Source organism: Lotus japonicus, chromosome 1, assembly GCF_012489685.1.
Source record: "Lotus japonicus ecotype B-129 chromosome 1, LjGifu_v1.2".
Lineage (NCBI taxonomy): Eukaryota > Viridiplantae > Streptophyta > Magnoliopsida > Fabales > Fabaceae > Lotus > Lotus japonicus.
Window position 1 is genome coordinate 121,239,149 of NC_080041.1, and position 60,948 is coordinate 121,300,096.

The following is a 60,948-nucleotide window of genomic DNA, read 5'->3' on the forward strand; positions in this document are numbered from 1 at the left end:
GCAAGAAAACACCTTAAACTTTATGACTTTTGCAAATAGACACTATCAACTATACTTTCTTCCTAGTTGAACCTTAAATTCCAATTATCATTGTAATCAATCCTTTTGTTAACTAGACTTAACCAGAGTTCATTCTTCTGTGTTTCATTTCATTCATCAAACTAATGAAAACACCATTTTTTTAAAAAAAGTTAGGGGGACTTATTCGTAGTAAGAATATAATTATTAAGAATGTTATTCCGGGGTGAATTTTATATATATTCATGGTCTCAAAGAAAATTTATTTAATTGAAAACAAATAGAACATAAATGATAGAATGTGAGATTATATTCATATTTCCCATAAGGGTTTTTTGGTGGGGTGAAGGGTGAAGGATCACGGGTTAGAACCCGGAGGAGGAACTAATTTACTAACATTTGCCTATAAAATAAAATTCATATTTCCCATGAGAATGTTGATTCCCAACGCTTTTCATGTGAATCAAATTGAAGGGAATTACTATGAAAGTTATTTTATTATTGAGAATTAATTATGTCGGGTATCACAGTTTCCAATCTTATAACAAATGCATGAAGGTTAATGCAAATGCAACCTTCAAACTAGACTAGGGTGCTGAGCTACGAGTGGTGGTAAGGGACGAAAACAATGAGCTTCTCGCGGCTGCATCCTTCTTTGTTGGCCACCAACTCAATGTTTTCCTAAGGATGCGTTGGGCAATTCAATTATGTTAGGAGTTGGGTCACATAAAGTTAAGAGTAAAATACACTCACCCCCTCAAGATTTGTGAGAATAACACTTAGCTCCATTCTTATCCAAAATATGCACTCCACCCCAATAATAATCTCACAATTACACTTAACTCAATTCTTCTCTAAATTCTACACTCCACCCCACCCCCTTTAACACCATCCAAAAGATGCTAACGGAATATTCTTTTAACTCAAAATTAATTAATTTAAATATAAATACATTACATTATCTTCTAACTAAATAATAAATATACATTTTTTTAAAAAAAAAGTAGCACGAGATAATCATTGCTCATTCAAGTAAACAAATCCTTGTTATTTGGAGGGCAGCACAAATGATTTACAATAAAGCATGTTCTGACATTCTTGGTGTAATTCCAAATTCATAGAACTAGAACATTTCTTAAACGAGAACAACTTCTGTTTTACTTCTTCCGGATCTGAGTTACGTAGCTTCCAGCTAAGTTTGAAATCATCCTCTTCAAGGCAACAACATTTTCCATCACAAATTTAGCAAAACTTAACTCAATGTCAGAACCATCAAAACTCAAAAACTTTACCACTAAGTTTACTAAAAAAATTTGTCAATAAGTTTACTAAACTTTCAAAGTATAATTGTGTTATGACGATATGTGATTACCTTAGTTATTAGGTTGTATGAACACTTAAGCACATGACATTTTAAGTTATAAAATATAAGTTGTTTAAGGTTATACATAGGTATTAAGAACTCATCATTTGATAAATATTTTGACTGAAATACTCCATATTTAAATTTGAGTTATATTAGAGAGAGAAATATTTTGACCATAATAAACATCAAGTTTAATTATTATTTTTTATTTGGAGGTATTTAAAATATTTTATAAATATTTAGAATATTTACAAAATTATAGTACAATTATTATTTGGTTAGAGGATAATGTAATTTATTTATCATTTATATTTTAATTAATTAATTTGAGTTAAAGGAATATTCCGTTAGCATCTTTTGGATGGTGTTAAAGGGGTGGGGTGTAGTGAAGATTTCAGAGAAGAATTGAGCTAAGGGTAATTATGAGATTATTATTGGGGTGGAGTGTATATTTTGGATAAGAATGGAGTTAAGTGTTATTCTCACAAACTTTGAGGGAGGTGAGTGTATTTTACTCCTTAATTTTAGAGACCGATTGTCTTTCTATGCTCCATGCATGACGATCCCACTCAGAAGTCAATTTTTACTCCGATGGCCTCGTCCAAGATTGCAAATTACTGATCTCCTCTTTTACTTCTTTCCAATTATCTTATGTAGATAAGAGTGGTAATAATGCAACTCACTTTTATGTCAAAGCTTGCCTATTTACATCATGATTCTGTTTGAAATTTGAATTGAGGAAATGACCGTTGTACTGTTTCATTTCCACATCAATAAACGAGTGAATTACCAATAAAAAAAAATTCTATATGCTGAGGAATGTCTTGAAGTTGAAACAGACACCCCTAACTTTGTATGTGTTTAGTTTAAAAAAACATTTTATATTTTAAAAACAGTTTTCAGTAGTTTTTAATTTTAATTTTAATTTTTTAAAATTTTGAAAACATGTTTATTTTATTTTAACTGTTATTGGCTTATTGCCATGGTTGTTGTCGCCACCTCACTACTGTCACCACCGCCGCCGCCACCACCACCACCACCGCCAGAGTCACTGCCAACACAATTTTCATTCGCTCTACCTCTCGGTAACCCCCTACTTCAAATCACCATTGTTGCCCGTTCTCATTTTGTTTTCCTTGCTCTCACTCTCAGTCGTTCGCGCTCTTGCGTCTCAAACAGTTGAATTTCGTTGCAGGTTTCCATACAAGCTTCGTGCAGCATTCTGATGGTGCTCGTAGGACGAAACTCGATGTCAGAGAACTGGCGAATTGCGTTCGAATTATCCCTTTTGTTCGTGACCTCAAGCTGTGAGTTCCATTTTCAACTCACAATTTCACACCACTCACAACGTGTTTGATATAATGCCTCTGAGAATACATGGTTACTCTGTTTATTTGCAGTTACAAGCGTTGTTTTGTTTTGTTCATAATTGCCTCCCTCATAAAGAATAAAGAATTCAAAGAAAAGTACAATTTTATTGAATGAATGAAACTGAATGGAAGAGAAAGATCTACCTTGTTCAAACCAGAAAAACTCAAACATGGTGAAGAATGTAATGCATTATTCAGATTCTTAGGTAAAGATGATACAAGTATATAATTTTTGCCTTTATACTACATCTCTACAGAGTAACTCTGTTGCAACTAACTATCTAACCATGGTTTACAATCAGTGACAACTGGTTACAATTCACAGCTAACAGAACTTAACTAACTAGTTCACTTAGTTAGAGAACTTAAGTACCCGTTTGGATGCAAACCTAAGAGAACTCATTAGAGCTTATTTAGTGCATTTTCTAATAGATAAGCTCCAATAAGCTCTAATAAGCCCGTATCAAGAACTAACTGGATAACACTTATAAGTCATGATGTTTGAATTCTTTTTATTCTGCAGTTGTGGTTGTTTCCAAGACTGTTACAACTGCTGAAACCATGTTGGTTGCTCGAATAATCAGCGAATGGATTCCATATGGTCTAGGGTAAGTGAAGTATTAACACTATTCATTCAAGAATAGTAGCATAATCACTGTTTTTTGATTTCTAGTATTATATGCATCATACCCCCAACCTCCTATTGGCTTCTTCAAAATATATTTCTAGTTTATGTGAAAGGGAAATACCAAGTGGATTTACAATATTCTGAGGACTGGTTTATGATTCAATTTTACCTCAGGCCCTCAGCAGTTGCAAAACATATGCTGGCAGTCAGCACTAATCTCGTGGTATAGCCATATGTTGTTTTCTCTTTTGCATTTGCTCATCAAGCTCTATTAAAAATTTCTTTGTTTGGCTTCTGATTTTCTGTATATATGTATATATCAGTTACTTAATCTACTTATCTTTTCCTATTGTCTTTATTTCTGGTGCAGCTTGTGGAAAAGTTTGACATTGATCCTAATAAGGCTTTTGCATTTGGGGACTGGTTGGTGGCCAATATAGTGGTCAATTTTTATTTATTTAATAAGAGTAGTAATTTGAATTATCGGAGATATTTGATTTTATTTGTTTTCTGATATGCTGCTTACAGCCTGCTGAGCTGTTGGAGTGCTGCCATTTTCCCTGCAATATGGTTTTTCATTAATTGAGAAGTATGTGATCTATTATTCTAATGCAGACACTTCTTTTGGTGGATAATGGTCGTAGTTGTCCCTTAAGTTGTTCTGTTTTAAGTCTATTGTTGGCATTTATTGTCTAATGAACTCATTGCATCAGACTTATATTCTGCTTCGCTTTCATTTTTAAATTAAGAAATAGAAAAAAAAAGGAACGCTATCTCATAGGTGACATTATGGATATAGAAATGAATTCTTTTTGTGCATATGCTCTTTCAAACTTCTTGATTTATAAAAGAAAAGGATACTAATGTCCCTGAATCTCTGCATTCAGTTAGTATGGTTCTAAAATATGACCAAGCCTTGTTCAAACTTCATATTGTAATAACAGATAGATGGTAATTCATGTATAATGCCTCCAATCTCCAATACACACACATATATGTATATATTTGTTTCATGTCATGTGATTAGCAGAAGGAGAATGTGGTATTCTCGTGGGTAGTTACTATTCCAAGACAGTAAAGAATCACCCATCCATTTATTTTATTCATTTATTTACCTATTTAGCTATTTTGGTGCTATTTGATAGACAGAGTACCCTTCTTGTATGTATGCTTGGCTTGCATATGATGTTGTATTGCTTTTGTGAAGGTTTTTAAAGGGAGCCTCAAGCATTGATCAACATATGTATGCAGAACCATTTGAAAGAAATTTACCTGTAAGAGCCACTGTATACTAATCCTTTTGTCCTTCAGTTTTGCAATTGTGGATCTCCAGCATCTACTTCCTCATATTTTGATTTCTATGAATTTCTTTCTTTGCATGCTACACCAAGTTTAAGCCATTTATTTTGCAACCAACTCACCGACATGCCAAAAACTTAAGATATTAGGTGGAGATACACGAATATTTTTATTGTAACAACAATGAACTCTTAATAGTAGAGTCCAGCATCATCGATTTTCCTATGTAACCAAAAAAAGAGTCCAGCATCAGTTAGGAGAAAGAAATATTATGTGAGTTCTCTCTCTTAATAACACTTACTATTTATTAACACTTCTATCTCCAATATTTTCTTTTCCTCATGATCTCCTTTATGCCCACTCCCTCCCTCCCTCCCTCCCTCTCTCTCTCTCTCTCTCTTTTTCTCTCCCCACATATTGCTTGCTCACCCTTGGTTGATGAATAATTCTTCCAATCCAGAAGTGATATTGGCTTTCATGGTCTGAAAACCACTCCCTCCTTTGAAGCAATAAACTTCTTTTGTAGTTGGAGAATGAGTAGTGAGTATTCACACCAACAAGGATTATACATCTATTTATTTGGCATTAGAATGTTTCTCTAACTGCATGATGACACATTCAATAACATTGTGTCAGTGCACCAGGTGCTTCTGGGACTGTTCAGTGCTTGGAATGTCTCATTTCTTGGATATCCTGCCTGAGTGAGTACCTAATTGTTGTTCTAGTGAATTTCTTATATGTTTATTCTTAACCAATAATTTTCAAGAACTGAAACTTCTGCTGCAATCCAGGCTGTCCTACCTTATTCTCAAGCTCTGGAGAAGTTTGCCCCACATATTCAACAGGTATTTTTGTTACTGCGTCATGAATGAAGTATCAGGCACTTGTTAATCTATTTTTCTCTGTTCATATAACGTATGTTTTAAATTATGTAGCATCCTTCTCTAAGGCAGTGAGACACTGTAGTGAAAAATTGAGATTCTATGTTGACATATGTTGAGAAGTCTCACATTGACTAGAGATATGGCTAAGATAGCTCATATATAGGAAGACAATCCTGATCTTTTAATTAAATTTTAGGTTAGACCTCCCAAACTCTAATATAGTATCAAAGTTTATCCTAGAGTGACATGATAGGTTTTGAGAAGTCTCACATTGACTACAGATGTTACCAGCCCTTATATATGAAAAGACAATTCTCATCTCTAGGATAACTTTGGGGTAGAGTTAGACCTCCCAAATTCTAATAACATGGCAGTTCTAGAGTGTATTTTCATGCTTTCGTTTGACTAGTTAATTTGAGGGTTATAATCTGTCATACATGTTTTTTTTTACAATCCCTTGAGCAATTACAGAAGGACAATGGTCCTCCACGTCCCATTCTGTTTCTTTACTGCTCTTTTAGTTATAGAATCTGTGATCTCCTTTCCTTTGAGGGCTATCTACTTATTTTATGATTAGTCCCCGAGGGTTAGCTCAAGTGGTAAGAGTTAGGGGACATAAGGGTTGGGTGGGATGAAGGGTGAAGGGTCCAGGGTAGGAGTGACTAATTTACTTTTTTTTTTGACAAAGACTAATGTACTAACAACTAACATTTTGTCTAAAAAAAAAACTTATTTTATATGATTAGTAATTAGAAATGAAATAATTAATTTCTGTTATATGAATATTTCAATATCTTCTTTCTATTACCTTTGAGGTCTATCTACTTATTTTATGATTAGTAATTAGAAATGAAATAATTATTTTCTGTTCAAGGAATATGAATATTTCAATATTTTCTTTCTATTGATATTGACTATTGACTATTGACTTGTCGAACAAGAAATTATCCTTCTCTTCTATAACCTCAAATATCACCCGTTCTATTATACTAGGATAGGTTTACAGATTTTTCAATCAAAAGCTGCTGCAATGAGATCCTGCGGTGATGCTATTGCTACAATCAATTCCCGCCTTTCAAAAAAGGTATTTCTTATTGGGCTTTGACTGTTATTAATTATTATTAGTATATATTGCTTTAATGGTTATTTGCCATAATTTTATAGGTAGCAACAGAATAGGAAACTCCTTGATTCAGTTACCAGTCCAAATTGACAATCATGTTATGTTAATGACTTCCAATTATATTTAATTCAGAATTTGAACTACATACAAAGTCTGATACACTAACACCGCTTACATCCAATTAATATTATTTACTGCATTAGAGTTAAAACCATTTTGGGAATGTTTGTTTAGGCAAAGATCATGCAATAATCGGTGCCAGCTTAGTCACCTTGTTTCAATCCTTTGCCATGATAATTCAAATTCAAATAAATAACATAATATCAAATGCCTGAGATTCTTTCCTTATTCGTGAGATATGATCTTATTAATACAAATCTTCAATGAATAACATTGCTCATACCCCTCTTTTCATCAATCAAACCCACTCCAAACTCATCTCTTCATCACTTCTTCTCCTGTGTACCATGGCAGCCTCCGAAGGTTCTAGCATCTCTGCCACCTCAGAAGGAGGCGTCCGAAATGAAGACAACAACAACAACAACAAGGTGCTGAAAATGAAGGAGAAGGAAGACGAGGAGGGTTCCAACGGATCAAGTTCCCAGAATGTTCTTGATTTCGTGAATCTCTCCAAAGATGATTCTGTTTGTGGGTCGGTGCAAGAGCTTGATTTTTTCAACTTGGGGAAAACCGCGGTGGGTTCATCATCATCAAGCCGGGCTAATAACAATGACATCAACGACGGTGAAGGCAGAGACGAGGAGAAAACCTCTGAATCGAAGACTTTCTCTTGTAACTTTTGCAAGAGGCAGTTTTCTTCGTCACAAGCCCTCGGAGGACATCAGAATGCCCACAAGCCTGAACGCGCACTTGCAAAGCGTAGACAAGAGCTTCACAACGCTGGTGCTTTTTGCCACCCTCATTTTCCTTATTACACTTATCCTAGTCTCTCAACATCCCCTTATTATGGATCTTATAGCAAAGCACTTGGGATTAGGAGGGATTCCATGATTCACAAGCCAGCCTATCCTCTCACCCCACCTGGCTTCAGGTTTGGTCAAGGTGCTTCTGCTTGGTCATCAATGCAAGACATGTTGAACATTTCTTCTCTTGATAGATTGAGGATGGGTCCTGGTTTGAATCCAAATATTGGAGTTGGGATTCTAGGAAATGGAGGTTCAATTAGTGCACCACCACCTTTGAAGGTAGAAGATGAGGGTAGTAGAACTGCTGGAACCACTCTCCAATTTGGAGAATCTTCTGCAAATGCTGCTGCAAGGTCAAACACAACCCTGGACAAGTCAACTCTGGTTACCACTGGTGAACATCATCAGTCCAACGTTGAAGAACCTGACCCTTCTGGGCTTGATTTGTCTCTTAAACTTTAAAGTTATTAACTGTTATCAATTTTCTTTGTGATTGCTACACTCCAGTTTGAGTTTTTGCGTATTTTATGTTTTTTTATTAGCTGTCAAATTCTATAATTTGAAATGCCATTTTTAGAGTTAATCGCAGGCATATTTTGTTTCCCTTTTCCCCTTATATAGATGGCTGATATGATATTTTTATTTAGGGAAATTTGTGAGCTTTGGTATCCTTTAAAACTATATTGAGATGTAAATTTGGTATATTGAATAAAGGGTAATGGTTTTCATTCTGCAGTCAAGTCAAGGAGTGAATATTAGGCCAAAGATAAAGTCATATCTATTATATATGAACTCCTTTTGCTAATGTAAAAATACGATATATTATTTAAACAAAATTATTTTCATAGTTTAGAAAATATTTTATAGGGGGATGTAAATTTGGTATATTGAATAGAGGGTAATGATTTTCATTCTGCTGTCAAGTCAAATCAAGGAGTGAATATTAGGCCAAAAATAAAGTCATATCCTATTATATATGAACTCCTTTTGCTAATGTAAAAATACGATATATTATTTAAACAAAATTATTTTCATAGTTTAGAAAATATTTTATATTGGGATTGGGATGTATATTGGGTATATTGATTAGAGGGTAATGATTTTCATTCTGCAGTCAAGTCAAATCAAGGAGTGAATATTAGGCCAAAATTAAAGTCATATCCTATTATATATGAACTCCTTTTGCTAATGTAAAAATACGATAAATTATTTAAACAAAATAATTTTCATAGTTTAGAAAGTATTTTATACTGTGATTTGAGATACTTATAATGAGAGATTATTTCATTTGAATATTTTACTAGTCTGTATTTTATGAGATAATTTCTCGAGATTATTTTTTGTTACAAGAGAAAAATTAACAGTAAAATAGAAAAACTAGCTAATAGCATTCAAGTACAACAACGCCGAAACAAAAGGAAGGGGGCCCAAAAATCAGACATATAATTTTTGAGTTCCAAAAATGAAAATAGAAATTTATTTTGTAAGAATGAAAAAGACTCATTATGCTGGGAATTGGGACTGAAGTTAAACAAGTTTATTTTTTTTTTAGCATTATAAGTTAAACAACTTGACAAGAAGTTACTAAACAACTCGTCAAGACTGTCATTACGGCTAATTTTAATAATGCAAAAACTAGTTTTTTTTTTGGAAAGAAATTGCATTTTAAATTTCTAATACAATATAAATATACTTTCATTTCCATAAAAATAATTGTCATTTATTTGGCGATGCATCAAAAAAAAATTGTCATTTACGGTATATTTTCAAAATTAGTCCTTATCGTTGAGGTTACAAATCAGGAAATTAAAACCGACATTTATTAATCGTCAGTCAACAGTGAATGGTGCAATATATTAAGGGGTTGTCTGATGCACCAATAATTAAGTGTATATATATAAATTAAAGTTATTAATTCCGCTTCTAATTTAATTAGTTAAATTATAGCCCTTTTTTTGGTAGATTAGTTAAATTATAGCTAATCAGCTAGCGACCATTACTACACCAATCTTAATGATGCATGCTCGAACTCCCTTAGTTAAACCGATTTGGATCATTTTATGTATTTATTCTATGTGATCATGTCATGTGAGAGGATTGAGACCCTTTATTAATTTTAATTACAACATAAACTTTGAAGTTGTAAACTTTTGTATTGTTCTCCATGCATTCTCTTTGTGTTCGCTACTCTCTAGTTTGAGTTATTTGTGTATATTAGAAATGCAATTTTTAGTGTTGATTGCGGGCTTATTTTGTTTCCTTTTCCCTTATATAGCTAGTCGGCATGTATCTTATAAGAATTATCTTTTATATGAGAGTGTAAGAAATAAATCACAACTGTTTAATTTAATTACCGATAATTCAGATTAAAACGTGAAGTTTTTTTTTTTGAAAATGATTAAAACGTGAAGTTATGTGATTATTTTACATTTAAGTGGTCACATGCCCATTAAATTATTTTAGTCACTTGACTATAAATAATTAGATCAAATAATCATGATTTTATTCTCACATAAAAAAAATTCTCGTATGATACGTCTCATCATACTTAATTTTATTTAGGAGAATTCTCGAGCTTTGATATCCTTTAAAACTATACTTGGATGTAAATTTTGTATATTGAATAGAGGATGATAACTTTCATTCTGCCTTAAAATCAAGGAGTAAATATTAGGGAAAAAAAAAGTCATGAACTATTGCATATGAACTCCTTTGTACCGATTACATTTTTATATTGTGCATAAATACTTTCTTATCCAATTTATACTTTTCATCCTTCCTTTCTTATCTTAAATGTTGGGTCCTCAGCTGGTGCATAGTTGGAGCAAGGTGTGGAAGCTTCGTGTTCCTGAAAAAATTCGAGTGTTCACTTAGCTTGTGCTTCATGATGCAATTCAAGTCAATGCTCTCCGGTTTCGGTGTCATCTTGCTAATTCTCCTATATAGTTGTGTTCGATGCTCTCATGGGATGGGGGATTCTTTACATTGCTTGCGTGATTGTCTGCATGCTAGGGAGGTGTGGATTCGCTTCAACGCTTTAGCGTGGTCAGGGTTTCTCGCGCCTACAATTCAGTCTTGGGTCTAGGGAAGCTACAAGGGTCCCATGTTTCTTTGTTTCTGGCGGTGGTGTGGAGGCTCTGGCAGTGGCGTAATGAGCAGGTTTTGGGGGATAATAGCTGGACCATTCAATTTGTGTGTGATGCGGTTAGGCGAGATTTGGAGGAGCATAATCGTTGGCTAGGGAAGGGGTTGTTGATGGATCAGATTCTGCGTAGTCATATGAGGTGGAAAGCACCTAAGCCAGGGTGTGCGTGTCTCTTTGATGGGGGACGGTGCTTATCATGAGGGTCAGCATCGAATGGGAATGGGCGGTCACATTCGGGATTCAGAAGGTACTTGGTTAGGGGGCTTCTATGCTGGTGCTCAGGGAGGTGATCCTTTGTTTTTTTGCTGAAATTCAAGCGTTGGTGTTGGGCTTACGTTTTCTTTGGCGTAAGAATTGGAAGAATGCCATTTGTGGCGTGGATTGTTGGAGTTGGTGAATGCGCTTGGTAAGAATAAGCTTGATTTTCATCAATATATGGCAGTGCTTTGATGGATATTCAGCTTCTTCTCTCGTGCAACTGGGAGATTTCTATCTGTCATGTTTCTCGAGAAAGCAATGCTCAAACGGATTGTCTGGCAGGTTTTGGAGCTAGATTATAGTGTCATGTAACTGAGTTGGAGTCCCCTTCTCAGGCGGTCATGCCCTCTTGTCGGCGGACTGAGTCACAGTGTAGTTTTGTCGTTTATTTTCCCTACTTAAAAAAAATGTTAGGCTTATATTAATAAGTCCATTAAACTTAATATTTAATTGAAAAAATTTAATCATTGATTAAATGAAATAAGGAAAGTAGAATTATATTATATTGAATACTTTTTTTTGAAATGATATTATATTGAATACTTAATTAAGAAGAAATTAGTTTTTTTTTTACATAAAGAAGAAATTAGTTTAATTTAACTAATATGCAAAATTCATATATATTTTTTTTTGAAATTCATATACTTATATTGAGAATGTGATATAATGTCATTTGAATATTTTTAGTCTCTATTTTATGAGATAATTTCATGAGATTAATTCGTGAAAAATGAGACTATAAGATAATTTATTAGTTCCAAAAATGAAATTTCAAATTTAAGGTGTAAGAGTGAAAAAATATTTTTTTGGGAAACAAGTTAAACCGTTTGCTAACGCTGGCCTTATGGCTAATTTTGCAAAAAGTAGATTTTTATTGTATTTTCAATTGAATTTAACCAAAAAATATTATTATAAAAATCAGCAGTAATCTAATTTTTACATTTAAATGAGATTAATTTTTATGCACTGACTATGTAAATTTTTTTACACAATCAACCAATCACAACCTTTCATTTCCTATTTTAGATATGATTAGATTTAAAATTAATTATGAGCTAGCAAAATGAAGGGATGTGATTGAATGATTGTGTAAAACTTATTTACACTGTCAGTGCATAGAAATTAATCTTTATTTAAATATAATAAATACTTTATTTTGAATACTTTGCATATTCACTTTTTATCCTCTCAGCCTTAAGGGCTTATGTTTTTTTTACATCGGAAAATTTAAGGGCTTATATTAAAAAAATAAGTCTTAATTAATTTTAATTGAGAAAAGTATAAATTTAACAAGTTAGGAAAAAAAGAAAATTTGTTTGATTGAACTGTAACTTAAGGAGAAAATTAATTAGATTTGATTTGATATAAAAACTTTAGATACTTATTTGATCTAAAAAATTTACTTTGCTTCAAATTGGGCTAGATAGTTTTCCGATGAATAAAAAAAAAAAAAATTGGGCTAGATCAAAGACTGCCTATATTTTTTTTTTTGTTACAAGAGGAAAGGTGAAGACTACCTTTTAAGTGCCCACTTTATATATTATCATAAGAATTGATTTTTACACACTTATTTCATAAATTTTATACTACTTACACATTCTATTATTCTTTAAAATAAATTTATTTTGAAAGTAACTTTATCATCCCTTTCAAAAAAAAAACTTTATCATCAACCATACACTCATTTTGCCTACCGGAAAAAATTGCAACTAGCGAGAGGTTGCACCTGGTCAGAAGCAGAGTGCAATTCCCTGAAAAAATCAACAAACATGTTTTTTAGAATATCAATATAAGTAACTTGCTCACCATTTTCTAGTGAAAGAACTTCAATTTTATTCATCTTCCTTCGTATCTTCGTTGAGGCATGAAAGAAACGAGTATTCCTGTCGTCATGCTTAACCCACATTATAGAAAGTGATTTGTTAATTTCTGAAGTAGTGATTCTTTTCATTGATCAAAGTTCTTTATATACAGAAGTTGAGAGCAAAAGAAAACTCTAACAAACCCTCTAAACCACTAACAAACTCTGTAACTAATTGTAACTAAACACTAACCGACTCTAACTGAATCTAAATAACACATAACACGTGCTTAATTTGACTCACACGTGTATAATATAATTACATGCAGTACACATGCAACGAGATTTCTGTCTCCAAATCATTTCCTCTTTATGAAAATAAATTGGGGCCTTGTTCATGAGCCGGAATCATTATGGGCTCGTGTTATTCGTGCTAAATATGGGTGTGAGAATCATCCTCTCCCTCAGGTGAAAACTAAACACTCTGCTTCTTTAATTTGGCAAGGTATTTGTCAAACTTGGGACCTGTTTGTTGATGGGCTGCGCTGGGTGGTAGTGAATGGTCAGAGTGCTCGAATCTGGCATGATCAGTGGCTTCCCTATGGTATTATTCTCTCACAGGTGGATGTTGACATGGTGCCTCCATACTTATCTAATGCAGTTGTTGCTGATTTCGTGAATATAGATGGAACCTAGCGTGTGAACCGTTTTAATGGGCTACTCCCAGTTGTGCACGTTCAGGAGATCTGCTCATCTGTCCCCCCCCCCCCCCCCCCCTCGTGTACTGCTTCTTAGGATAAACTGGTTTGGAGCTTGACTGCTTCTGGAAATTATTCCAAGAGTTCAACGTATGAACTGGCGATGGAGTATTTAGAGGATGCGTAATTCAGTCATCTTTGAGCATATGCAATGGGAGGCTACGACTGTGATTGCTATGGCGTTATCTGTTTCCTTTGATGACTTAAAGGCCAATACGGTGTTCATGGGTACAGGCCCCAGTAGTAGTGCTAGTTTGAATTGGCTGCTACCGCCGGTGGGTGCCTTGAAATTCAAAGTTGACGATTCCGTTTGGAAAACAAGGGAGGCAGGTTGTGGAGGAGTGCTTCGGGACTGTGATAGAAATTGGGTCCAGGGATTTTGTCGTCTGTTAGGCTCTTCAAATCTCTCCTTGCAAAGCTGTGGGCAATCAGGATAGCAGTGGGCATCGTGGTTCAGAGAGCCCATCCCCATGTGATCATCGAAACACTCAGCTGAAGTTCATGTTGTTGTGACGTCCACTGGATCCCTTATATCTCCTTACTGTGAAATTGTTTTGCACATTCGGCGGTGTATTCCCCATGGTATGAAGGTCACTTTTGATCTCATTCCTTGAGAAGCAAATATGGTAGCTGATTGCTTAGCAAAGAACGCCCACGTCTTCAATTTTGAAGTTCATCACCCGCTAGTGGAGTATTGTAATCTTGACCCAAACAACATCCCACTTCATCTTGTCTGGTGCGAATTCTAGCTCTGTTATCTGCTGATGGAGAACACGTTATTCGTAGTGGCTGAAGTAGGGAAAGCATCGTCCACCTCCCCTATGGAACTGATCATGACCCAAACCCAATCGTTTCACAATCTCCATATGGCCCAAAGGGACGCCGCGAAGAAGGTTGGCCAATTCAACATTGTAGCAGCAGTATCAGAGCCACATAGGTTACGATGGACCCAAGTCTCAAACTCTAGCCTGAAGTAGTCATCATCAACCCCTCTTCCACTAAACGTCTGCCAAAAGGGGTTAAAAACACTGCAATCATGGAAAAGATGGATCGAAGACTTCTCTATGATATCGCATAGTGGGCAAAACTCGAATTTGTCATGTTCCTCAAAAACCTGCATGATTTTGTCAAAACCCCATCATTCATTAGTTTCCACATGAAGGTACGCACGCGTTGGGGAGCTTCGACACACCACAGCCGTTTCCAGTCCCTAAATGTCTGATTCCTTGTCGGCGTCGCTACTATCATGTCATACGGCGTCTTCGTTGAGAACGTGGCGGAATGGGTGCCAACCCACAACACTACGTCGCTACCTCTCGCTGGGTCAGGAACTCGAGCAGAAAGGACCTCTTGAGTAAACCTGCAAGGAAGAAAGGGGGATTTCCGAAACCAAACATAGCTTGATTGAAATCAAACATTCTCCGAAACCCAAGGCTCCCTTGCTCCTTCGCACTACAAACAACATCCCACTTCACCTTATTATGGTTACGATATGTAGTGTGACTGCCTTTTTCTCAAAAGTAAATAAATTTAAATCAAAGTAGTATTCATAAATAAATTAGTAAATTGTACATTGTGTTTCATGAATAACCTGCTAAATCAAATGTAATTTGCAAGCCAATATAAGTTTAATAGAGATATATAACAGATTCAGGGAAGAAAAAAAAGAAAACAGAATAATTTTGACCATGAATATAGTTTAGAAGCAGAGTCTTCTCTTACATGCCTCAAATGGCAAGGTGGGCAAGGTGTACAAGCATCCTAAATCTCTAACAATCTCTTCAATCAAATCCCTGTAGATATAATCCTGCAAAGCCAACCCTATTCTTCCAACCTCTCTCTTTTCTCCCCAAGCAACATCCCTGCACACTTCCTCTACACTTTTTATCATGCCTTTGTTGCTCCACATTACTGAACGATCTTCATCAATGTTGGCTTTCTTGCTTATCAACTCGCTTGTCAGTCTCTCGTAGATGTATGTGCTAATGATTTCTTCCTCTCCTGGCTTCTTCACTAACTGCTGCTGCTTCTGTTGTTGCTGTATTCGCGCTGTGCATAAAAATGGCATGAGTTTATGATTTATGGATATCTAAACAGTACAAACACCACATATACATCTGAATTTTCCCGTTATCGTTTTTTTCTTATCATATCGATTATTTCTCTATATTCTCTTCATTTCTCACCGTGGGTATCTACATTGTTTACTTTTCAATTGATGCCTAACAGACACATTATGCAAACATAAATCCAACTCAGAAATGGGATAAAATGTTTTCAATTCAGCAATAAACTTTAATATTGTGCTGATAAAAAAATTGGGCAATATACACACACGTACGTCATATCACTCTCATAGATGTATTTTGTTGTTGAGTTTTTAATTTTGTTCCATAGTTTCTTTGGGCAATATGTTCAGACTGGGCAAGTCTACAATTAATGAACATTTCTATGTATGATTGGAGATGGTGACAGTGATAATTAATACTGTTCCTTCCAAAAAACACAATGAGCCAACGACAGTGTCTTATTCAAGTCACCACACGCATGAATCTACCTGCAATGTTGCAGAGTGCAGGCGAGCAACAAGGCTCTTGGTTGTTGGGGAAGGGAGGTAGTGGTGGGGTAAAATATTAACAAAACTCTGAAAAAGTGGGGTTTCTGCATGGCCAGTGGCAGGTAAAGCTTCAAAGTTTGGTTTCTTCTTTTCTCTCTCTCCCTCTTTATTTTTCTTTTGAACTTCTTTTGACTGCCTCATGAAATGAGTAAGTCCCTGTAGAGGACAAATTGTGGTCCAAGATCCAACCACCAAAGTACCACGATTCATTAGTTTCTTGTTTTGTTTTGGTTTGTACCATAACGAAATTAAGGGTAATTGGGGCTCTCTTTAATTTTGATTTCTATTGAGAAACATATAATTTTTTTAAACCAAATCTATCATCAACTAAGACAATAAGACAATTATATTCAAGTTGGGTATGATTTATATGGACGAAAAAACTCTTCCTATCAAGTATTTAATAAATATACATTCACTAGGAATCAATTTGAGACCTCAGCTTAGGCAAAAGATATAGTTCTGGATGATTGCATATGAAAATACTAATATATTAAGAAGAATTTCTTGTCTTCATACTAGATATCTGTAAATCACCAAGTTAATTAAATTGGGTCAAGATGATTGCAGGGAGCAGGGGGGAATTAATTTGTCTGCCACTATGATTGTCATGATGGTGTGGAGTAGAACAAGTTATGATTTTAAACTTGGAATCCTAAAAATCATGGACAGAGGGAGCATGTGCTCTTCCATCAAAGATTATTGTGCCTCTCCACTTCATGGGTAAGTTAAGTAACTCCTACATCATCAAAGTCAATCACAAACTACACATCTTTCTTGCTTAAGGATTGAAAAAAAGAAATTCATAAAAATGACAACTATGTTTTTTTCCCTATGGACAAAAACACAAAAGCCATCTTTCCAGTTTCCATCGGCATATATGTGATATGTCACTTGCACAAATGAATTTAATAATGATTTACTTGTTTACTTTAGTCAATAATCTACTACTAATCCCAAACATAAAGAAAACTAAAAGCAATTTTGCTATTCATCCCAAATGTAAAAAGCAAGTTAATTTAACTGTGCCCCATTCCTGCTCTCCTTTTATACTTTAGTCATTTCGTACCAAACTCATCAAGGGAGAAAATAAAATACTTTTGAAAGATGATAGATCAGTTCAGAAAGTTAAAAAAGAAAGAGAAACGTAATTAGCTCATCTAATCATATCATTGATCAAGACAAAAACCTCTTTCTAATGCATATAACATGACTTATGAAACACTCGCAAAACCTATGTTGGTGACAGTTATTAAAAGTGACTGTTTGAACTATTAGGATCGAAAGTTTAAAAAGACACTATTGGAGAAACATTTAGTATTTACAACACTCGAGTCAAACATGATTGACTCAGTAGAGTATTTAAATTAAAAATTAAATTAAACTAGCTAGCTAACAAAATAGGGTGATTAAGTGTGCAAATTTAACAAGATAAGTCATAAGTGTATCATTATCTACAGATTTCATCCCTGTGAAAGGAGCAAACACAACACTTCATATATTATACATGTCCATGTTGATAATGTAATTAAAATTAAAATTAAGCTTCATGTGGGGAAAAATTTGCATGTACATATTATAGATTATAGATATAAGAAAATTTAAATATAATGAGGATAGTCACCATATATAATTTGTATAGGTTATTAAAACACACTTTCGATTCTATCCACCATATTTATTGAAATTGAAGAACCATTTAAAAAGCAAATTAAAAATCCAACAATAAATGAAAAATAATAAACGGTGATAATTTTGATGGTTGACGGAGAGAAGAACTCACCGAACTGACCGAAGGAATGCCGCCCGGAGTGGCAGTTAGGACTGAGTGGCGAACGAGTGAACTCGTCAAGCACTGACACCGGACTCGGTTGCTGTTGCTCGCCGGTAACCAACTTCACCTCCGTAACCGTTCTCACTTTATCCCCGAAGCCACCGTCGCTTCGCGAAACAGCCGCCGGCGAAGGCGGATCAGAAGACCGCACAGCCTCGATGATCTTCTTCAGCGCCTTGAGATCATCGTCGCACCTCTGCAGCGCGCCCAAAAGCTTCCGCCTCTTCTCCGCCACCGAATCGGGAGACGCCGGAACCGCCTCCAGCCCCATCAGCCTCGCCACTAGCGCCGGCGCCTCCGTAAGGCTCTCAGTCGCCTTCGCCGGACTCGAGAGACGAATCTCCGCCGGTAGCGTCGGGCTACGTGGTACCTCAGACGACAGTTTCGCATTGCACGCGGCGGCGGTGGCGGTGGTGGTTATCTCCTCTTTTACTTTTTCCGGTGGCGAATTGGCGGTGGAAGGGGAAGCGGAAACACCGTGATTCTTATTCTGCCTCTTACCTGAGAATAATGACAAAAGAAAAGAATGAATTAGATTGCAACGTGGTTGAAATTTTCTCAGGAAACAAACAGAAAATGTTATCGTGTGGGCCCGGGAAAATGCGGAACGGACCGAAGGTGAGGAAGCGGCGAGTGCGGCGGGAGTGGGAGCTGGAGATGAGGTGGAGAATGCCGGACATGCAGCCGATTGTCTTGCCGTGGAAATTCTCCGGCGTGTTCTCTCGCCGTGACGACGACGGCGTCACGGCGCTGCTTTGTCTCTTCATTTCACTTTCTCTTTAATTTTCGCTTTCTCTTTTTCTCTATCAGTGTGTGTTTGTTTTGTGTTGGGTTGGTTATGGTGTGAGAAGAGTAACGGTTATCACGAATTAAAGCAAAATGCACGTGGAATGTTAATTATCATGGTGAAGTAAAAATATCCACCGCCGACAGCAATGATTAATTTTCTCGCCGCAGGAACTCGTATTAAGCAGTAAATAGCTTATCACAATATGTGATCCTTCCATGAACGAGAATCTAACCTCTGACCTCATAATTATGCGGTGAAGTTAGCTAATCATTACGTCTTAAGTGCAATGCTAATTATTATGGTTCGGTTTCTTTTCTCTTTTCATCTTTTTTTTTTCTTTTTAGTAAAAGAAGAAATGGGGAGGGTAACAAAAAAAATTGGTATTAATTAGGTAATTAATTATCTCTGTTAATTATGTTTGTGGTACCTAATTTTGATTGAGTTTTGTGTTTAATGGATAAATGGAGTGTTGTTAGGCGAGGCAGTGGTGTGATTTATGAAGGAGTGGTTGAGGGAAGTAAGGGAGGTATGTTTTGTTGCACGGGATCTCAATGACTGTCTCCCAAGAGAAGGAAAAAGTGGCAGAGAAGACTCTCTCACAAGGAAATGTAAATCATGACCACTGTCCATTAGAGAGATGGGCGATATAGGAATCCTAATATGCATGAAACTCATTATATAACTTTGTTCCAACCTGTCTAAAAGACCATAAGGCCTAATAATATTTTAACTGACCCAAAAATCTTACAACTAAACGGGTTACTGACGAGGTGGCTCTTTGCATAACATTATAATCTCTCCATCCCTATATATAAGTCATTTTTTGAGAGTTTTTTTAGTCCCAAAATATAAGTCACTTTATAATACCAATGCTGCATTTAATAATTTTTTACAAACTTACCCTCATATTTAATATGAAAGAGATAATATAATTTTAAAAAGAAATTAATTTGGAGAGAGAAGTTGATGGGTAATCTAGGAAACTCAATAAAACTTTTTACAAATTTAATGCTAGCAACTTCTTTTCTTAATCCTAGAGAATTAGGTGAGAGTGACTTATAAATGGGGACGGAGGGAATAATACATTTTATTTTGGATGAGTTTTTTAGGTAGGGTATTCCAAAGCATGACATGCATCAATGTGCTAATACTGAATACCATCAAGAAATCTAAACACCGCATCTTTATCCAAAATTTTGAGACATTAGGTTTATGGGTCAAAATGTGTGTCTAAACCTCATGGTGGTCTTCGATATTGACTCATTGATAGCATGGTCTCATGCTTTGAAATCTCATTTAGAGAAAATAATTAAGATGTCCAATATGAAAAAAACAACCATTTTTATAATAATTTATGTAACTAAAAAAATAATTAAAAAATGACATTTATTACTGTATCAATGAAATTTCCCAATGAAGAAAAAAGTTCAAAAAATTCCTTCTCTGAATTTGCTAATTAATAAATAAATAAGTTTAATAATTTGAAAAGAATGATATTCTTTTCTTAGTTTTTGATAATTATTACAATAAAAATATCAACATAATTTAATAATGACTTAAATGCACTTTTGGACCCCCAAATTTACATTTTTTGTGATTGTTGACCCTGATTTTATTTTTCTACGAACCGAGACCCTAATCTTTTAAAACGTTGCATTGTTTACCCTTCCGTCCAAATCCGTCTAAAACTTGACGGAACCCGCTTACCTGGAATTCCACGTGGATAAAAGGGGGATTTAAAAAAAATTAAAACAAAAAAATAACTCACGTGACATGCGCATGCTATAGCTCCCCAAATTTGCTGTAGCACGCGCATGTCACGTGAGTAATTTTTTGGTTTTAACTTTTTTTAAATCCCCCTTTTATCCACGTGGAATTCCAGGTAAGTGGGTTCCGTCAAGTTTTAGACGAATTTGAATGGAAGGGTAAACGGTGCAACGTTTTGAAAGATCAGGGTCTAGGTTCGTAAAAAAATAAGATCAGGGTCAACAGTCGCAAACAATGAAAACTTGGGGGTCCAAAAGTGCATTTAAGCCCTTTAATTAATTAAGACTTAACTATGGTCGGGGTCCCTGACATTATCAGAAGAATCACATTGGGTCCCCGAAATTTTTTCCTTGAAATGTCATCCCTCCAAATTTCTTTTTGATCAAATTGGGTCCAGCATGTGTTTTATCATGATGTGGCACTAATTTTTCACAGTCAGCATTTTCATGTCATTTCCACATGACTTTTATATTTTCATGTACTTAGAATTTAATTAAGTCATCATATAATTAATACTAATATCCTTTTTTCGTTTTTCTTTAAATTACATATTTTCCACATCTAATTAACACACATTTTCTTTCAAAAAAAAAAACACACACACACATTTAATCCTAAATTAACCCCAAAACACCTACATAATTAACTCCAAACACTAATTCAGTAATTCCAAACCTAAACTAATTAAAAATTAAAAAAATATAATTAAAACAAGCCTTATTTAACCTAGGAAAAATCCACAAAGCTACCATCGTCTCCTTTTCTCTCTTTCCATTCATCCAACTCTTCGTCTTCTTCTCCCTTGTTCTCATTTGAACTTAAAGTGAAACCTAAATGGTACCCAGCAGATCGATGCTCATGAAGGAACCCACATGAAAAATGTTTAAACATTGACAAATAACTCACATGCTCATCAGAACACCCTGAGTTCGTGTGATGTTCATTCTGGTTTAGGGAGGCTGGGAGAGATTCACTGCATAAGATCTTTTGCTTGTTTATGCGACGGATATGATTTTGTGGAGGGCGATGGAGGAGTGCGACAAATTTGAGTTGTATCCACGATAGATCCTTTGTTTGTGGGGGGGGGGGGGGGATCTTTGATTTTGCGGCAGATCTTCGTTTATTATGATCTAGGTTGTATGGGATTTTTAGATTTCTAGGTCTAGTTTGCTCCGGGTTTCAAATTTTATCAGTGGAGCAAGAAGATTATGGAACCATGACATGCAATTCCAGTGAAAATCAAAAGGATTTCCTTCTCACTGCCTAAAGGAAGGATGCCATTTCAAGATTTGGACTTTGGCAGAGAAGAAGAAAACCCATTACTATTATTAGTCAAGAACATTTTTTTATTATGTTTGTTTCGTTGAAGTTTGAGTGAGTGTTTTAGCCTTAATTTTGTTATGAAAAATGAAATTTGATTTTTTTTTGGGACAGCGGAAAATTAAACAAAACAGAAAACTACAGAGCTAACTCATCCCTAAGAAGAAGTGGTTGGACTTCAAAACAAGGTTCATGCCAAATCTGCAGTCCCGGCGGGTCTGCACTCGCTCCAAGCTTCGCGAACTGCTGGCCCGTTAAGCATCTAAGTTTTTTTTTATAGTGAGTGTTGATTTTCATTTATGAGTTTGTGTTGGTGGGTGTTCATATTGCTTGAAGAAGATGAAGAACATGGGGATGAAGATGGAGGGGTGAAAATGTTTCTGTAAATCTTTGTTAAAGAAGATGAAATTTTGCAATTTTTACTTTTTAATTAGTAATTTTAATTAAGTCATCAAATAAGTATTAATTATGTGACATGGAAATGATGATTGGGTAAATTCATGACACATCTGCATTAAAAATAAAAAACAATTCCAAGCAGAAATGTTGACCGTGAAAAATTAGTGCCACATCATGGTAAAACACATAAATGTGATTGAAAAAAATTGAAGAATGACATTTCAAAGGAAAAGTTTCCAGGGGCCTAATGTGATTCCTCTTATAATGTTACGGACCCCGACCATATTTAAGCCATTAATCTTCTATATACATATGTAAAGGAGACCTTAATTTTTGAACTCCTTTACATTAAATACATTAAATAATAAAATATTTTCTTTGTATTATTACCTTTAATAATAATAAAATTAAAAGCTTAGTAAAATTTCTTAAGTTAATAGTCTATTCGACTACCTACTAATATATATATATATATAAATAAAGCACATTTGAACAATAACATTAAATACATAAATAAATAATAAATTTAATTTGTATTAAATACATTAAATATAAAATTTGAAATACTTTAAAAATAAAAATTATATATATATATATATATATATATATATATATATATATATATATCTATTTATATCTACAACGGGTAGTTGGTTCAAGTGGTACATGCTTGATACCCCTTAAGTAAGGTCTCGGGTTCGAGTTTGTGGGTGGAAAAATCTTCGCTCGAATAGCAAGCCTCACCATGATGTGGATGTTCCCGACTCGAACAGGATTACCTCCGAAGGAGGACACCTGCCTTACACCAAAAAAATATCTATTTATATCTATCTATATCTATATACATATGTAAAGGAGACTTGAAAGAATAACATTAAACACATAAAGAAATAATAAATTTATTTTGCATTAAATACATTAAATATAAAAATTGTAAACTAAAATAAAATTAAACTTTATTATTCATTATATTAATTTTTAAACTTTTCAATTTCTCATATTTAAAAGTAAATATTAAAGTTTAAAACTTTTTAATTTCTCTTTTTGAAAATTAAATACTTAAATTATTTAAATTTTAATTAGTCATTACAACTTGAGGTGAACTTTTAAAAAATAATAATAACTGAAATTGACTACCTTTATATTAATGACAATAATAGATTTTTAATAATAATTTGTTTCTATTCTTTTAACAGTAATTTTAGTTTATAATTATTATTAATAAATAGTAAAGAATATAAACAAATTATTATTAACAATATATTATTGTCTTTAATGTAAAGGTAGTCAATTTCAATTATTACTATTTTTTAAAAATTCACCTCAAATTTTAAAGAATTATTAAAATTTAAATAATTAATTTTATATAAGAGAAATTGAAAAGTTTTAAATTTTAATATTTACTTTTAAATATGAGAAATTGAAAGGTTTAACAAATAATAGTTAATAATTAATATAATGAATAATAAAGTGGATGTAGTTTTTATTTTAGTTTTCAATTTTTTTATTTAATGTATTTAATACAAAAGAAATTTATTATTTCTTTATGTGTTTAATGCTATTCTTTCAAGTCTGCTTTACATACGTATATATATAGAAGATATAAATAGATATTTTTTTGGTGTAAGGCAGGTGTCCTCCTTCGGAGGCAATCCTGTGTGAGTCGGAAACATTCACATCATGGTGAGGCTTGCTCTTTGAGCGAAGATTTTTTCATCCACAAGACTCGAACTCGAGACCTTACTTAAGGGGAATCAAACATGTATCACTTGAACCAACTACCCATTGGTAGATATATATATATATATATATTATTTTAAAAGTATTTCATCTAAATTATTTATGAATAAATACTATTTTATTATTAATTTTAATTTTTAATATTTGTCAAATGTAAAGTTCAAGTCAATTTTAAGTTTATGAATGTTGTTAATTAATATAAGTAGTTCAATAGTTTTTTATAATTCAAATTATTTTCAATTTTTTTATTTTTTCAATTTTTTTTATTTTTTAATATATTTAATATAATAGTATGAGAGCTTTATGATTTAATGCATGCAAAAACTCAAGTCTTCTTAATTTACATATGTATATAGATGGTCAGACATTTTTTTTTTTCTGGATTTTTATTCATGTTTCCTCCAATTATTCTCTAGATTTTGCTTGTTTCAATTGATTTTTATCCGACATGCATGCTGAAATCAAATGCTTTTTCTCCTTCATTTTTTCATGTTTTAGTTCTTGTTTTTTATGGTAGCTGGTTTGATTATTGACCATCTTGAACACCGAACAATGGCAGAGAAACATAAAGATTGGAAATTCTTGGTTTCAACGTCAATGAAATAGTTTCAAAGTTTTGTTGCAATATAATATTTTATTAAATTTTTTTTACTTCACTACCTATGTTCGGTGCTCAACATGGTCAACAATTAATACATTATATTAAAAAAGACTATCAGACTAAGACAAATGTGACGATGACTATCCATGTACTTTGAATCTTATGTATTTTTTTTTCTTTAGTCTGTACATTATATTAATATTTTTGATCTAATAATTTCTAAAATTAAAGAAAAATTATTTTCAAATTATTAAAATTTGAAAAGATCAGAGAAATAGTAGAATGTATTTTTTTTTTTTACTTTTTCTGCATTGAGTCAACTTTTTTTTTTTGAAAGAATAGCTTATGTAACGAGAAAAAATTTGACACTTATTATTGTTTTAAACACTTATTAGTTTTTTTTTTTTACTTTCTTTCTGCATTGAGTCAACTTGTTTTTGAAAGAAAAAAAAAATTGACTGAATGCAGAAAAAAGTAAAAGAAAAAACTAATAAGTGTTCAAAACAATAATAAGTGTCAATTTTTTTCTCATGTTACATAAACTATAATAAAAATGTTATCTATTGGACATTCTTTTTTCTGACATGGTATTGATTCGAATACCAGCTAAAAGAATAGATCTTTGTACTTCATTCTATATCTGAGGCATTTATATGGTAGATAAATTATATAACTAAATTATGAGAAAAAGTTACATGCATTCACAGTGTAATGATTTTTTACATTCTCGGCCAACCAGTAATTCACATACAAACGTGCTCAATCAGAAACTCACATGCAATTGTATTTGCGCAAAGATACATTCTAACACCATTTTCTACTAGCCTAAGGATCAGATAGGTTTTTGGTAACTAAGAGCCGATTGAAAATACCACCCATTCATTCATTGATGAATTTTTCTAAAAAAACTGTAATGCAATAAAAACTTTGAAACCTCTTAGTTGATGATAAAACCAAGGGTTCTCCATCTTTCTCTACCTCTGCCTAGTACTAAACTTGGTCAACAATCAAACAAGCACCCAAAAAAAAATTTAAAACATTAAAAAAATGAATGAAAAAGAAAACAATTGATTTTAATTTGGCATAAAAAACACTTGAAACAAGCTAAAATACAGGGAATCATTGAAAGAAACATGAAAAAAAACCTAGAAAAAAAACATGGCAGACATAAAGTTGGAAAGAAACTTCCACCATTAATTGAAGCTTGAGAGAAAATAAAAGGAAAAGATAAGCGAGCATAGCAGAGGAAATATGGTTAATTGAGGACGAGATTAAAGAGAAGAAAGCGAACATTGCAGAACAAACAGAAGATGTTTTCTTCACACCTCATTTTGAGGTGGAAGGAGGTGAAGGATGAGAGAGATATGAAGAAAAGAAAAAGTAAGAGAGAGAAAGTATGAGATGTGATAAATGATAAGATCAGAGAGGAAGAAACAAAAATAGATGAAGTATTTAAAAGAAGAAGTGTGTATATATTATTACTCAGAACAAAGAAGAAATGAGCTAATAGAAACTGTTGAAAAAATTTGTGGGAAGAGTGGAGAAACACAGATTTGCCCGCGAAGTCTTGTGTTTTGGACTTAGTAGCTTAAGTTGTTTTGTGCATTTAAAAAGACTCTCAAACATAGACAAATTAAGGTGACATGACTACTTATGGAAGATGTATCATGTGAGAATGAAACTTTTAAGTGAGGGTGAGATGAGTCATAATGAGTCATTAGTTCTAATTATAAACGGTTAAGATTAAAAGAATTTAATTATCATGTAATTGTCACATAATTAATTAAAAATGTCATATAACTTTTTAAAATGTCACATGACTTCATTATTTTGTGTTCAAATTTCTCATATTCTTCACAAATGTAGAAAAGAGATCCTGGTTACTAATGCATTACTAATTAGTAATATTAGTAATTACTAATTAGTAATGCAAACATGGAAGGATTTTGGAAAAAATAACAAATTGTAATCTATCATTTAACACTCTGAAAGTCTTCAGTTTTGCAAGCTAAAAAAACGATAGAATTTCTATAGAATGGGAAGTAAGATAACCAGTAACAATTTGGACATAATCTCCAAACACAACACACTCAAGCTTTTCTTTGTTTAAATAAAATGAGAGTAAAAAAAATCACTGAGATTTTTGCATAAAGGACCAATATCACAAAAAATAATACATGTCAAATGTATGAAAAAAACATAGAAATACTTCTCATTACTAACCTCTAACAACACTGGCGTGGTCACACAGATATGTTCTCTCACTAGAAATGGATGTCAACAACCCCATCATGTCTCCATCATGTCTGCATACACAAATACGATGTCGTTTCAACCAACATTAGGTCTTATCGAATACCTTATGTTAACACAAAACCTTCATAATTAACCATATAACTAACATAAAAATAAAGAAATCTCAACAAAAATAATATCCACTTACCGATGATGGGTATATCCAACACAGTTGCTTTCCCAAGCTGCTTGTGTTAAGAACCATTGCTTATTTTATAGTTCCTGTTGGAGCAAAATGAGGTGTCATTGCTTGAAGCAACGATTTTAGAATTGGTTCGTAAATTTAAAATTATGATTTTTTCTCTCATGCAATACATGATTTATTGTTAAAACAAGAGAGACAAATGATGAACATGAATTGAAAATTTGAAGAACATACACCAATATTACTCAGAAAAGACACCAAACATCCAGACAAAAGATTTATGAACAAGGACTCATCAAGAAAGTACATAAATAAATGAAAAACTAGCCTAGAATCTTCATCTTACCATGGAATGGGCACTTTCCATTCTTCACAACAATCCATATTCACTTCGTCTATATCTTGTGGCTCCACTCGTGATCCCCCACGAATCCTCCAATCTCGGCGACGCAGATGCTGATGATAGTAGTGATGTCTTTTTGCATGTCACACGTTGCAGCGATCGAGGGCTGGAAACTCCTTGCTGGTGGTTGGAAACTTCGATCCGATGGATGAAAGATCAGATCTGGAGGATGAAAGCTCTGATCTGGTGGCTGCATGCTCCGATTCACTCCAAGGTTGGAAATTGAGAAGATAAGGACCATAGAGGGAGAAAGGTTGAACTTTTTGTTTGAGAAAGATTGAGGCTTTGTGTTGAGATGGAGGAGGTTGGAATTCCGATCCAAAGGATGAAAGCTCAGATCTGGTAGATGAAAACTCCGATTTGGTGGCCGCATGCTCTGATTCCCTCCAAGGTAGGAAATTGAGAGGAGAAGGACGAGAGAGGGAGAAAGGTTGAACTTTTTTGTTAGAGAAGGGTTGAGGCTTTGTGTTGAGATGGAGGAGGTTGGAAACTCCGATCCGATGGATGAAAGATCAGATCTGGTGGATGAAAGCTCTGATCTGGTGGCCACATGCTCTGATTCACTCCTAGGTTGGAAATTGAGAGGAGAAGGACCAGAGAGGGAGAAAAGTTGAACTTTTTTTTTTGAGAAAGGTTGAGGCTTTGTGTTGAGATGCAGGAGAGGAATGCGGTGATGAGACACATGTGATGGCGGGAGAGAAGGTTAGTAGGAAGAAGAGTTTTCTTTCGGATTGTTTATGAGAAGGAAGAAGGTGAAACAGAGAGAAGGGAGGCGTGAGAAAGAAAAGGGAAGTGGAGGCGTGAGAGAGAAAGAAATGACTTGATGGTTTCCATCACAAATGAATTTAGGGTTTTGTTCATTTGTAAACAATTTATATTTTTACAAATGAAATCATGCTTGATTTTCACAATTATTTCTAAAATATAATGTTATTTAAATGCTTCTGTTACCATTTCAAAATGTTGACACATCACCGTTTTACTTTTTTTTTTCAAAAAAATGGATGTTATTGTTAAGAATAATTGGAAGCCCATCAGGTTAGGTGTTAGGAGTCCATGGGTCAAGCCCATATGTATACTTGTTCAACACTTCTGAAATAATATTATAAATACAAGGGGGTTCCACCTAGGAGAGAATCCTCATCACATTATTTCTCTATCTCTTATTCCTTTCTTATCCTCTCTTATTTACTTGCTTACTCCTTATTCATAACACGTTATCGGCACGATAGTTCTCATCTCAAGAATCTGTCAATACCCATTAAGCGAGAAGTACCACATCCACGTGGAGGTTATAATTTAATATAATTTTTTTCTTTCTTTCTTCTTCTTCTTCAAATACTTTATTTTTATATTGATTAATGGTATGTGAGTCCAAAAGTATCGTATTGCAATTTTTAAGATGATTCCTAAAAATTCATGACCTACGAGTTCAGAAGCACACTAGTGGATTTTTTTTAGAAAAATTATATGAATTCGGAAGATTCATAGTTTACGAGTTCAGAATTACTGTAGTGAAAATTTTAAAATATGAATCCGGAAGATTCATAGCTTACGAGTTCAAAAGTACTGTAGTAGACACTTCAGGAGTTGATTAAGTTTTTCACACACCATTTAAAAACCAAATATATCCGTTGGAAAAAAAATTAGAATATATATAAATGGTTCAAACCATATTATTTTTTTTACGGGAAAACCATATCATATTCGCTTACCATGATTGTATTGAATTAATAATTAAATTTTAATTAAAATTACGAGGAAATAAAATAATATAAACGCATGAGGTATTGTGAGACCTAACCAAAAAATGAATTTAAATCTCATCAGAACATGTTTGGCTCAAGAATTAATACTCCCTGTGTTTGCAGCACATAAAATTCTCTTTAAAAAAAACATAAAATTCACACAATAGTACAATAATAAATAACATAGTGCTAGGAGGACTTGAGAGTTGAGAGTCTTGATTTCAGCAATCACTTCTCCAATGTTTCACACATCAAATTCTTCACAGACACACATTTCATAAATCTGAGTTCTGATGTTGTCGCAAGAAGGCAACATTAGCATTCTCATCACTGCAATAGAGGCAAGGATGCTGCACAATTCCCTGTGTTTGCAGCAAATTCCTGGCCTTCATCACAACTTCTCTATTGCTCAGCTGACCCGGGTTCTCCTTCAACACCATCTGAACCGCATTGCTAAATGCTCCATACGCCTTTCCGCCACTCGCATTCAGCTTAATGTCTGCAGAGGTCTCATCAGCTTGGCAACCACTCAACAGAATCCTCTCATCATGCCTCAGTGGTTGGTTCAAGTTCAACAAATCAAGATCACGCGAAGGGAGCTGAAACCTCGAACTGGCTTCGAAGCCGAAGAATTCTAGCAGATGGGTTCCAATATTTGTGGTGTCTATGTTTGTTAGTGATGAGAGGTGTTGAAGTATGGACTCAAAAGGGATTGTCTTGGGGGTGTTAGTGAGTTTCAATGATGAGTTATTTTTATGAACCAGTGAAGATGGTCCAGTTTGTTCCTTCTCTTTGTCAATGAGGCCACCACTATAGCATGAGTCTGAGAGAATTGTGAGGCTTGTTCCCTTTGGCAGCTTGTTCACCAGTTGCCTGAAGTGAAGTCCAAATCTATGTAGTATGACAATAGAAGTTAAAGCATTAGTTATATATCAAATCTTGGTAAGAAAGGGTTGTACCTAAATTGTGTCTTAATTGCCTATCCTACTAATAAAATCTTGTCATATCGGTTAAAAAAGATGAGTGGAGGCACTTACAAACTTGTATGATGATTTTTAATTAACATGTCAATTTTATTTATGAGACAAAAATGAGACATAATTTAAGGATAAAAGATTTTAATGCGTGAGAGTATCATTTATCACACAATATTTTTAATTTTAATCTTGAGCTTAAGAGTAAAATTATGAACACTTTAATTGACAAGTGACATGCACTAAACAATTTGTTTAGTAGGAACTTGACAGGTGAATCTTATTGTAGGTTAAAAGTTAAAACTATTACTAAAGGTCAAGAAACCCATAAAGAAGATGTCAAGCCTAATTTAGAATAAACACTTGTCAACCAGTGTAGTGCCAAAGTTACATGGATAAAGTAGAGCAGAGGAGCTAATCGGACAGAACCAGAAAAAAGGGATAAGGAGGCGAAAATTTAGTATATATTAAGCAGAATCAATAATAACTAATTAGAGGAAGCAAAGTACATCTTTTAAGGGGACAAAGGAGGAAGATGGTGTTAGCCTTGCGATAACCAATGTAAAATTGACTGTATCTTTAACATGGATCAAGTTATCCATATAGCCAACCTCAGACTTTTGTTATATGTATAAATACAACACTCAAATATTATTTTATTAAGAAAATTCTTCTCATGAGGGGACGACTGCGGGACTTAGAATTCGCATCCCAAGCACTAGATATGCCACCCCACTTAATAGTGGGGAAATCCTTAAATGTCCCTCCGTGTTTTTTTTCTGGGATATACAATGTCGGACCGTTCCGAAAGTTAATTTCCCAGATCGTTTCATTATTAGAACAGACCATGGGGTTTACCCCCGTTATTTTCATTTTGAAACTCTCAAATTAAACTCTCGAATTGATTCGAAACTTAAAATCTCGAACTAAGGGAATCATAATCTCTGACCAAACTCTCATTTGAAACTCTCATATTAAACTCTTACACTGATTCGATACTTAAACTCTCGAACTTATTCGAAACTCAAAATCTCAAACTAAGGGCACTTCTGACATTTTTTTAAAATGGTTGGGGTGCCAGATCCTGTGGTTGGGGCGCGAATTCTAAATCCCGACGACTGCCCTATTTTTATTATAGGTAGTTCTGTCTCTATTTCTTCTCTGAATAGGCCTAAAACCAAAAACTCTCAAGTGCATACTTTTCCTGTGTGGTTTGCAGGATGTTTAAGAGGAAAGTTAGACAAACCAAGTCACAAGGCACAATTGCTTCCTCATAGCGGTAGGGGTGGTAGGGGTGGCCAAGTTTCTCTGAAGGGAACCTTGTTCCATGTCCACTATAATGAAAATAAAGCACATCCCCTGTTTCAGCTTGATCAATCATGCTAGCTAATGCCTGCTTAATGTTGGAACCAGTAGGCATAGGTGATGAAGAGCCAGGCTCATCTGTGAGGAGCTCAATGTTTTTCGGATTGAACCCAAAACGCTTCACAAGCATGTCCCTCATGGCCAACACATCGTTTATGCAGCCATGCAACACATCCTAGGATATTAGAAAAGCTGGAAAACACATATTTGCACGTGAAGTCTTGTGTTTTGGGCTTATTAGTAGCATAAGCTATTTTGTGCATTCAACAAGACTCTCAAACATAGAAAATGGTTACATGACTACTCATGTACTTCAAATCCTCTGTATTTTTAGTTGCTTCATTAATTTATTAAATTATAGGCTTAATTCCACTTTGGGCCCCTGATCTTTCAAAAATGAGCGATTGGGGCCCCCCGTGTTTAAACATAGCGGTCAGACACCCCAACGTTTCAAAAACGTGCGTTTCAAGCCCTTCTGTTAAGTGTCGTTAGTTTGACTAACGGAACTAGTGACCTGGATTTTCTTTTTCATTTTAATATTATTTTTTTACCCAAAAATTCCCCCCCCCCCAAATTCTCTCTCAATCTCGACATCTCTCCCTTTTCTCACTTTCTTCTCCATTTTTCTCCCTAAAACCACACAACTTCATCTTCTTCTTCATGGTCACCGCCACTGCTCTTCGGCCAAGCCACCACCACCGCGAGCTTCCTCACGCGAGCTCGCCGCTAGCCACACCACCATCACTGCGCCTCCTTCTTCTTCTTCTTCTTCTTCTTCTTCTTCCATGAGAGCCACTGCCGCTGGCCACACCACCATCACTGCGCCTCCTCCTTCTTCTTCTTCAATGAGAGCCACCGCCGGTCACACCATCACCTCCTCATCATCCTCGCGCGAACCTAAAGGGCAGCCACCATGGCCACCACGTGGAAGCCATCACCACCATGAAAACCTAGGACCGCCGCCTTCAAAGTCCGATCTACGGCGAACCGCTCACGATCTCAACAAACCAACACCACCGCTGTGCTCCTCTCCTCGTCCGCAACAAAACCCACAAAGAAATTTCCGATTCCGACAACCTCCGCCGTGAACCGCCGTGCGCCGCCGCCGGAGGCGATTTCCGGCGACTCACCCTCTTCTCCTCTTCTCTTTCTCTTGCTAAATTAGGGTGAAATTAGGGTAAAAAATTGGGGGGGGGGGGAAGCGTATTTGTGTTGGTGGTGGCTCGGTTGCTGGGTTTGGGTGGTGTTGGTGGTGGCTCGGTTGCTGGGTTTGGGTAGTGTTGGTGGTGGCTAGGTTGCTGGGTTTGGATGGTGTTGGTGGTGGCTCGGTTGCTCTTCTTTATCTTCTTTGCCCAGACTCTTCATTTTCATCCAGAATCAAAGCATTGGAGGGTTGTTTGGGATCTTGAATGAACTGAACAATTTAAGTGTTGCTGGGTTTGATTTTTTGAGATATCTGAATGTGTTCTTAGTAAACCATTCTCCTTGTGTAAAAGACAGAATGTATCCATTCACTTGTTGAATTGATTCCAAGCTAAGATAGCTCTTTATTGGTAGAATTTGTGTTTGGACATTGTATGTAACAATTCATGATAAGAAAAGGTGACCAAGTGATACTGAAAGTGTTAGATTCAAGAACCAGGCAATTAAGCCAAAAATTTAATCTTAAAATGAAAAAGAAAATCCACATCACTGCTCCGTTTGGTCAAACTAACGGAACATAACAGAAGGGCCCCAATCACACTTTTTTGAAACGTTGGGGTGCCTGACCGCTACGTTTAAACACGGGGGGCCCCGATCGCTCATTTTTGAAAGATCAGGGGCCCAAAGTGGAATTAAGCCTAAATTAATTTAATTAATTAAAAAAATAATGAGAAATACAGAGAATTTGAAGTACACAGGTAGTCATTTTAAGACTAAAATGGGAAAGTACATGATTTATTTAATTCTGTTTGAGAGCCTTTTTAAATGCCAAAATAACTTACATTACTAAGGCCAAACCCTAGCATTTCACATACAAATCCTTGTTTCTTCACTCACTCTCGGAATTCTTCCAATAGTTTCTATCTCCTCATTTCATTTCTTCTCTTCCTTGTTCGACCTATTCTCTCTCATCTCATCTTTAGTTAATCATACTTCCTTATCAAGCTTCAAAGGGCCATGGCCTTAGGCTAAATAGGCAATGGCCTAAGGCCCCCACCCCAAAAAATATTTACTTAGCCCCCCCAAAAAACTTACTTATGTTGGAATAATGACATTCAAGAAATTGATTCGGATCTTTAACTCTTTTTTTCAGTTACCGAACTAAAATTAAAAGGTTTAATTGGGCTACTTTCAGTTTCACATATACTTTATTCCCACCGTTACCTATTTATGCCATTTAAGAATTGGAATTATTATTCTTTAATAGAATAATAAGTTGGAGGCATCAGTTTCTTGACCGTTGAATTATCCTTTTCTTCAACATGTCATTGTTATTGTGTTGTGGATAAAAAACATAGCTCTTGGACTTGGTTATATATAGAGAAATGAAATAAGGCTGTGTGATATAGAATATGAATGATCCTTCTCTTCTTATGTGTATTCTGAGCATTGTTGTAGAGACTCCAGCACGCTAAGGTTATGAGTGCACATTATCTTGCGTGCGACTGTGTTAACCTTGGGGAGCAAACCCGGCACTGGATTGCACCAAGGTCTGCCGGAATTTTGCTTTCAAGGCAGTGGTTCGTCCACGGCGCAACTTTCCTTCTCTAATTTCCAACAATTTGAAAGCAAAAGTTTACTTTACTCTTGTTGGTGTCGATGGCGAGCTGCTCAACAAAATTAGGAAGTTGGGAAGCAAATGACTTGAAAGATAAGTATCTCTTTGTTTCTTTCATAAAATAATTCAAATGCTCAGAATGAGAAGATGGAGATGCATTCTAATTATGTTCATCTTCTCTACTTTTTGTATGGAAGAGTGGTTTGTGATGCCTGTGGGGGTTCTTCCCTTGGACATGAAGACCTGGTCTTTTAAGGCATCTGTGTAAGCGTCACTACCATAATGAGAAAAATGGCCTTGGGCAATGGCATGTGAAACTATGCTTCGATGTAAGGTATGTTCACTTTGCGGTTTACAATTGCAAGAGCTTGAAATGTCTATATGGCAATAAGGTTGAATGTCAGAAATAAGTAATTAATTTCATGATTCCTTGGAATTGCAACATGAAATCATGATCTTGGATGATATTCTTAAGAAGACCCTATCACCCTATAATGCCCAAAATGTAGATATACACATATTTCAAGTTAAGTGAATCTTGTTAGTACACAAGACGGTGACTGAATCTGGTTAGTACACAAGACGGTGACAAAATTGATTTTTTATGCATGTTTTATGCACATGATAGTTTAAATCTTTATCTTGTAAAGCATGAATTATAAGATTGGAAAATCACTGGTGGTGGTTTTATTGGTTATACGCTCACGGTAATGTTGCGTATAGATTCTTGATCACGAATGATGTTTTTATGATTGATTTTAAAGATGTTGAGATATGGAATTTGTTTTTTGAGTCTGTGCTTATGCGCACACGAGTAATGGTATGAATGGATTGTGTTGTATTGCTCAATTGTGTTAGCCAATGAATGTTATCCTGAATGCCTGCTATATTTTTAACACAGTTTAATTCCTGATGAAATCTGTGAAAGTTGTCTAAGTAATGCAAAATTGATTTTTCTTATGCTTGAAAATCATTAAACTGTGGGGGTATGTCAGATGTTAAGAGAAAGAATATTGGCTCTAAGGCATATTGCTTCGTTGGTTATGCTCTTGATGTGGTTGCCTATAAATTTTTTATCTTGAATGATAATATGATTATTGGATTGAGATGTCTTGAGTTTTATGAATGATTCAGTTTGTGCTTGAGTTTCTGATTCACAAGAAGCAATTGAAGTTGGCATCGACGATGCTTGCAACAGAGAGAAAAGACATATACATGTCATGCATGTTGCTAAGAAGTTGATTAAGACTTGTTTGATTTTCCTTGAGTATGTAAGAAGATAAAAGAGTCTTGTTGATCTTCTTGCTAAAGGATTGACCAAGAAAGTTGTCTTGGATACATCGAGGGGGATGAGGCTTAAGCCTCCAGAAAGAAGAAAGTATGGTGGATACCCAATTTGTTGGTCAAGCTAAGCCATATGATTACTCTTATGCATTACATTCTCATCCCTATGACGCGAGGTAATGCTATTTTTGAAAGAGATACATAGTCATTTGTGGTGGTGCTATTGAGACGCACTTGATGTATCTAAAGTGCTTTTGAGACGCACTTGACTTGATTTTCAAATAAAATTATAAAATAGTTTATTCACGACTGACATGTGTGAAAGTGCTATGTGAGACGCACTTAATGCTAATGAGACGCATTTATTCACAGTGACATGTTTGAAAGTGCTTTGTGAGACGCACTTAAATGCTTATGAGACGCATTTAAAATTTATGTGAATAAATATGTGAGTGAGATGGTAAAAGCCGCCATCTATGAAAGACTTAGGCAATCTTTCTAAAACACTCACATGTATCACAAGGTTCGGAGAATGGCTTTAATCTACTATCGCGGAGTCTCTACATTTCAAAGTTAATGTGTGTGTAGTGGGGGTTCCAACCAAGTCAAATTAGTTCAAGATTCGTTCACTCTTTTGACAAAAGTTGTTGCCTCACTTCACTACGTGTTAATTCAATCCTATGGACATTAACACTTCAGCACAAAAATTAACTTTCTTTGCTCAGAAATTTAATCACTTTCTTGTTTGCCATTAGTGGGGGATTGTTGGAATAATGACATTCAAGAAATTGATTTGGATCTTTAACTCTTCTTTTTCAGTTACCGAACTAAAATTAAAAGGTTTAATTGGCCTACTTTCAGTTTCACATATACTTTATTCCCACCGTTACCTATTTATGCCATTTAAGAATTGGAATTATTATTCTTTAATAGAATAATAAGTTGGAGGCATTAGTTTCTTGACCGTTGAATTATCCTTTTCTTCAACATGTCATTGTTATTGTGTTGTGGATAAAAAACATAGCTCTTGGACTTGGTTATATATAGAGAAATGAAATAAAGCTGTGTGATATAGAATATGAATGATCCTTCTCTTCTTATGTGTATTCTGAGCATTGTTGTAGAGAATCCAGCACGCTAAGGTTATGAGTGCACATTATCTTGCGTGCGACTGTGTTAACCTTGGGGAGCAAACCCGGCACTGGATTGCACCGAGGTCTGCCGGAATTTTGCTTTCAAAGCAGTGGTTCGTCCACGGCGCAGCTTTCCTTCTCTAATTTCCAACAACTTAGGCTTAAAAAAATAGTTACTAATTATTAACAAACTTTAGCCAACTAAAATATAAAAAATGTGCGAAAACGTGATAGTATAATTACCTATAAATAATACTGATAATTGGAGTGGGAAACGGTTTGGGTCTTAGCCTGTTGTCATGATTCTGATTTTGTCTGCTGCAATCTGAATGTGATGTTGTGTGGATTTGGAGTGGTCTCATAAATGTGTGATGAGCCTAGGATTTGTTTTGGAGGAAGAAAATAGTACAAGGGTTTGTGAAGTGGAAAGGTGAGGACAAAGGCAATATGTGTGATGATAATACAGTTCAAGATTTTAGCCTGCTGTCATGGTTTTGTTTTTTCCTAGGTGCTGTTTTTTTTCTTTGGCATTTTTGGGCTGGTACAGTTTAAGCTCACGACAGGTGAAAAATTGGAGAGGACATGGTATTGTTTTGATGGCTGAAAGTATGTGGCTCATTTCTATTTTGAGGCCTTCGAAGTCTGGTTGTTTCTCTATTTGTAGCAGGGCCATGTTAAGACTTTCAAACTCTTTTGGTATCATGGTGGATATGTTGAACTGTGGCAGGAAAATTATGGTTGGGTTAAATCTAGGTTTGGTTTGTTTTTTTTTGGTTTTGAATGAACTTTGGCTGCAGGGGTTTAATTTGTTCTGAATTGGTTTTGTGGATTTTGTATGGAGGTATCACTTGGGTGTTTTGGGAGTGGGGTACTCTTTTTCCTTTACTAGAATTTTTCTCACTAGGTTTTTCCTAGTAAGGTTTTAACGAGACTTCACTCCCTAGCGATGTTTTGTTGCCCATGTTTCTTTGGTTTTGAGTATGGTTTTGTTTTCTCTAGCATGAGAGGAGTGTTCTCATGAATTTATTCATTCTATATATATATATATATATTGTCAAAAAAAAAATACTGATAATTGTGAAAACGTGATGGACCAATTACCTATAGATAATATTGATAACTGTGAAAATGTGATACAAACACCTAAATTAAAATTGTTTGATTATAAAACTCTTGATAAATGATTTTGCAACTAAAAAAACTATAAGTTAATATAAAAATTGATATATAGTAGTATATTAAAAATCTCTTTAAAAATCTCATAAAAAAACTCACTTCGGCATTTTCGCTTTAAGCCCCAAAATTTCTGTACACGGCCTTGGAATTTGCTCTACAACTATATTAGCTGCCATCCTTTTTTATCGATTTTAATTTGTTTATGTTTCTTTCGATAAATCCTAAGATTTTGGCTGGGTTCAACTTTTTTTATGTGATACGGTGAAATCAACTATTTTGGAAGTTTTAATTTTTTTACTGGTTCCTGGTTTGATTGTCGATGGCTATGTTTGGCATGTCATTTCAGCTAGCTTATAGCTTATTTGACTAGCTTAAAAGCTCTTCAAAAAGGTTTGGTGAAGGAACTTATTTCAGTAGCTTAAAGCTTTAAGCTATAAGCTATCTCAGGTAGCTTATAGCTTATTAAATTTATTCTCATTTTTATCCTTATTATTTTATTAAAATTCCACCATTACCCTTATATATTTATATATTTATAAAAACACTAAACCTATTTTCCCCTCACACTAACGCATGCAGTTCCTGCCACCATTTCCGTCACACTGCTGCAGACCACAAGTATTAAAAATATTACTTTAATAAAAACAAGTAAAAATTAATATTATATTTTTAAGATGATACATAACTTAAGTTAATAAAAATATTTAAAGTGATAATAATTTTAATATTAATATTATATAGGTATTAATGTGAAAATAAAGTAATGTTAAATATAGAAATAATTATACAAGTATGTTCTTTTATGTCCTTTTACAATTTCAGCTTGTTTAAAAACTAGTTTACCAAACACTTTTGTTTCAATCACGTAGCTTTTCAGCTTTCAGCTATCAGCTTTGAGCTATAAGCTATCTCAGGTAGCTTATAGCTTAAAGCTTATAGCTTATTAAATTTATTCTCATTTTTATCCTTATTATTTTATTAAAATTCCACCATTACCCTTATATATTTATATATTTAAAAAAACACTAAACCTATTTTCCCCTCACACTAACGCATGCAGTTCCTGCCACCATTTCCGTCACACTGCTGCAGACCACAAGTATTAAAAATATTACTTTAATAAAAACAAGTAAAATTTAATATTATATTTTTAAGATGATACATAATTTAAGTTAATAAAAATATTTAAAGTGATAATAATTTTAATATTAATATTATATAGGTATTAATGTGAAAATAAAGTAATGTTAAATATAGAAATAATTATACAAGTATGTCCTTTTATGTCCTTTTACAATTTCAGCTTGTTTAAAAACTAGTTTACCAAACACTTTTGTTTCAATCACGTAGCTTTTCAGCTTTCAGCTATCAGCTTTGAGCTAGCTTATCAGCTTTCAGCTATCAGCTAGCTTATAAGCTTTCAGCTAGTTTTTCAGCTTTCAGCTAGCTTATCAGCTAAACATATCAAACATAGCCTATGTCGAGAACTGAATCGAGGTAGAAAAACAGAAAGATTGAAATTTTTTATTATAATTTGGAAGTGTTGGAAGTGTTGATTGCATTATAAATTTTTAGATAAACCTACCAGGAAATGAATGGGTGAGATTTTAAATCGGCTTCTAACTAAAGAGCAATTGGCTCCTTAAACCGGCAGAAAATTGTGTTAGAATAGAATGTAACTTTTTTTTTTGTTACAGTAGGAAAGAAATAGAATGTAACTTTGAAAATGATTGGCATAATTTTTTAAGATAGATAGAATTAAAACTAAAAATAAAAATAATTACTTCTTATATAATGCAACTTCAATCAATGATGCAACTGTGGAGGTTCATACATGGAATCCTAGTTATTTTATGTTCAAATTTCTCAGATTCGTCACAAATGTGAAAAAGCGCTATCACTTATTGACTTTACTATAGAGATTTGATCTTATCTTCTAATATTTTTTAAAATAGATTCTCTTACATGTAACTTTAAAATTCTTTTGATGGTGTATGTCACATGCTCTATCTCATACCTTTTATTTAGTGGAGTACTTACCTTTGTTTCACAAGTTGGTTGAGCCTCATATGGGCGCATATAAACTCTTACTTAACTTGGCTAATGAAGTCTGCATGACCATATTACGAAAATCACATATTCTTAAAGTTGCTAACTTTGTTAAGGTAACATATTTTTTGTTGAATTTTTTATTTCTATTTTCATACGCATGCTCACAAATTTTTTAATAGTTAGCTATTTTTTTTTGTCAAATAACTATGTAGGGGGTCTCTCTTCCTCTAAATATGGTGAAAACAACATTGGTCCACTACCAGTGTGTCTTAGGACACACCTCAAGACCATCAACATATATAATTTTTCTGGGAAGGAAGAAGAGTTAAATGGCATTCAATTTTTATTTCAAAAAGCACAGGTCTAGGATGAAATACATATTATAGAAATGAAAATGAGTTCGACTTCCCTGGGGACCAGAGAGACTTGACATGTTAATGGAGCAGATCGTAGAGTTTTATAGAGCAGCAGATGATGACATCAATTTCGAGGGAGAGTATAAAGTGGTCAATGGTTGACTAACGAATGTTGTGGAAGAGGAACATATAGATAAGTTGGTGAAGGGCCATGAGCAGGAAACTAAGCATGTGAATGATCAACATTCATTAGTCAACCATTGATCACTCTATACTCTTCCTCGAAAATGATGTCACAATCCGCAACTCTAGAAAACTCTACGATCTGCTTCATTAAGATGTCGAGTCTCTCTAGTCTCCAAGTGAAGTCAAATCATATTCATTTTTATAAATATGTATTTCATCCAAGACTTGTGTTTTTCGAAATAGAAATTGAATGACATTTAACTCTTTTTCCATCCCAGAAAAATTATATATCTTGATGGTCTTGAGGTGTGTCCTAAAACACACTGGTAGTGGACCAATGTTGTTTTCACCATTTAGAGAAAGAGAGACCCCCTACATGGTTATTGCCAAAAAAAGTATTTGCTAACTATTAAAAAACTTAGTGAACATGCGTATGGAAATAGAAATAAAAAATTCAACTAAAAAAATATTACCTTACCAAAGTTAACAACTTTAAGAATAGGGATTTTCATAATATGGTCATGCAAGCTTCACTAGCCAAGTTAATAGGGAGTTTCGATGCGCTCTTATGAAGCTCAACCAACTTGTGAAAAAAAGGTAAGTACTCCACTAAATAATAGGTATGAGATAGAGCTTGTGACATGCACCATCAAAAGAATTTTGAAATTACATATAAGAAATTATATTTGATAAAATATCAGAAGATGAGATCCAACCTCCATAGCAAAGTCAATAAGTGATAGTTTTTCCACATTTGTGACAAACCTGAGAAATTCGAACACAAAATAACCAGCATTCCATGTGTGAACCTCCACAGTTGCATCATTGACTGAGGTTGTATTATATAAGAAATAATTATTTTTAATTTTAATTCTATCTATCTTAAAAAAGTATTAAAACTAAACACAGTCTTCCATTCATGACCTTTACTCACAAGTAAATTTTAAATATGTTACAAACAAGACTTAGAAATCATGTGAAAATAGGTAGACATGAAAATAACTTACCTTCACCTCAGCCAACATGTCCTTGCACTATTTCTTGACAAGTTGTTGTGCATCCGTGTCAAACATAATCAAATTAGCAAAGTTAGATCCATCAAAAACTTTGAGCTTGATCTTGTACCTAAATTAACAAAAAATGAATTTAGTTATACATTATAATATTTTTAAACTATACTGATTATTGATGGATAGAGTTCATTGCATTTCATAATAACACAAAGATATATAATTTCAAAACAAAATTAACCTTGGAGAAACATCCACGACATGTTTAAAGCATCAACCACAATAATATAGATCATCATAAATGTGACCATTTTGTGGCACTTGCAAGCGAAGTACCACCGGTTATTGTCTTGCAACAGCCCAACAACCTTTGCAAGAAAATGAAAATTTCATTCTGAAAAATAGTTACACAAAAAATGAGCTCTAGTCTGCATTTTTTTACCTTCAATCCTTACATAAAAGAAAAACAATTGAAGTCGTTATGCCTCAATTTCTTGGTTCAAAGTTGAAATGTATTTTCTAGGATTCATCTTAATAAAGTCATCAAACATAGGAACAAGTGAGTTTCCACTAACAATATTTCCAACAAGTTCATCGATTTGAAAATCATGCAGTGATAGACTACACATTAAATTTAGATATTGTATGAAGTTATTACATGGAAATAGTTTTGAAAACGATAAATGACATCTAATTCTAAAATATATTTCATTCAAGCTTTAAAGTCTCATATTGTTCCTTGAATGATATAGCCTCGATGAAAAGATATCACTCGAATGCCTTCATCATATTCTTCTTTACCTAAAAAGTACTAGAGCATTAATATTAGTAATTAGTCATGCAAACATGGAAGGATTTTGGAAAAATTATCAAATTGTAATATATTATTTAACACTCTGAAAGTCTTCAGTTTTGCAAGCTAGAAAAACGATAGAGCTTCTATAGAATGGGCAGTACGATAATCAGTAACAATTTGAACATAAACTCCAAATACAATACACTCAAACTTTTCTTTGTTTAAATAAAATGATAGACAAAAAAAAAATCACTGAGATCATATGCATAAAGGACCAATCACACAAAAATTAATATATGTCAAATGTATGAAAAGAAATAGAAATACTTCTCATTACTAACCTCTAACACCACTGGAGTGGTCACACATATATGTTCTCTCATTAGAAATGGTCATGGATGTCAACAACCTCATCATATCTGCATACACAAATACTATGTCGTTTCAACCAACATTATGTCTTATCGAATACCTTATGTCAACACAAAACCTAATTAATTAACCATATAACTAACATAAACAATAAAGAAATCTCAACAAAAATATTATCCACTTACCAATGATGGGTATATCCAACACAGTTGCTTTCCCTAGCTGCTTGTGTTAAGAACCATTGCTTATTTTATAGTTACTGTTGGAGCAAAATGAGATGTCATTGCTTGAAGCAACGATTTTGAAGCAGGTTCGTAAATTTAAAATTATGATCTTCTCTCTCATGCAATAATTGATTTATTGTTAAAACAAGAGGGACAAATGATGAACATGAATTAAAAATTTGAAGAACATACACCAATATTACTCAGGAAAGATACCAAATATCAAAAAAAAAAGGTTTATGAACAAGGATTCATCAAGAAAATACATAAATAAATGAAAAACTAGCCTAGAATCTTCATCTTACCATGGAATGGGCACTTTCCATTTTCTCAACAATCCAGATGCACTTCGTCTATATCTTGTGGCTCCACTCCTAATGCCCCACGAATCCTCCAACCTCGGCGTTGCAGTGATGGAGTGCTGGAAACTCCTTGCTGGTGGTTGGAAACTATGATCTGATGGACGAAAGCTCATATTTGGTGGATGAAAGCTCCGATCTGGTGGCTGCATGCTCCGATTCACTCCAAGGTAGGAAATTGAGAGGATAAGGACCAATGAGGGAAAAAGGTTGAACTTTTTTGTTTGAGAAAGGTTGGGGCTTTGTGTTGAGATGGAAGAGGTTGGAAACTCCGATCCGATGGATGAAAGCTCAGATCTGGTGGATGAAGGCTCAGATCTGGTGGATGCATGCTCCGATTCACTCCAAGGTAGGAATTGAGAGGATAAGGACCAAAGAGAGAAAGGTTGAACTTTTTTGTTTGAGAAAGGTTTAGGCTTTGTGTTGAGATGGAGGAGGTTGGAATTCCGATCCGATGGATGAAAGCTCAGATCTGGTAGATGAAAGCTCTTATCTGGTGGTTGCATGCTTTGATTCCCTCCAAGGTAGGAAATTGAGAGGAGAAGGACCAGAGAGGGAGAAAGGTTGAAATTTTGTTTGAGAAAGGTTGAGGCTTTGTGTTGAGATGGAGGAGGTTGGAAACTCCGATCTGTTGGATGAAAGCTCAGATTTGGTGGATGAAAGCTCTGATCTGGTGGTTGCATGCTCCAATTCACTCCAAGGTAGAAAATTAAGAGGAGAAGGACTAGAGAGGGAAAAAGGTTGAACTTTTTTGTTTGAGAAAAGTTGAGGCTTTGTGTTGAGATGGAGGAGAGGAATGCGGTGAGGAAACGCATGTGATGGAGGGAGAGAAGGTTAGGAGGAAGAAGGGTTTTCTTTCAGATTGTTTATGAGAAGGAAGAAGGTGAAGTAGAGAGAAGGGAGGTGTGAGAAAGAAAATGGAAGTTGAGGCGTGAGAGAGAAAGAAATGACTTGATGGTTTCTTTCACAGATGAATTTAGGGTTTTGTTCATTTGTAAACAATTTATATTTTTACAAATGAAATCATGCGTGATTTTCACAATTGTTTCTAAAATATAATGTTATTTAAAAGCTTTTGTTACCATTTCAAAATGTTAGACACGTCGTCGTTTTACATTTTTTTCAAAAAAAATGGATGTTATTGTTATGAATATTTGGAAGCCCATCAGGTTAGGAGTTAGGAGTCCATGGGTCAAGCTCATATGTATACTTGTTCAACACTTCTGACATAATATTATAAATACACGGGGGGTTCCACCAAGCAAAGCATTCATATCGCACTATTTCTCTATCTCTTGTTCCTTTCTTATCCTCTCTTATTTACTTGCTTACTCCTTATTCATAACACGTTATCAGCACGATAGTTCTCATCTCAAGAATCTGTCAATAGCCATTAAGCGAGAAGTACCACATCCACGTGGAGGTTTTTATTTTATATAATTTTTTCTTTCTTTTTTTCTTTCTTCTTCTTCTTCTTCAAATCCTTTACTTTTATATTGATTAATGGTCTATGAGTCCAAAAGTACCGTATTGCAATTTTTAAGATGATTCCTAAAAATTCATGAACTACGAGTTCAGAAGAAGCACCGTAATGGATTTTTTTTGGAAAAAATATATGAATTCAGAATATTCATAGTTTATGAGTTCATAATTACCGTAGTGGAATTTTTAAAATAGGAATCCGGAAGATTTATAGCTTACGAGTCCAAAAGTATCGTAGTGGACACTTCAAGAGTTGATTAAGTTTTTCACACACTATTTAGAAACCAAATATATCCTTTGGAAAAAATTAGAATATATATATATATATATAAATGGTCCAAACCATATCAATTTTTTTTACAGGAAAACCATATCATATTCGCATACCATGATTGTGTTGAATTAATAATTAAATTTAAATTTAAATTACGAGGAAATAAAATAATATAAACGCATGAGTCACTGTGAAACCTATCCAAAAAATGAATTTAAATACTTTCCCACTTATTGAACATAAAATTCACACAATAGTACAATAATAAATAACATAGTGCTAGGAGTACTTGAGAGTCTTGATTTCATCAATCACTTCTCCAATGTTTCACACATCAAATTCTTCACAGACACACATTTCATATATCTGAGTTCTGATGTTGTCGCAAGAAGGCAACATTAGCATTCTCATCACTGCAATAGAGGCAAGGATGCTGCACAATTCCCTGTGTTTGCAGCACATTCATGGCCTTCATCACAACCTCTCTATTGCTCAGCTGACCCGGGTTCTCCTTCAACACCATCTGAACCGCATTGCTAAATGCTCCATACGCCTTTCCGCCACTCGCATTCAGCTTAATGTCTGCAGAGGTCTCATCAGCTTGGCAACCACTCAACAGAATCCTCTCATCAGGCCTCAGTGGTTGGTTCAAGTTCAACAAATCAAGATCACGCGAAGGGAGCTGAAACCTCGTACTGGCTTCGAAGCCGAAGAATTCTAGCAGATGGGTTCCAATATTTGTGGTGTCTATGTTTGTTAGTGATGAGAGGTGTTGAAGTATGGACTCAAAAGGGATTGTCTTGGGGGTGTTAGTGAGTTTCACTGATGAGTTATTTTCATGAACCAGTGAAGATGGTCCAGTTTGTTCCTTCTCTTTGTCAATGAGGCCACCACTATAGCATGAGTCTGAGAGAATTGTGAGGCTTGTTCCCTTTGGCAGCTTGTTCACCAGTTGCCTGAAGTCCAAATCTATGTAGTATGACAATATATAGAAGTTAAAGCATTAGTTCTATATCAAATCTTGGTAAGAAAGGGTTGTACCTAAATTGTGTCTTAATTGCCTATCCTTCTAATAAAATATTGTCATGTCGGTTAAAAAAGATGAGTGGAGGCACATACAAACTTGTATGATGATTTTTAATTAACATGTCAATTTTGTTTATGAGACAAAAATGAGACATAATCTAAGGACAAAAGATTTTAATGCGTGAGACTATCACTTATCACACAATATTTTTAATTTTAATCTTGAGCTTTGGAGTAAAATTATGAACACTTTAATTGACAAGTGACATGCACTAAACAATTTGTTTAGTAGGAACTTGACAGGTGAATCTTATTGTAGGTTAAAAGTTAAAACTATTACTAAAGGTCAAGAAACCCATAAAGAAGATGTCAAGCCTAATTTAGAATAAACACTTGTCAACCAGTGTAGTGCCAAAGTTACATGGATAAAGTAGAGCAGAGGAGCTAATCGGACAGAACCAGAAAAAAGGGATAAGGAGGCGAAAATTTAGTATATATTAAGCAGAATCAATAATAACTAATTAGAGGAAGCAAAGTACATCTTTTAAGGGGACAAAGGAGGAAGATGGTGTTAGCCTTGCGATAACCAATGTAAAATTGACTGTATCTTTAACATGGATCAAGTTATCCATATAGCCAACCTGAGGTGAACTTTTAAAAAATAATAATAACTGAAATTGACTACCTTTATATTAATGACAATAATAGATTTTTAATAATAATTTGTTTCTATTCTTTTAACAGTAATTTTAGTTTATAATTATTATTAATAAATAGTAAAGAATATAAACAAATTATTATTAACAATATATTATTGTCTTTAATGTAAAGGTAGTCAATTTCAATTATTACTATTTTTTAAAAATTCACCTCAAATTTTAAAGAATTATTAAAATTTAAATAATTAATTTTATATAAGAGAAATTGAAAAGTTTTAAATTTTAATATTTACTTTTAAATATGAGAAATTGAAAGGTTTAACAAATAATAGTTAATAATTAATATAATGAATAATAAAGTGGATGTAGTTTTTATTTTAGTTTTCAATTTTTTTATTTAATGTATTTAATACAAAAGAAATTTATTATTTCTTTATGTGTTTAATGCTATTCTTTCAAGTCTGCTTTACATACGTATATATATAGAAGATATAAATAGATATTTTTTTGGTGTAAGGCAGGTGTCCTCCTTCGGAGGCAATCCTGTGTGAGTCGGAAACATTCACATCATGGTGAGGCTTGCTCTTTGAGCGAAGATTTTTTCATCCACAAGACTCGAACTCGAGACCTTACTTAAGGGGAATCAAACATGTATCACTTGAACCAACTACCCATTGGTAGATATATATATATATATATATTATTTTAAAAGTATTTCATCTAAATTATTTATGAATAAATACTATTTTATTATTAATTTTAATTTTTAATATTTGTCAAATGTAAAGTTCAAGTCAATTTTAAGTTTATGAATGTTGTTAATTAATATAAGTAGTTCAATAGTTTTTTATAATTCAAATTATTTTCAATTTTTTTATTTTTTCAATTTTTTTTATTTTTTAATATATTTAATATAATAGTATGAGAGCTTTATGATTTAATGCATGCAAAAACTCAAGTCTTCTTAATTTACATATGTATATAGATGGTCAGACATTTTTTTTTTTCTGGATTTTTATTCATGTTTCCTCCAATTATTCTCTAGATTTTGCTTGTTTCAATTGATTTTTATCCGACATGCATGCTGAAATCAAATGCTTTTTCTCCTTCATTTTTTCATGTTTTAGTTCTTGTTTTTTATGGTAGCTGGTTTGATTATTGACCATCTTGAACACCGAACAATGGCAGAGAAACATAAAGATTGGAAATTCTTGGTTTCAACGTCAATGAAATAGTTTCAAAGTTTTGTTGCAATATAATATTTTATTAAATTTTTTTTACTTCACTACCTATGTTCGGTGCTCAACATGGTCAACAATTAATACATTATATTAAAAAAGACTATCAGACTAAGACAAATGTGACGATGACTATCCATGTACTTTGAATCTTATGTATTTTTTTTTCTTTAGTCTGTACATTATATTAATATTTTTGATCTAATAATTTCTAAAATTAAAGAAAAATTATTTTCAAATTATTAAAATTTGAAAAGATCAGAGAAATAGTAGAATGTATTTATTTTCAATGTATTAAAATTTGAAAGTTAATTTCCCAGATCGTTTCATTATTAGAACAGACCATGGGGTTTACCCCCGTTATTTTCATTTTGAAACTCTCAAATTAAACTCTCGAATTGATTCGAAACTTAAAATCTCGAACTAAGGGAATCATAATCTCTGACCAAACTCTCATTTGAAACTCTCATATTAAACTCTTACACTGATTCGATACTTAAACTCTCGAACTTATTCGAAACTCAAAATCTCAAACTAAGGGCACTTCTGACATTTTTTTAAAATGGTTGGGGTGCCAGATCCTGTGGTTGGGGCGCGAATTCTAAATCCCGACGACTGCCCTATTTTTATTATAGGTAGTTCTGTCTCTATTTCTTCTCTGAATAGGCCTAAAACCAAAAACTCTCAAGTGCATACTTTTCCTGTGTGGTTTGCAGGATGTTTAAGAGGAAAGTTAGACAAACCAAGTCACAAGGCACAATTGCTTCCTCATAGCGGTAGGGGTGGTAGGGGTGGCCAAGTTTCTCTGAAGGGAACCTTGTTCCATGTCCACTATAATGAAAATAAAGCACATCCCCTGTTTCAGCTTGATCAATCATGCTAGCTAATGCCTGCTTAATGTTGGAACCAGTAGGCATAGGTGATGAAGAGCCAGGCTCATCTGTGAGGAGCTCAATGTTTTTCGGATTGAACCCAAAACGCTTCACAAGCATGTCCCTCATGGCCAACACATCGTTTATGCAGCCATGCAACACATCCTAGGATATTAGAAAAGCTGGAAAACACATATTTGCACGTGAAGTCTTGTGTTTTGGGCTTATTAGTAGCATAAGCTATTTTGTGCATTCAACAAGACTCTCAAACATAGAAAATGGTTACATGACTACTCATGTACTTCAAATCCTCTGTATTTTTAGTTGCTTCATTAATTTATTAAATTATAGGCTTAATTCCACTTTGGGCCCCTGATCTTTCAAAAATGAGCGATTGGGGCCCCCCGTGTTTAAACATAGCGGTCAGACACCCCAACGTTTCAAAAACGTGCGTTTCAAGCCCTTCTGTTAAGTGTCGTTAGTTTGACTAACGGAACTAGTGACCTGGATTTTCTTTTTCATTTTAATATTATTTTTTTACCCAAAAATTCCCCCCCCCCCCAAATTCTCTCTCAATCTCGACATCTCTCCCTTTTCTCACTTTCTTCTCCATTTTTCTCCCTAAAACCACACAACTTCATCTTCTTCTTCATGGTCACCGCCACTGCTCTTCGGCCAAGCCACCACCACCGCGAGCTTCCTCACGCGAGCTCGCCGCTAGCCACACCACCATCACTGCGCCTCCTTCTTCTTCTTCTTCTTCTTCTTCTTCCATGAGAGCCACTGCCGCTGGCCACACCACCATCACTGCGCCTCCTCCTTCTTCTTCTTCAATGAGAGCCACCGCCGGTCACACCATCACCTCCTCATCATCCTCGCGCGAACCTAAAGGGCAGCCACCATGGCCACCACGTGGAAGCCATCACCACCATGAAAACCTAGGACCGCCGCCTTCAAAGTCCGATCTACGGCGAACCGCTCACGATCTCAACAAACCAACACCACCGCTGTGCTCCTCTCCTCGTCCGCAACAAAACCCACAAAGAAATTTCCGATTCCGACAACCTCCGCCGTGAACCGCCGTGCGCCGCCGCCGGAGGCGATTTCCGGCGACTCACCCTCTTCTCCTCTTCTCTTTCTCTTGCTAAATTAGGGTGAAATTAGGGTAAAAAATTGGGGGGGGGGGGGAAGCGTATTTGTGTTGGTGGTGGCTCGGTTGCTGGGTTTGGGTGGTGTTGGTGGTGGCTCGGTTGCTGGGTTTGGGTAGTGTTGGTGGTGGCTAGGTTGCTGGGTTTGGATGGTGTTGGTGGTGGCTCGGTTGCTCTTCTTTATCTTCTTTGCCCAGACTCTTCATTTTCATCCAGAATCAAAGCATTGGAGGGTTGTTTGGGATCTTGAATGAACTGAACAATTTAAGTGTTGCTGGGTTTGATTTTTTGAGATATCTGAATGTGTTCTTAGTAAACCATTCTCCTTGTGTAAAAGACAGAATGTATCCATTCACTTGTTGAATTGATTCCAAGCTAAGATAGCTCTTTATTGGTAGAATTTGTGTTTGGACATTGTATGTAACAATTCATGATAAGAAAAGGTGACCAAGTGATACTGAAAGTGTTAGATTCAAGAACCAGGCAATTAAGCCAAAAATTTAATCTTAAAATGAAAAAGAAAATCCACATCACTGCTCCGTTTGGTCAAACTAACGGAACATAACAGAAGGGCCCCAATCACACTTTTTTGAAACGTTGGGGTGCCTGACCGCTACGTTTAAACACGGGGGGCCCCGATCGCTCATTTTTGAAAGATCAGGGGCCCAAAGTGGAATTAAGCCTAAATTAATTTAATTAATTAAAAAAATAATGAGAAATACAGAGAATTTGAAGTACACAGGTAGTCATTTTAAGACTAAAATGGGAAAGTACATGATTTATTTAATTCTGTTTGAGAGCCTTTTTAAATGCCAAAATAACTTACATTACTAAGGCCAAACCCTAGCATTTCACATACAAATCCTTGTTTCTTCACTCACTCTCGGAATTCTTCCAATAGTTTCTATCTCCTCATTTCATTTCTTCTCTTCCTTGTTCGACCTATTCTCTCTCATCTCATCTTTAGTTAATCATACTTCCTTATCAAGCTTCAAAGGGCCATGGCCTTAGGCTAAATAGGCAATGGCCTAAGGCCCCCACCCCAAAAAATATTTACTTAGCCCCCCCAAAAAACTTACTTATGTTGGAATAATGACATTCAAGAAATTGATTCGGATCTTTAACTCTTTTTTTCAGTTACCGAACTAAAATTAAAAGGTTTAATTGGGCTACTTTCAGTTTCACATATACTTTATTCCCACCGTTACCTATTTATGCCATTTAAGAATTGGAATTATTATTCTTTAATAGAATAATAAGTTGGAGGCATCAGTTTCTTGACCGTTGAATTATCCTTTTCTTCAACATGTCATTGTTATTGTGTTGTGGATAAAAAACATAGCTCTTGGACTTGGTTATATATAGAGAAATGAAATAAGGCTGTGTGATATAGAATATGAATGATCCTTCTCTTCTTATGTGTATTCTGAGCATTGTTGTAGAGACTCCAGCACGCTAAGGTTATGAGTGCACATTATCTTGCGTGCGACTGTGTTAACCTTGGGGAGCAAACCCGGCACTGGATTGCACCAAGGTCTGCCGGAATTTTGCTTTCAAGGCAGTGGTTCGTCCACGGCGCAACTTTCCTTCTCTAATTTCCAACAATTTGAAAGCAAAAGTTTACTTTACTCTTGTTGGTGTCGATGGCGAGCTGCTCAACAAAATTAGGAAGTTGGGAAGCAAATGACTTGAAAGATAAGTATCTCTTTGTTTCTTTCATAAAATAATTCAAATGCTCAGAATGAGAAGATGGAGATGCATTCTAATTATGTTCATCTTCTCTACTTTTTGTATGGAAGAGTGGTTTGTGATGCCTGTGGGGGTTCTTCCCTTGGACATGAAGACCTGGTCTTTTAAGGCATCTGTGTAAGCGTCACTACCATAATGAGAAAAATGGCCTTGGGCAATGGCATGTGAAACTATGCTTCGATGTAAGGTATGTTCACTTTGCGGTTTACAATTGCAAGAGCTTGAAATGTCTATATGGCAATAAGGTTGAATGTCAGAAATAAGTAATTAATTTCATGATTCCTTGGAATTGCAACATGAAATCATGATCTTGGATGATATTCTTAAGAAGACCCTATCACCCTATAATGCCCAAAATGTAGATATACACATATTTCAAGTTAAGTGAATCTTGTTAGTACACAAGACGGTGACTGAATCTGGTTAGTACACAAGACGGTGACAAAATTGATTTTTTATGCATGTTTTATGCACATGATAGTTTAAATCTTTATCTTGTAAAGCATGAATTATAAGATTGGAAAATCACTGGTGGTGGTTTTATTGGTTATACGCTCACGGTAATGTTGCGTATAGATTCTTGATCACGAATGATGTTTTTATGATTGATTTTAAAGATGTTGAGATATGGAATTTGTTTTTTGAGTCTGTGCTTATGCGCACACGAGTAATGGTATGAATGGATTGTGTTGTATTGCTCAATTGTGTTAGCCAATGAATGTTATCCTGAATGCCTGCTATATTTTTAACACAGTTTAATTCCTGATGAAATCTGTGAAAGTTGTCTAAGTAATGCAAAATTGATTTTTCTTATGCTTGAAAATCATTAAACTGTGGGGGTATGTCAGATGTTAAGAGAAAGAATATTGGCTCTAAGGCATATTGCTTCGTTGGTTATGCTCTTGATGTGGTTGCCTATAAATTTTTTATCTTGAATGATAATATGATTATTGGATTGAGATGTCTTGAGTTTTATGAATGATTCAGTTTGTGCTTGAGTTTCTGATTCACAAGAAGCAATTGAAGTTGGCATCGACGATGCTTGCAACAGAGAGAAAAGACATATACATGTCATGCATGTTGCTAAGAAGTTGATTAAGACTTGTTTGATTTTCCTTGAGTATGTAAGAAGATAAAAGAGTCTTGTTGATCTTCTTGCTAAAGGATTGACCAAGAAAGTTGTCTTGGATACATCGAGGGGGATGAGGCTTAAGCCTCCAGAAAGAAGAAAGTATGGTGGATACCCAATTTGTTGGTCAAGCTAAGCCATATGATTACTCTTATGCATTACATTCTCATCCCTATGACGCGAGGTAATGCTATTTTTGAAAGAGATACATAGTCATTTGTGGTGGTGCTATTGAGACGCACTTGATGTATCTAAAGTGCTTTTGAGACGCACTTGACTTGATTTTCAAATAAAATTATAAAATAGTTTATTCACGACTGACATGTGTGAAAGTGCTATGTGAGACGCACTTAATGCTAATGAGACGCATTTATTCACAGTGACATGTTTGAAAGTGCTTTGTGAGACGCACTTAAATGCTTATGAGACGCATTTAAAATTTATGTGAATAAATATGTGAGTGAGATGGTAAAAGCCGCCATCTATGAAAGACTTAGGCAATCTTTCTAAAACACTCACATGTATCACAAGGTTCGGAGAATGGCTTTAATCTACTATCGCGGAGTCTCTACATTTCAAAGTTAATGTGTGTGTAGTGGGGGTTCCAACCAAGTCAAATTAGTTCAAGATTCGTTCACTCTTTTGACAAAAGTTGTTGCCTCACTTCACTACGTGTTAATTCAATCCTATGGACATTAACACTTCAGCACAAAAATTAACTTTCTTTGCTCAGAAATTTAATCACTTTCTTGTTTGCCATTAGTGGGGGATTGTTGGAATAATGACATTCAAGAAATTGATTTGGATCTTTAACTCTTCTTTTTCAGTTACCGAACTAAAATTAAAAGGTTTAATTGGCCTACTTTCAGTTTCACATATACTTTATTCCCACCGTTACCTATTTATGCCATTTAAGAATTGGAATTATTATTCTTTAATAGAATAATAAGTTGGAGGCATTAGTTTCTTGACCGTTGAATTATCCTTTTCTTCAACATGTCATTGTTATTGTGTTGTGGATAAAAAACATAGCTCTTGGACTTGGTTATATATAGAGAAATGAAATAAAGCTGTGTGATATAGAATATGAATGATCCTTCTCTTCTTATGTGTATTCTGAGCATTGTTGTAGAGAATCCAGCACGCTAAGGTTATGAGTGCACATTATCTTGCGTGCGACTGTGTTAACCTTGGGGAGCAAACCCGGCACTGGATTGCACCGAGGTCTGCCGGAATTTTGCTTTCAAAGCAGTGGTTCGTCCACGGCGCAGCTTTCCTTCTCTAATTTCCAACAACTTAGGCTTAAAAAAATAGTTACTAATTATTAACAAACTTTAGCCAACTAAAATATAAAAAATGTGCGAAAACGTGATAGTATAATTACCTATAAATAATACTGATAATTGGAGTGGGAAACGGTTTGGGTCTTAGCCTGTTGTCATGATTCTGATTTTGTCTGCTGCAATCTGAATGTGATGTTGTGTGGATTTGGAGTGGTCTCATAAATGTGTGATGAGCCTAGGATTTGTTTTGGAGGAAGAAAATAGTACAAGGGTTTGTGAAGTGGAAAGGTGAGGACAAAGGCAATATGTGTGATGATAATACAGTTCAAGATTTTAGCCTGCTGTCATGGTTTTGTTTTTTCCTAGGTGCTGTTTTTTTTCTTTGGCATTTTTGGGCTGGTACAGTTTAAGCTCACGACAGGTGAAAAATTGGAGAGGACATGGTATTGTTTTGATGGCTGAAAGTATGTGGCTCATTTCTATTTTGAGGCCTTCGAAGTCTGGTTGTTTCTCTATTTGTAGCAGGGCCATGTTAAGACTTTCAAACTCTTTTGGTATCATGGTGGATATGTTGAACTGTGGCAGGAAAATTATGGTTGGGTTAAATCTAGGTTTGGTTTGTTTTTTTTTGGTTTTGAATGAACTTTGGCTGCAGGGGTTTAATTTGTTCTGAATTGGTTTTGTGGATTTTGTATGGAGGTATCACTTGGGTGTTTTGGGAGTGGGGTACTCTTTTTCCTTTACTAGAATTTTTCTCACTAGGTTTTTCCTAGTAAGGTTTTAACGAGACTTCACTCCCTAGCGATGTTTTGTTGCCCATGTTTCTTTGGTTTTGAGTATGGTTTTGTTTTCTCTAGCATGAGAGGAGTGTTCTCATGAATTTATTCATTCTATATATATATATATATATTGTCAAAAAAAAAATACTGATAATTGTGAAAACGTGATGGACCAATTACCTATAGATAATATTGATAACTGTGAAAATGTGATACAAACACCTAAATTAAAATTGTTTGATTATAAAACTCTTGATAAATGATTTTGCAACTAAAAAAACTATAAGTTAATATAAAAATTGATATATAGTAGTATATTAAAAATCTCTTTAAAAATCTCATAAAAAAACTCACTTCGGCATTTTCGCTTTAAGCCCCAAAATTTCTGTACACGGCCTTGGAATTTGCTCTACAACTATATTAGCTGCCATCCTTTTTTATCGATTTTAATTTGTTTATGTTTCTTTCGATAAATCCTAAGATTTTGGCTGGGTTCAACTTTTTTTATGTGATACGGTGAAATCAACTATTTTGGAAGTTTTAATTTTTTTACTGGTTCCTGGTTTGATTGTCGATGGCTATGTTTGGCATGTCATTTCAGCTAGCTTATAGCTTATTTGACTAGCTTAAAAGCTCTTCAAAAAGGTTTGGTGAAGGAACTTATTTCAGTAGCTTAAAGCTTTAAGCTATAAGCTATCTCAGGTAGCTTATAGCTTATTAAATTTATTCTCATTTTTATCCTTATTATTTTATTAAAATTCCACCATTACCCTTATATATTTATATATTTATAAAAACACTAAACCTATTTTCCCCTCACACTAACGCATGCAGTTCCTGCCACCATTTCCGTCACACTGCTGCAGACCACAAGTATTAAAAATATTACTTTAATAAAAACAAGTAAAAATTAATATTATATTTTTAAGATGATACATAACTTAAGTTAATAAAAATATTTAAAGTGATAATAATTTTAATATTAATATTATATAGGTATTAATGTGAAAATAAAGTAATGTTAAATATAGAAATAATTATACAAGTATGTTCTTTTATGTCCTTTTACAATTTCAGCTTGTTTAAAAACTAGTTTACCAAACACTTTTGTTTCAATCACGTAGCTTTTCAGCTTTCAGCTATCAGCTTTGAGCTATAAGCTATCTCAGGTAGCTTATAGCTTAAAGCTTATAGCTTATTAAATTTATTCTCATTTTTATCCTTATTATTTTATTAAAATTCCACCATTACCCTTATATATTTATATATTTAAAAAAACACTAAACCTATTTTCCCCTCACACTAACGCATGCAGTTCCTGCCACCATTTCCGTCACACTGCTGCAGACCACAAGTATTAAAAATATTACTTTAATAAAAACAAGTAAAATTTAATATTATATTTTTAAGATGATACATAATTTAAGTTAATAAAAATATTTAAAGTGATAATAATTTTAATATTAATATTATATAGGTATTAATGTGAAAATAAAGTAATGTTAAATATAGAAATAATTATACAAGTATGTCCTTTTATGTCCTTTTACAATTTCAGCTTGTTTAAAAACTAGTTTACCAAACACTTTTGTTTCAATCACGTAGCTTTTCAGCTTTCAGCTATCAGCTTTGAGCTAGCTTATCAGCTTTCAGCTATCAGCTAGCTTATAAGCTTTCAGCTAGTTTTTCAGCTTTCAGCTAGCTTATCAGCTAAACATATCAAACATAGCCTATGTCGAGAACTGAATCGAGGTAGAAAAACAGAAAGATTGAAATTTTTTATTATAATTTGGAAGTGTTGGAAGTGTTGATTGCATTATAAATTTTTAGATAAACCTACCAGGAAATGAATGGGTGAGATTTTAAATCGGCTTCTAACTAAAGAGCAATTGGCTCCTTAAACCGGCAGAAAATTGTGTTAGAATAGAATGTAACTTTTTTTTTTGTTACAGTAGGAAAGAAATAGAATGTAACTTTGAAAATGATTGGCATAATTTTTTAAGATAGATAGAATTAAAACTAAAAATAAAAATAATTACTTCTTATATAATGCAACTTCAATCAATGATGCAACTGTGGAGGTTCATACATGGAATCCTAGTTATTTTATGTTCAAATTTCTCAGATTCGTCACAAATGTGAAAAAGCGCTATCACTTATTGACTTTACTATAGAGATTTGATCTTATCTTCTAATATTTTTTAAAATAGATTCTCTTACATGTAACTTTAAAATTCTTTTGATGGTGTATGTCACATGCTCTATCTCATACCTTTTATTTAGTGGAGTACTTACCTTTGTTTCACAAGTTGGTTGAGCCTCATATGGGCGCATATAAACTCTTACTTAACTTGGCTAATGAAGTCTGCATGACCATATTACGAAAATCACATATTCTTAAAGTTGCTAACTTTGTTAAGGTAACATATTTTTTGTTGAATTTTTTATTTCTATTTTCATACGCATGCTCACAAATTTTTTAATAGTTAGCTATTTTTTTTTGTCAAATAACTATGTAGGGGGTCTCTCTTCCTCTAAATATGGTGAAAACAACATTGGTCCACTACCAGTGTGTCTTAGGACACACCTCAAGACCATCAACATATATAATTTTTCTGGGAAGGAAGAAGAGTTAAATGGCATTCAATTTTTATTTCAAAAAGCACAGGTCTAGGATGAAATACATATTATAGAAATGAAAATGAGTTCGACTTCCCTGGGGACCAGAGAGACTTGACATGTTAATGGAGCAGATCGTAGAGTTTTATAGAGCAGCAGATGATGACATCAATTTCGAGGGAGAGTATAAAGTGGTCAATGGTTGACTAACGAATGTTGTGGAAGAGGAACATATAGATAAGTTGGTGAAGGGCCATGAGCAGGAAACTAAGCATGTGAATGATCAACATTCATTAGTCAACCATTGATCACTCTATACTCTTCCTCGAAAATGATGTCACAATCCGCAACTCTAGAAAACTCTACGATCTGCTTCATTAAGATGTCGAGTCTCTCTAGTCTCCAAGTGAAGTCAAATCATATTCATTTTTATAAATATGTATTTCATCCAAGACTTGTGTTTTTCGAAATAGAAATTGAATGACATTTAACTCTTTTTCCATCCCAGAAAAATTATATATCTTGATGGTCTTGAGGTGTGTCCTAAAACACACTGGTAGTGGACCAATGTTGTTTTCACCATTTAGAGAAAGAGAGACCCCCTACATGGTTATTGCCAAAAAAAGTATTTGCTAACTATTAAAAAACTTAGTGAACATGCGTATGGAAATAGAAATAAAAAATTCAACTAAAAAAATATTACCTTACCAAAGTTAACAACTTTAAGAATAGGGATTTTCATAATATGGTCATGCAAGCTTCACTAGCCAAGTTAATAGGGAGTTTCGATGCGCTCTTATGAAGCTCAACCAACTTGTGAAAAAAAGGTAAGTACTCCACTAAATAATAGGTATGAGATAGAGCTTGTGACATGCACCATCAAAAGAATTTTGAAATTACATATAAGAAATTATATTTGATAAAATATCAGAAGATGAGATCCAACCTCCATAGCAAAGTCAATAAGTGATAGTTTTTCCACATTTGTGACAAACCTGAGAAATTCGAACACAAAATAACCAGCATTCCATGTGTGAACCTCCACAGTTGCATCATTGACTGAGGTTGTATTATATAAGAAATAATTATTTTTAATTTTAATTCTATCTATCTTAAAAAAGTATTAAAACTAAACACAGTCTTCCATTCATGACCTTTACTCACAAGTAAATTTTAAATATGTTACAAACAAGACTTAGAAATCATGTGAAAATAGGTAGACATGAAAATAACTTACCTTCACCTCAGCCAACATGTCCTTGCACTATTTCTTGACAAGTTGTTGTGCATCCGTGTCAAACATAATCAAATTAGCAAAGTTAGATCCATCAAAAACTTTGAGCTTGATCTTGTACCTAAATTAACAAAAAATGAATTTAGTTATACATTATAATATTTTTAAACTATACTGATTATTGATGGATAGAGTTCATTGCATTTCATAATAACACAAAGATATATAATTTCAAAACAAAATTAACCTTGGAGAAACATCCACGACATGTTTAAAGCATCAACCACAATAATATAGATCATCATAAATGTGACCATTTTGTGGCACTTGCAAGCGAAGTACCACCGGTTATTGTCTTGCAACAGCCCAACAACCTTTGCAAGAAAATGAAAATTTCATTCTGAAAAATAGTTACACAAAAAATGAGCTCTAGTCTGCATTTTTTTACCTTCAATCCTTACATAAAAGAAAAACAATTGAAGTCGTTATGCCTCAATTTCTTGGTTCAAAGTTGAAATGTATTTTCTAGGATTCATCTTAATAAAGTCATCAAACATAGGAACAAGTGAGTTTCCACTAACAATATTTCCAACAAGTTCATCGATTTGAAAATCATGCAGTGATAGACTACACATTAAATTTAGATATTGTATGAAGTTATTACATGGAAATAGTTTTGAAAACGATAAATGACATCTAATTCTAAAATATATTTCATTCAAGCTTTAAAGTCTCATATTGTTCCTTGAATGATATAGCCTCGATGAAAAGATATCACTCGAATGCCTTCATCATATTCTTCTTTACCTAAAAAGTACTAGAGCATTAATATTAGTAATTAGTCATGCAAACATGGAAGGATTTTGGAAAAATTATCAAATTGTAATATATTATTTAACACTCTGAAAGTCTTCAGTTTTGCAAGCTAGAAAAACGATAGAGCTTCTATAGAATGGGCAGTACGATAATCAGTAACAATTTGAACATAAACTCCAAATACAATACACTCAAACTTTTCTTTGTTTAAATAAAATGATAGACAAAAAAAAAATCACTGAGATCATATGCATAAAGGACCAATCACACAAAAATTAATATATGTCAAATGTATGAAAAGAAATAGAAATACTTCTCATTACTAACCTCTAACACCACTGGAGTGGTCACACATATATGTTCTCTCATTAGAAATGGTCATGGATGTCAACAACCTCATCATATCTGCATACACAAATACTATGTCGTTTCAACCAACATTATGTCTTATCGAATACCTTATGTCAACACAAAACCTAATTAATTAACCATATAACTAACATAAACAATAAAGAAATCTCAACAAAAATATTATCCACTTACCAATGATGGGTATATCCAACACAGTTGCTTTCCCTAGCTGCTTGTGTTAAGAACCATTGCTTATTTTATAGTTACTGTTGGAGCAAAATGAGATGTCATTGCTTGAAGCAACGATTTTGAAGCAGGTTCGTAAATTTAAAATTATGATCTTCTCTCTCATGCAATAATTGATTTATTGTTAAAACAAGAGGGACAAATGATGAACATGAATTAAAAATTTGAAGAACATACACCAATATTACTCAGGAAAGATACCAAATATCAAAAAAAAAAGGTTTATGAACAAGGATTCATCAAGAAAATACATAAATAAATGAAAAACTAGCCTAGAATCTTCATCTTACCATGGAATGGGCACTTTCCATTTTCTCAACAATCCAGATGCACTTCGTCTATATCTTGTGGCTCCACTCCTAATGCCCCACGAATCCTCCAACCTCGGCGTTGCAGTGATGGAGTGCTGGAAACTCCTTGCTGGTGGTTGGAAACTATGATCTGATGGACGAAAGCTCATATTTGGTGGATGAAAGCTCCGATCTGGTGGCTGCATGCTCCGATTCACTCCAAGGTAGGAAATTGAGAGGATAAGGACCAATGAGGGAAAAAGGTTGAACTTTTTTGTTTGAGAAAGGTTGGGGCTTTGTGTTGAGATGGAAGAGGTTGGAAACTCCGATCCGATGGATGAAAGCTCAGATCTGGTGGATGAAGGCTCAGATCTGGTGGATGCATGCTCCGATTCACTCCAAGGTAGGAATTGAGAGGATAAGGACCAAAGAGAGAAAGGTTGAACTTTTTTGTTTGAGAAAGGTTTAGG

At 34.3% G+C, this 60,948-nt stretch overlaps 4 protein-coding genes, 2 long non-coding RNA genes and 1 pseudogene across 9 annotated transcripts; 4 read left to right on the forward strand and 3 right to left on the reverse strand.

Moving 5' to 3' along the window:
* The first annotated feature begins 2,293 nt into the window (after positions 1 to 2,293).
* LOC130729981 (glucose-6-phosphate isomerase, cytosolic-like) lies at positions 2,294 to 3,898 on the forward strand. Of its 2 annotated transcripts, XM_057581847.1 has the most exons (5): positions 2,294 to 2,469; positions 2,580 to 2,691; positions 3,278 to 3,362; positions 3,557 to 3,605; positions 3,753 to 3,898. In XM_057581847.1, exons 2-5 carry the CDS (start codon positions 2,610 to 2,612, stop codon positions 3,894 to 3,896), a joined length of 360 nt encoding a protein of 119 aa, XP_057437830.1. In that variant the 5' UTR covers positions 2,294 to 2,469; positions 2,580 to 2,609; the 3' UTR covers positions 3,897 to 3,898. The 2 variants fall into 2 exon arrangements, with proteins under 2 accessions (XP_057437830.1, XP_057437831.1); XM_057581848.1 differs by lacking the exon at positions 3,557 to 3,605.
* Positions 3,899 to 3,981: 83 nt separating this feature from the next.
* LOC130729979 (zinc finger protein 6-like) lies at positions 3,982 to 8,230 on the forward strand. 3 transcript variants are annotated; one of them, XM_057581845.1, is made up of 5 exons: positions 3,982 to 4,656; positions 5,318 to 5,382; positions 5,473 to 5,526; positions 6,559 to 6,649; positions 7,163 to 8,230. In XM_057581845.1, the coding sequence occupies exons 1-5, from the start codon at positions 4,624 to 4,626 to the stop codon at positions 7,241 to 7,243; spliced, it is 324 nt and encodes a 107-aa protein (XP_057437828.1). In that variant the 5' UTR covers positions 3,982 to 4,623; the 3' UTR covers positions 7,244 to 8,230. The 3 variants fall into 3 exon arrangements, with proteins under 3 accessions (XP_057437828.1, XP_057437829.1, XP_057437827.1); XM_057581846.1 differs by having other exon boundaries at positions 6,564 to 6,649; XM_057581844.1 differs by having other exon boundaries at positions 3,994 to 5,221; positions 5,326 to 5,382.
* Positions 8,231 to 15,201: 6,971 nt separating this feature from the next.
* LOC130729982 (uncharacterized) lies at positions 15,202 to 18,889 on the reverse strand. Its single transcript, XM_057581849.1, has 3 exons — positions 18,641 to 18,889; positions 17,977 to 18,528; positions 15,202 to 15,625 (listed from the first exon to the last, which is right to left on the reverse strand). The coding sequence occupies exons 1-3, from the start codon at positions 18,792 to 18,794 to the stop codon at positions 15,276 to 15,278; spliced, it is 1,056 nt and encodes a 351-aa protein (XP_057437832.1). The 5' UTR covers positions 18,795 to 18,889; the 3' UTR covers positions 15,202 to 15,275.
* A 10,616-nt stretch (positions 18,890 to 29,505) lies between these two features.
* Positions 29,506 to 32,391, reverse strand: LOC130722698 (metacaspase-9-like). The gene is made up of 3 exons (XM_057573520.1): positions 32,311 to 32,391; positions 31,427 to 31,749; positions 29,506 to 30,126 (listed from the first exon to the last, which is right to left on the reverse strand). The coding sequence occupies exons 1-3, from the start codon at positions 32,389 to 32,391 to the stop codon at positions 29,511 to 29,513; spliced, it is 1,020 nt and encodes a 339-aa protein (XP_057429503.1). The 3' UTR covers positions 29,506 to 29,510.
* A 1,723-nt stretch (positions 32,392 to 34,114) lies between these two features.
* LOC130729983 (uncharacterized) lies at positions 34,115 to 35,925 on the forward strand. The gene is made up of 2 exons (XR_009016189.1): positions 34,115 to 34,669; positions 35,470 to 35,925. It is a non-coding gene; the product is annotated as an uncharacterized LOC130729983 (long non-coding RNA).
* Positions 35,926 to 45,272: 9,347 nt separating this feature from the next.
* Positions 45,273 to 49,639, reverse strand: LOC130722725 (metacaspase-9-like; annotated as a pseudogene).
* Positions 49,640 to 51,360: 1,721 nt separating this feature from the next.
* On the forward strand, positions 51,361 to 53,174 carry LOC130729984 (uncharacterized). Its single transcript, XR_009016190.1, has 2 exons — positions 51,361 to 51,918; positions 52,719 to 53,174. It is a non-coding gene; the product is annotated as an uncharacterized LOC130729984 (long non-coding RNA).
* The last annotated feature ends 7,774 nt before the right edge of the window (positions 53,175 to 60,948 follow it).

What these genes read in the sequence shown, in the direction of transcription:
- LOC130729981 (XM_057581847.1), top strand. Translation starts at nt 2,610, where the DNA reads ATGGTGCTCGTAGGACGAAACTCGATGTCAGAGAACTGGCGAATTGCG. An exon ending in TTTGTTCGTGACCTCAAGCT is followed by an intron (nt 2,692 to 3,277) that starts GTGAGTTCCATT and finishes TTTATTCTGCAG; the next exon opens with TTGTGGTTGTTTCCAAGACT. An exon ending in TGGATTCCATATGGTCTAGG is followed by an intron (nt 3,363 to 3,556) that starts GTAAGTGAAGTA and finishes ATTTTACCTCAG; the next exon opens with GCCCTCAGCAGTTGCAAAAC.
- LOC130729979 (XM_057581844.1), top strand. Translation starts at nt 7,246, where the DNA reads ATGAAGGAGAAGGAAGACGAGGAGGGTTCCAACGGATCAAGTTCCCAG.
- LOC130729982 (XM_057581849.1), bottom strand. Translation starts at nt 18,794, where the DNA reads ATGAAGAGACAAAGCAGCGCCGTGACGCCGTCGTCGTCACGGCGAGAG. An exon ending in TCGCCGCTTCCTCACCTTCG is followed by an intron (nt 18,529 to 18,640) that starts GTCCGTTCCGCA and finishes CATTATTCTCAG; the next exon opens with GTAAGAGGCAGAATAAGAAT. An exon ending in GCATTCCTTCGGTCAGTTCG is followed by an intron (nt 15,626 to 17,976) that starts GTGAGTTCTTCT and finishes TTTTATGCACAG; the next exon opens with CGCGAATACAGCAACAACAG.
- LOC130722698 (XM_057573520.1), bottom strand. Translation starts at nt 32,391, where the DNA reads ATGGTGGTGTGGCCAGCGGCAGTGGCTCTCATGGAAGAAGAAGAAGAA. An exon ending in AAGGAGGCGCAGTGATGGTG is followed by an intron (nt 31,750 to 32,310) that starts GTGTGGCTAGCG and finishes CTAATATCCTAG; the next exon opens with GATGTGTTGCATGGCTGCAT. An exon ending in ACTTTCCTCTTAAACATCCT is followed by an intron (nt 30,127 to 31,426) that starts GCAAACCACACA and finishes CATACTACATAG; the next exon opens with ATTTGGACTTCACTTCAGGC.